General features: G+C 47.4%; 1 protein-coding gene and 2 long non-coding RNA genes across 6 annotated transcripts; 1 reads left to right on the top strand and 2 right to left on the bottom strand.

Annotated features, from left to right (window-relative positions):
- Positions 1-11,521: 11,521 nt before the first annotated feature.
- Positions 11,522-17,547, bottom strand: LOC145716347 (uncharacterized). The gene is made up of 3 exons (XR_014138973.1): positions 17,255-17,547; positions 14,294-14,402; positions 11,522-11,656 (listed from the first exon to the last, which is right to left on the bottom strand). It is a non-coding gene; the product is annotated as an uncharacterized LOC145716347 (long non-coding RNA).
- Positions 17,548-30,274: 12,727 nt separating this feature from the next.
- MMP7 (matrix metallopeptidase 7) lies at positions 30,275-38,480 on the bottom strand. Of its 4 annotated transcripts, none has more exons than XM_081799587.1 (7): positions 38,339-38,480; positions 35,410-35,636; positions 35,179-35,327; positions 34,960-35,028; positions 33,728-33,856; positions 32,076-32,237; positions 30,275-30,567 (listed from the first exon to the last, which is right to left on the bottom strand). In XM_081799587.1, the coding sequence occupies exons 1-7, from the start codon at positions 38,465-38,467 to the stop codon at positions 30,539-30,541; spliced, it is 894 nt and encodes a 297-aa protein (XP_081655713.1). In that variant the 5' UTR covers positions 38,468-38,480; the 3' UTR covers positions 30,275-30,538. The 4 variants fall into 4 exon arrangements, with proteins under 4 accessions (XP_081655713.1, XP_081655714.1, XP_006741360.1 ...); XM_081799588.1 differs by having other exon boundaries at positions 33,740-33,856; XM_006741297.3 differs by lacking the exon at positions 34,960-35,028.
- A 7,645-nt stretch (positions 38,481-46,125) lies between these two features.
- Positions 46,126-54,053, top strand: LOC145716346 (uncharacterized). Its single transcript, XR_014138972.1, has 3 exons — positions 46,126-52,116; positions 52,386-52,529; positions 53,113-54,053. It is a non-coding gene; the product is annotated as an uncharacterized LOC145716346 (long non-coding RNA).
- The last annotated feature ends 1,712 nt before the right edge of the window (positions 54,054-55,765 follow it).

The following is a 55,765-nucleotide window of genomic DNA, read 5'->3' as shown; positions in this document are numbered from 1 at the left end:
CGCCGGGCCTCTCGGGACCGCGGGCGTGCTGGGCTTCGCTGGGCCCGGAAGGAAGTCTTTGATCGACGCGGGTGGGGCCCGGGCTGGGAGGAGCGGAACTCCGGTGGGCGGGAGACCCGCAGGGGTGGTGGGCCGTGGGAGCGTTCTTCTCGGGTGACCCCGCCTGAGTTGGGCCGGGGGTCTGTACAGAGGCACTGTTCAAATGCACGCATGCAACAGCCGTGATCTGTGCACGCGTGGGCCCCTCTTTGCGAGAGTCCGCCCTCCGCCACGTGGCTTTCAGGAAAGACCTGCGGTACTGCCTGTTTTCCCGACACATTCCAAGAGGAGTTTGCTTTTAGGAGAAAAGCCATATGGTGCTCATGTAGGTCTGTCCTTAAAAGTGTGGGAAGGCGAACTGTGGGGAAGCGGGGAGACCGAACTCCCTCGACCCCGGCTCAGTTTCACAGGAACGATCTCCTCTCGGGTAGGGGCACCACGTTGTACCTCATCGTCTTGCCCCCGTTCCCTGCACGTCGGGATAAAGATGCACTCTGCGGAAAGAGAGGAATGCGGGGGGCAGGGGGCGCGAGCGTGGGTAGCAAGTATGGCGCGGAGGCCCGCCGGTACAGATCCAACCTCGTCCCTTGTCTCCCGGGGTCTGCCGTCCCAGTTCGGATGGAATAACCTGTTCTGAAGAGTTTTTGGTCCAGTCCCTCTTAAGCCCTCGGAGCCAATTCTACTCACCTGTCTTGATTTGCAATGCTTCCTAAGTTTGCATGTTGTTCTTGCTAAGAACCCATAGCTGATGCGGGAGAGCCACCAAGAGTCCTGCCTTGGGTGGGAAACCTCCCCGAGATGATCTCAGGTAAGTCCATCAATATGGACATGACTGATCATAGAGATTAAATGGGGCCATCTGTCCTAAATTTACAGACTTCCATCTGTTGATTCAAGCAAGCCAGCAAATACTCCCTGGCATCCACCATGGACAAAAAAGCAAACACTGCACATTTAGGTTTTGGTTACTCTACTCAACTGGGGAATCTGGTTCAGGAATGAATTGTTCTGGTGACTGTCTAGCCCATCAACCAAGCATTTCACAACCCAGGTTCAACCTGCCTTTCCAGCCTTGGTTCTGCCGCCCATGGACAAGGGTGCTTTCTGGTACCTGGGCATTTGCGTACATTGTTCTCTTTCTGAAACGCCCTTCTCTTGTTCTTTTGGCCAACCTACGTCTAATGCTTCCTTTAAGGCTCAGTGTACATGTACCTGGGAGTATGGGGTGGAATATAAGATGCCTCCAGAAGAGAAATGAGAAATATGGAAGACAAGATGTCCACTTGCCGTTTTCTCCTGGGACTGACCTTGACATTGACGCCCTTTCATCTTGTCTGTTGTCTGATTTCTGCACCACCAGCTTTGCTTTGACAACAGCGGCACAGAACTGGGGGTCGGCGCACAGTTTCCTCCAGTCTGAGAAGGGGGTGGTGGAAGGGGCAAGGGACTGTGTCTTTCCTGCCCTCTTACAAAGTCCTAGGAGAGGTCTGGACTCCCTGGGGAAGATCTAGTCCCAGTGTCATGTCAGGCTCTGCCCCCGTCACTGGACGAACACTTGACTTTGGTGCCGTGAGAAATTAAAAGAACAGTGCCAGAGCCCTTGGCAGTCTGGCTCTCCCCTACTTTTCCAGCCTGATGTCTGGTTCCCTCTCTGTAACCTCACTGGACTCCTCAAAGTTCTGCAAACATTCCAGAGCCTTCCATGCTGCTGTGTGTTTGCTCCTGCTCTTCCCTTGGCCAGGATGCCTCCTGATCTCTCCTAGGCAGTTCTCGCTCATCTCCCAGGATTCCCTCCTGTGTCACCCTCTCCCCAGACATCAGGCAGATTTAAGTGCCCTGATCCCCCTGCTCATACTTCGATCACAGCAACCAGCCAGCGTGATCTTCCTAGAATGTAAGTCACATCATGCTATTCCCCTGTGACCTTCCAGGGTCCAGAATCATGGCCCTTACACAGCATCATCCCTGGGGCTCTTCCTGCCCTGTATTCTACCTTCTCCCCTTCACTTACTCAGCAGCAGCCTTTTAGTTTTTTAGAAATGCCAAATCAGTTCCCACCCCAGAGCCTTTGTGCTGGCTGCCCCCTCATGCCATTTAGGTGTCTGCTCATCTCAGAAAAGCTCTTCTTGGATGCCCTACCCCACAGTTCTAAGTGACTTTGAAGCATCTAGCACTATCCATCATCATGCTCATGTATATGCTTATTGTTAGGCTCTCCCTCAAGGATGCAAGTTTCATGGAACCAGAGACTATCTCTGAAAGCACATTTCTGATTTCACTCCCATCACGTATTGCTGCAATACAGTGGACACTGGTCATATTTATGGCCACTCATCTCCTTTTGATTAGCTTGCCTTCCTTTAGGTGTCAAATCCCCAGCCTCCTTGGCAGCCGGGCTCAAGAATGTGAGCTAGGCTCTGCCAAGCTGGCTCATCCGTGGGAAACTTAGATGCAGGTTTGAGCAGCCCAAGGGAACTGGCCCCGTCTGGAGCCGCCGGCACTGCGGGTACACATACCAGCATTGGCCAGGAGCTGCAGTGTAGACACTTTCTCACTGGAACTAGTTTTGCAGGGTTTGGGGCGTAGCCTCAGTCGTGATTCTCTGCACTTTCCAACAATCCCGAGAGCTTCCCAGTATCTTCAGCATCTTCCTTCTCTGCTCCATTAGCAACACTCAGCTTTTCTTTCCGCAACTAAGGATCCCGACTCTTTACAGTTGGACATGTCTTCTCCCCCCTCCGTCAGATGCTCTTAGAACGTGGTGGACAATGTCCTAGCAGAGTTCACAGTCTAGGGACACGCTGTCTAGTTGCTGATGCAGAGTGGTGGATGCTACGATGAGATCTTGGAAAAGCACGTATTGGAGCGAGGGTCTGTGTCTATCTGTACCTGGGAGTCCAGCGCACTTCCCATCGTATCGATGGCATGGAATGAAGGTGGGTGGACATAGAGCAAAGCTCAGGGACTCTGCTCCCTCAGGGATTCTGTTCTTCTCTCCATTCTGTATTTCCCATACGTCTGTGTCTTAGAATGAAGGTCCCCTGGGCACGAAGCAGAGACGGGGACCATCATTCATTCAATCAGCTAATGTCCAAAAATTTAGTGGACACATGTCATACACCAGGCATGGGGCTAGGTGCTGGGAAATAGCGAATAACACAGATTCCACCTGCCTCATAAAATGATAGACCCAGTGAGTGGTTTAACAGTGAGCTGGTTTTGAGTTAAGAATGGCAGAGTCTGGGGGCACCTGGGTGGCTCAGTTGGTTAAGCGACTGCCTTCGGCTCAGGTCATGATCCTGGAGTCCCGGGATCGAGTCCCGCGTCGGGCTCCCTGCTCGGCAGGGAGTCTGCTTCTCCCTCTCCCACTCCCCGTTTGTGTTCCCTCTCTCGCTGTGTCTTTCTCTGTCGAATAAATAAATAAAATCTTTAAAAAAAAAAAAAAAGAATGGCAGAGTCTGTTTCTCTTGTGACTGCACAGAAGGTCCAGAGATTTCGGGTTGTATCACTGAAACCTGCTTATATCCCACTGTAAGTTCTTATTCATCAAAAGAGAAAGAGGTGATCAAGGACCGCTCATCTGGTTAGACGTGCACAGGTAATTACCTTCTAGCGACGTGTGAACCAATCTGTTGATACGTCAATATTTGCACGAGGAGCGAATCAGAATTTGCCGGACTTCGAGACCGTGAGGGAGCGGCAACTTTGACAAGGCAGGGGGAGGACCTGACAAAAGAGTGTGAGTTGGTCTGTGGCCATTTCCGTGTTCTCCACAGTTTCCTGTCAACTTCCATTTCAGCAGATTGACAGCCCGTTGTACACTGTGATTAAGTCTTCATGGTGAAGGCTGATTCACTGGGTCCCCTCCTCTTCTGTACCTCTGCTTCCTCTCTGTGTTCTGGAGCCCCTGCTTTCCTCACACCTTCTTCTTCCCTCCGCTTTCAGTTTTTCCTTTCTGTTTCTTCCCTCAGAGTACCACTCATCCAAAAAGCGCTCCTGGGTATCGATTTTGTATTCAGGCTCTGCAGGATTCTCGCATTAAGGCAAGAGAAACAGCAGAAATACAACACGGCAAACGCAAGTAAAGGTGAAGATTCAACACACAGAGAACAGTGAGGTTCCAAACATGGAGGTCAGATTAGAAAGAGTTCTGGGTAGACTACGGTTTTTAAGGAATGACTTCTCAAAAAGGGAGCGGGGAGCTGTGTCTGAATCCAGAGGAATTGTTAGGGGAGAGGTGGCGGTGGTGAGTTTCTGGTGTGCAATCGGAGCAGGATTACGTTGTGCCAGGAGGACGGGAGGAAGATGGGATCCAGGCTCAGAGGCTTCAGGTGGTGGGCACAGGAAAGTCCCACGGGCTCTTCCACTGTTAGTTGCAGGTTGTTCATCAGCAACTGCCCTGCCTCTCGTCTCTGGACAAGGCTCCAGGGATTCAGCTTACCTGCAGCCAAAGTCACTGACTGCCACCTACCCCATTCTTTACTGTTCCTATTTCTTCAAGCCTTCATGTGGACGAAGCTCCAAGTCCCCCGCCATTGTTCCTAGCTGCCCCTGATCACAAGCACTTTCTATAGCAAGAGTTTCATTGCTAATCATGGCAAAGAAATTGACAAAAGATAAAATAGCTCTTATGAGGAAGTAAAAAAAAATATCTGAAATAAAGTTCTTACAGTCATGATCCCTGCTCAATATTTCCTGCCTCCCATCTGGGAAATGGGGGCATAGGGCTTACCATCCATTCACTCAGCAGAAGTTGGAGCCTTGGAAAACACACACAGCCCCACAAGGAAGCACCAGAAATCAGGGCTCTGCTGAGGAAACATGGCGGTTACTTCAGAATAAGTAGTCAGGAAGTCTTCTCTAAGCACATAACGGTGGTGCTCAAAGCCGTGAGTCCTTACACGGAGCCATGTGAAAAAACCAGGGGAAGTACAGCTCAACCAAGCTCAGTGTGTTGGGGGACCAGAAAGGAAGTCACTGTGGCTGAAGGTTAGTGAGTAAGGGCAGAGGGGTACACAGTGAGGTTTGGGGGTTTTCAGGCGAGGAGTTTGGGTTTTTTTTTTTTTAAAGATTTTATTTATTTATTTGAAGAGAGAGACACAGCGAGAGAGGGAACACAAGCAGGGGGAGTGGCAGAGGGAGAAGCAGGCTCCCGCGGAGCAGGGAGCCCGATGCGGGGCTTGATCCCAGGACCCGGGGATCACGACCTGAGCCGAAGGCAGACGCTTAACGACTGAGCCACCCAGGCGCCCCAGGACCACAGTTTTTTTGTGTGTGTGTTTTTTTTAAGATTTTTATTTATTTATTTGACACAGAGAGACACAGCGAGAGAGGGAACACAAGCAGGGGGAGTGGGAGAGGGAGAAGCAGGCTCCTCGCTGAGCAGGGAGCCTGATGCGGGGCTCGATCCCAGGACCCCGGGACCCTGACCCGAGCCGAAGGCAGACACTTAACGACCGAGCCACCCAGGCGCCCCAGTAGTTTGGGTTTTAATTTGAACATGATGGAAAGCCATTCGAGAATCGGCAAAGGGACATGTTATGATTTATGTATTTAGGGAGGGTCGCACCAGTTGCTCTGGGGAAGAGGAGTCTGGTTAGGGGGCTACTGTGTGGTGTCTTGAACTGGGGTGGGAGTGGGACAACGGAAGCAGCGAATGGGTTCGGGGCGTAGATTGGGTGTGCAGGCAACAGAATGAGATTGTTAAGAGAAAGAGGAAGTAAGGCTGACCCCTAGGTTTGTGGCGTGAGCAACTGGGTGGGCAGTAGCTCCACACCCCCTCTCCTGGAATACTCACACGCACTGTCTGAGCTCTGTCTCGCTGTCCCTCTGTCATTTCTGGGTCCCTCATGGCGGCCTCCCTCCAGAATGCACACAGAGAGCGCCTCGGTGGAACCCAGCCTTTCAATGATATTCTGTTGGTGTCTGCATGGGTCAAAGGGTCCCTGAGCCTCACCCCAGAGTAGTGCACTTTGGGTATCACCTGGACTGAGACAGAGAGGAAATAAGAAATATCGTTGAAGAGATGTAACTGTTTTTTGGAGGATCATTGGAGTGTTGGGGAAATAAAACAGATTCCAACAAAGACCCCTCTGTGCTCTCTGTCAATACAGAAGAGAAAGAGAACACGGTCTCAATGTGATAACGTGGACATAAGCTAAAAGGGACTACAAAGTCTGGAGAGACTTTACACAAATTTATACAGAACGTAGAAGAGAGAAAAATGAAAACTTATTTCTGTGGCAGACAATAGGGTGTGCCTTTTAGAAAGAGAGTGTGTGTGCATGAGCAAGGGGAGGGGCAGAGGGAAAGGGAGAGAGAGAACCTCAAGGAGACTCCCTGCTCCCTGCTGAGCTTGGAGTCTGACACTGGCTCAAGGGGTGGGGGGGGGGCTCCTCAATCTCATGACCCTGAGATCATGACCTGACCCGAAATCAAAAGTTGGACACCCAACCGACTGAGCCAACCAGGGGTCCCTCAAATGACTTTAAATGCCCTTTGATTGCTGAACTAATTTCTTAATGTGGAATGGGAGGCCCTGCAGGACCTGGGTTGGGTTACCCCTCATTAGAGACTCAGAGGAGTGTTAACTTCGAAGGTGATAAGAAATCGGTAAAAATCATCCAAAAGTTCTTTGCTGAGCTTTCCCTGTAATTGCAGCATGGAGGAAGGAACAAAATAGTATAAGATGTGGCCAAGCTCTTAGGCTCTTATATTTGGGTAAATGAAACTTTTCCGTATGACAGGTAAGTAATAACATACCACCAAAAGGGATATCTGAGACGGTGAGGGCTGCTGAGTTGGGAGGAAGAACCACCAGGGGTATGTTGGGGCCCTTTCCTAGAACTAAATATCTATTTTTCCTTATTGTATTTTTTAAGCTTGCCTCCCCAAATTGTAATAATTCTTTTAAATTTTAAGCGTCTGCAATTCCAACTATATATATCACACAAAAACACCATTCTTAGAAAAAAAAAGCTTGGGGAAAAAAGGACTCAGGCTTTAATAGTTATTTTTCTGATAGATAGTTCTCTAGGTAACTCTTCTTTTTTTTTCCTTTCTACTTCTGTGAATTTGCCAATTTTTCTAAAATGAATATTTATTGCATTTAAAGTAATATTTTTAAGCCCTTATTTTAGGACAGTAAGTGTAATAATGATAAAAAATGTGTCTATGATTACTCTACAATTAGGTACTAGGCAAAAGACAAACATGATTTAATCTTCTCTTGGAGCTTAGACCTGAGGAAGAAAAGAATAAAACAAAATTTTCTCTGTGATGGATGAGCAAACTCCAGAACTCACTCAAATTCTTTCCCCCAAAGATATCAGAGAGTCCCTTTCCAATGGTCCAGTCTTTGTGCAGATGTTGCCGCCATCTGCCTGATCGCCTGACTTCTATCTTGGTGGAGTTAACCTTGGAAAGAGGATTGTCTTGGGACTCAAGATACTTGTTTGTGATAGCTGATCTGCAGTTGACTTTCTGTGTATATGGTCAAGTTATCTAACCAGTTTTACCCTTGATTTCTTCACCTCAAAAATAAGGGATTTACGTGCGTTGCTGATGGGAATGTAAAAGGGTGCCATTGATGTGGGAAACAGGTTGGTGATTCCTCAAAGGGTTAAATATAGAATTATCCTATTACCCAACAATTTTACTCCTAGGTTTAGACTCAAGGAATAAAAAAGGGACTCAGATATTTCTAAGCCAATATTCATAGCATTTTTCACAGTACTGAAAGGTGGAAACAACCCATCAACAGAGGAACAGATAAACCAAAATGGTAGACGGTAGACGGATAGAAACTGTTCGACACCAGTGAGCAACGCTCAGACGCCAGCTGGGTGTCCAACGACTCAGTTCACTTCTGACACCATCTATGTGGAGAGAGCATCAGATTGCACAGGGGAGGGGTTCAGTCCCCCCTCCCCCACCAAACACACACTTCAGAGGCCACCTGCCAGTCACCCAGATTAGCTGTGCTTCTGACCGATTGGCTATAAATCAGAGGCTCCCATGGCCCGTCCTTGGGTTTGATGAATTTGCTAGAGTGGCTCACAGAGCTCAGAGAAACATTTTACTCATGAGATTCCTGGCTTATTGTAAAAGGATGGAACTCAGGATCAGTAGGAATGGGGGGAGGGCACAGAGCTTCGCCCTCTCTGGGGCACCTCTGTCCCCCAGGTCTCCACAGTGTCACTCTGCCTGCTCTCTGAGCCCTGTCCTCTTTGGTTATTTATGGATGCTTCATTTCATAGGCATGGTTGATTTAATCATGGGTCACCCGCGAGCATTTTTACCTACAGCCCCTCTCTCCTTCCTGGAGGTCAGGGGGTGGGACTGCAAGTTCCAACCCCAAATCACCTGGTTGGTTCCCCTGGCAACCAGTTCTCCCCACCCCACCCCCCACTCAGGTGACCGAGGGGCTTTCCAAAACCCACCTCATTAACATAACAAAAGACACCTTGAACTTTCTCACAGCTTGGGAAATTCTGAGGGTTTAGAAGCTCTCAAGCTGGAAAGGGAAATGAAGACCAAATATATGTTTCTTACTATAAACCATAATACCCGGGGCGCTTGGCTGGCTCAGTCGGTGGAGCGTGTGACTTTTGATCTTGGGGTCATGAGTTCAAGCCCCATGTTGGACATGGAGCCTCCTTAAAAAAAAATCACACTACACAGCATAGAGAGGAATATTCTTCAGCCAGCAAAGGGAATGAAGTTCTGATGCATGCTCTGCGTGGATGAACTCTGGAAACATCATGCTGAGTGAAATGAGCCAAGCACAGAAGGCAAATAGCCCGTGATTCCACTCCGTCGAGGTACCCAGCATCGAGACAGAGTAGGTTGGAGGTTACCAAGGGCTGGGGGTCGGCAGAGTGGCAGTTATCGTGTAATGAGTACGAGTGTCTGTTGGGGTAATAAAAAATTCTGGAAATACCTAGTACTGGTGGTTTGTACAACACTGTGAATGTGATTAATGCCACTGCATTGTACACGTAAATTTATTTTTTTTTCCTTGAAGATTTTATTTCTTTATTTGAGAGAGAGAGAGCATGCACAGTGGAAGGACAGAGGGAGAAACAGACTCCCTGCTGAGCAGGGAGCCCGATGGGGGACTCGATCCTAGGACCCCCTAGGACCGCAGGATCACAACCTGAGTCAGCCCTGAGACAAAGTCAGACGCTTAACTGACTGAGCCACCCGGGCTCTGTGGGCAGGACGCACCTCCAAACAGCCCTGCACGCTTCCTTTCTTATTCCCGGCTGGCCTCATTAATCCCTGACTTGGTTTCTTGCCTGTCCTGTGGCATTTGAATTTGTGGCCCCTCGCATAAATCAGTGATCGGGTGAATTGTTTCTGAGAGCCCTTTGCTTGGGTTGTCAATTTTTAAAAAGCGAAGTGTCAGAGAAATTTATTTTTCTTTTAGTTCCTTTCTTACCTCATCTACAACATGGAAGGAGCTGGTCTGGGCGACCACCCAGGATTTCAGGTTTCCATAACTGACACACATGTATGTGAGTAATTTTGTGAGCATAGAGTTCAAGAGAATACTTAAAGAGATTTTTCACGCATGCGGTCTCTGAAGTTCGATCATGGCTTCCACGAATATTCAAGCATTTTATCACAACTTTGAAAAGCCTCTACTTTTAATTGGGTTTATTTTCTATTTCAAAAAGAGTCATAAGTATTACATGAAGGTTGAAAGAAAATTTAAACAATACTCAGAAGTGCGTAAAAAGTCCTTCCTCTCTTACCTCCCTCGGGGGAAACCACAGGTGTGGGGTGATTCTCTTTTCAGATCTCTGTTTTTGTTTGTAGTTTGTTTTTGTCTTTGCACATTTAGTTATGTAGAAATTTGCATGTGCATTTATATCAACATGAAAACATAGAACATAGGTCTTTTTTTTCCCCACAAAAAAGGAATTATACTCCAGTTACTGTTCTGCAACTTGCTTTTTATTTATTTATTTATTTTAAAGATTTTATTTATTTATTTGAGAGAGAGAGAGAGCATGAGGGGGGGAGGGTCAGAGGGAGAAGCAGACTCCCCGCTGAGCAGGGAGCCTGATGTGGGACTCGATCCCGGGACTCCAGGATCATGACCTGAGCCGAAGGCAGTCGCTTAACCAACTGAGCCACCCAGGCGCCCTGCAACTTGCTTTTTAAATTTGACAATATACTGTGATCATTTTTCCATATCTACACAAAGAGATGCGCTTCATTCTTTGTGATGACTATGAAACATCAGAGCAAGGTGTCATTTACTGAAACATAATTAGTTTGACAGATATGTAGGTCATCTCTGATTTCTACTAATATAAATTCATGGCACTGTGAGCATCCTTCAGCCTGGCAACATGGAAAAAGTAATTTTGAGGAGTATATTCTTACGAACGTGATTGTTCAGTCAGGGCATATGTGTTTTAAAAATTCTGATCCATGTTGTGAAGTGCACTTTAAAATCTACATTCCCGCTGTTGCTCACACTGCACATTACCTCTTTGTCTTTTGCCAGAGCGATAGGCCGAAGATGGAGGCTCATTTTGCTCAGTTTGCATTTCCCTCTCTATTAACTGAGATGGCACACCTTTGGTTATTTTATTGGGCATTTGTATGTATATGTATAAACTATTTGTTTATGTATTCCGTTGCCTAACTCTTATGCGAGCTGTGTACGTGAAAATATATCTCTGTGCTAAGAGTTGTTTCAAAACCCAGCTCCTGGCTCGGAGAGTGCGTATGCTCTCACTCCTGGCCCGCGTGTCAGCTTCCTCTTGTTGCAGCTTGCACATGTCTGAGTCAGCCCTGAGACAAGTAACTTCTGTTCTTTTCCCAGAGCCACTAGCTTGGTGCAGTGTGTAATTTAAGAGGAAAGGAAAGAAAAGAAATGACGAAGGTCTCACTGGCCTTTAGATGATCATAATCGAATGCTGTGAAATGTACATGGAAGCAAGTACAACAAAAATAATGAAAACCACTTGCCTTTGATCAGTGCTTTGTGGTTTACATTCTTTTGATAAATAAGACATGTAAATAAATAATGATAATATTAGGTAAAAAAATGTAAGTCCCATAACTTGGGGCTTGGGGGAACTAGAATTCAGTTGGCGGGTGTGGGGACTGGAATTGTGGAACGGGAGAATTCCAAGGAGGACAACGGAGAGTTGGAGGATGGGTTAGGAAGGATTTTTGTGGGTGGAAGAAAACTGCGTAAACAGAGAGAACAAAAGGGTGGGAGTCTATCTATCTTCCCTTGGAAATGAGCATAGCATCTGGCATGTTTGGGAAGTGGTCACAGCAGTGAAGAATCGCCGATCAACTTTCTTTGGAGCACCATACTCCCGTTAACTCAACCTCAAGGTTCTATCATCATTTTTGTTATCAGCTGCGTCTCATTCCTGGTTTGTACTGGGTGTGAGATGAGCTGAAATCTTCTGGTGTTTCCACAGGGACCTTGTCTGGACCGTGGGAGGAGGATGCCACATCCAGCCATCCTGTCCCTGACCTCCAGTCACAGTGATGTCCGTGAACTCACTGGTGCCTTTGTTGGTCTGCTACAACGTTCCGGAGACAGGTACGGCCCACCCGCTACGCCTCAGGGCCATGCCGGGTGCTGGGGAGACAGAGATGAGCACGTCATGCCCCCTTCCTTGTGGAACGTGGAGTCCACCACGGCTGGGGGAAGTGAAGCACTTAGATGCTTGGCTAGCTACGCGACACTCGAGTCCCCCCGGCTCAGAGACAGCACATCCGCATCTGGTCTCACCCTTGCTCGGGGGCTGCCAAGGGGCCTGCTGGGGGCCTGGAGCTGAGGCAGCTCCTGAGGGGGTGGCGATTCGCCTTCTCATCCAGGGCAGCTTCGGTCCTAATTTACACTGCATTTTGCTCTATCTGTTCACAGCAGGTGAGCACGCGTCAGTGGAAGGACATTGTACTGAAGCTTAAAATACTGATTTCTTGTTAATCCGATGGCTACGTGACCCTCTAGCATATGGGGAAGCCCGTGTGGCTCTTAATCTAATGTAGTTAAACACCTGTCACTGCTTTGAAGGTACTTTTGTTCAAATTGTTTGCTTTTGTATTGTCTTGTTCTAATGCTTGTTGTAATTCATAAATGTAACCATAATAAACTAACAGAATTTTCAACTTGCCGGATTTCCCTATCAACAAAACAATTGGTATTTTCCCCGTATCAAACAAATCAGGGTACTTTATTTTTTTATTTTTAAAGATTTTATTTATTTATTTGACAGAGAGAGCACAAGCAGGGGGAACAGTAGAGGAAGAGGGAGAAGCAGGCCTCCCACTGAGCAAGGAGCCCGATGCGAGGCTCGATCCCAGGACCCTGGGATCAGGACCTCAGGACCTCAGGACCTGAGCCGAAGGCAGACACTTAACCACTGAGGCACCCAGGCGCCCCAGGGTACTTTATTTATAAACAGTCTGACTTCAGGATTAGGGAAGTCGGGGCGAATGGCGCTGTGGGGAGGCGTTGGGAGGGAGGCCCTTTGGCCTCATTCCTGCCACTGGTAACTTGGAGCCCGCACCACGAGCTGTTGGCTCTGTTTTCCTCTTAGGTGACGTGAGGAGGGCTGATTTCACAGGGGAGTCTCTCGTGTCCCGTCCAGCTTCCAGAAACACCAGCAGCGCATGAACAACCGCACCCACGATGTCCGGGGACTCGAACATGGGCTGACCCCAGAGACGCGTGGCCACCCACCTGCCCAGGGAAAGGTGCCTGCCGGGCGGCAGCCTGATTTCCCATGTGTCCTTCCTTCATCTGCAGGCCCAAGGGAGTCCCTCAGCTGCTCCAACTTCCGTTTCTTCAACCATGGGAGGACGATAACCAGAGTACCCACGTCACAGTGACGGTAGAAAGGAGCAATGGGACGATCTGTAGAAAAGCCCCACTGCTGTCCCTGACACCTGAGCTGGCCCGTGTTCGTGCTCTCTTTCTCTGAGACATGCGGGTCTAGCTTCCCCGGGTCCCTGTTAGCCAGGCACTCTCAGGGTTTCTCCAGCGGAAGGACAGGCCTCCAGGATTATGCACAACAGTTACTGGCTAGTGGCGCCTGGGGGCTCAGTCGTTAGGCGTCTGCCTTCGGCTCAGGTCATGATCCCAGGGTCCTGGGATCGAGCCCCACATCGGGCTCCCTGCTCGGCAGGAAGCCTGCTTCTCCCTCTCCCAATCCCCCTGCTTGTGTTCCCTCTCTCACTGTCTCTCTGTGTCAAATAAATAAATAAAAATATTTAAAAAAAAGACAAAACAAGTTTTAAGTATAAAGATATTGATAAAATGAGGGGCGCCTGGGTGGCTGAGTCGGTTAAGCGACTGCCTTCGGCTCAGGTCATGATCCCAGGGTCCTGGGATCGAGTCCGGCGTCGGGCTCCCTGCTCAGCGGGAAGCCTGCTTCTCCCTCTGCCCCTCACCCCGCTTGTGCTTGCGCTGTCAAATAAATAAAATATATTTCTTAAAAAGTTACTAATTTACAAATGCTGTCACTGGCAGATGCCAGGTAGCAAGAACAAGTTCAATGATTTAATCATAATTACAGTTTTAATGAACTAAACACAATCTAGCACTTACGTGGCAGGCCATGTTGTAAGAACGTTACACACATTACCTAGTTCAGTCCCTAATAAGGAGGGTACTAGTCTTATCGCCTCCCCCCCACCCCCCTGTTTATCCACGAGCGAGTCCACAGCACAGGACACACAGCTAAGGAGCAGTGAACGTTTGAAGCCAGGGAGTTTGGGTCCAGAACTCATGCTCTGAACCCCTTTGCTTGACTGATTATTTTATAAAAATTGCATAGAGTCCTGAGCACTTACTTGCTTTAAAGGTTAGAAGTTTTAAGAAGTCTGGGAAACCCTAGACAAAGTAATGAGAAACTCTGAGAAGAAGGATCAGGTAGGACTCAGACGTGACAATATTCTGTGATAGTGAAGAGAGAGAACACTAAACAAAGGGGTCATTTTTGCACTGAAATCAGCGGAACTCCACAAGGAGACTCAGGTGCACCTGCTGGTCAGTGACCTGGGTCTGGATGCCTCGGTGGACCGTCACAGCGGAAACGCGCACACACGCCGGATAAAGGATAAAAGGACATTTAGAAAACAAGATTCAACAAATGGATCAAGTTTGGAAGTTTCAAAGGCAAAAAAGCAAGTGAAAGCAAAAATACAAGGTCAGAGAACTGAGTTTCGTCATGCGGACGTTGGCCCCCCGGGGGGAGAGGAACATCCTCACCTCCAGGATGCAGGGACGAGAATCCCGACAGGCTGGCTCCGCTGGGGTTCCTCCAGCTGACCACCTTTGTCCTGGCCTGCTTCTCCACTCCGTCCACTCTTCATCAAACCTGGCGTGAAAACACTCACGCTTGACCATTTCTTCTGGTCATTTCCCCGTGAAAGCTCTCCTACCACATAAAACTTCTATTAAATGAGTGCATTTGCAGACTTTGCTCCTGTTAATCGTCCTTGTCAGTCTACTTTCCAGACCCAACCAGGGACCGCATGAGGGTGGAGGAAAACTTTCTTCCTCCCCTACACACCCTGGAGGGACGCAGGTGAGCAGGTGCCGCGGCCGACTTAGAGAAGGGGTCTGAGAGAGACGTCTGTCCTGTGGGAGAGCAAGAGCCTGAAATCCCGGTATCTTCATGGATTTCTTCCTCATCTCCCCCTTCTGGAAGCCAGTCACGCGCCCCTTGTCCTTCCTGGCCTTCCACCCTTCAGCCATCGACTGTTCTCATCCGTGGTCAACAGCCATGAGTCCGCCGGTGGCCTCCTTTAGCCGACCCTCTGCTGCAGCCCCTCCTCAGCCATCCTGACCCCAGGCACGGTGCTTGGGGGGAAAGGAGAGTAAGACAGAGTTTCTCGTGGGGACAACTGACTAACAGAGGCTGGGTGAAGACAGATTCTTCTCTGTCTTCCCGTGGACTCCCACGCCGACCATCCTACCAGGAGCGTTGGCGTTCTTGTACTTAAGCTCTCCATTTATGCCCTCATTTGCTGTTTCATTCAATAAATAGTTATTAAGGACCTAATTCGTGACAACTGGTTAAGTGCTGAGAACATATCGAGGAAGATAAAGCACATTTCCTGCCCTTCTGAAGCTTGCAGTGCCCCTCTAAGGAGCAGGCTGTTGTAATCCCCAGATAGCGAAGGAAGCCAACGAAGCTCAGAGAGGCTGAGCTACCAGCCGTCCCAGAATTTCGAGGTGGGAGCAGGTACACTTGTCCCCATCATTAGCGCCTGCCCCTCTACCCCACCAGCCACTCACTGAAGACTGGTGTTCCCGAAGGCTTTGGGGATTGCAAGTGACAGAAAAGGAGATCAGACTGCCTTAAAATAAAAACGGAATTTTGGAATTTGGGCTGACACCGAGCCCTCGGCAGGGAAAGAAGGTGCTGGCCCCAGGGAATACCACAGGGTTGACAGTCTCTCCCTCACATTCTTGTTCTAGGATCTCTGCATTTTGGGCTGCTGTCTTCCTACGTCGGACGGATTTTCTCTGTGTACTGGGGAGTGCAGGTTCCGGGCCTGAGGGCTCACAACAAGGGACAGAAGGCAATTCCCTGCTACTTACAGTTAGAACTGTTCCGGGGAAAACAGATTTATTCAGCGTGGATCTCGAGTGCGCCTCTGGATCCATCATCGAAGCCAGAGGGGGAGGGTTCTGGACAAGTCCCCCTGCATCACTTATCTACTTCTGCAGCCAACGATGACAGCTGACTATCGAAACTGGTGGTGGCACAAATGTGGCCACCGAAGAGCATGAACAGTGCCGACGCTTAGTAAGTACCCGGCAATGTTACTGGTGATGCTTAGTAAGTACCTGGCAACGTTAGTGCCAATGCTTGGCAAGTACCCAGCAATGTTAGTGTCGAGGCTTAGTAAGGACCAATGTTAGCCGAAGCACAGATTCTAGTGAGGGTCTACTACAGCCCCTTTGCCTCAGGACTAATGATACCGCACTCCCATATTCAAATGCTATTTTGATCAGGTTTGTTCTACTATCATGGCCTCCAAAAAAGTTAATTAGGAAGCCTGTCCTGTTTTATTCTTCTCTAAATAACATTTGATATCTATGTTTCTTGATGTTTAAAAAACATTCACCCGTAAAAACACTGGGGGGTAGGTGTGGGAAGAGGATGCTAATATTTATTTAAAATTCTTTCCTGGCGGGGCACCTGGCTGGCTCAGTTGGTAGAACATGCAACTCTTAATCTTGGGGTTGTAAATTCGAGTCCCACTTTGGGCACAGAGATTACTTAAAAATAAATGAAAATATAAAAATAAAATAAAAATCTTGGAGCGCCTCGGCTAAGCATCCGACTCTTGATTGCAGCTCAGGTCAGGATCTCGGGGTCGTGAGATTGAACCCCACATTGGACTCCATGCTTAGCGGAGAGCCTGCTTGAGATTCTCTCTCCCTCTGCCCTCCCCCTGCTCATGCTCTCTCTCCCTTTGTCTCTCAAATAAAATTTAAAAATAATATTAAAAAATAAAAATAAAATAAAATTATTTCCTGGGTATTGGGTGTATTTAAATTTGCACAATTACTAGTGCAGGGTAGGTGCTCAAAATAGGTTTTCTCTGCAGTGGGGAAACAGAGGAGACTGTACTGTTGAAGATAATTGAGAAAGGGTATAACTTTAAGAAGATTTAGGAATTTTAAGAAGATTAATGTGCGAACAGTGTTGAAAAAGAAAAGTATTGGAGAACTCTTTGGCACTGTGCTTCTCAAAAACTGGTGATAACGAACCAAGGTGTTTTTTCTTTTTCTTTCTCAAAAGATTTTATTTATTTATTTATTTATTTATTTATTTATTTATTTGAGAGAGAGTGTGGGAGTGTGCAAGCAGGGTGGGGGGCAGAGGGAGAGGGAGGGGGTCAAGCAGACTCCTCGCTGAGAGTGGAGCCCACACACGGAGCTCCATCCCAGGACCCCGAGATCAGGATCTGAGCCGAAATCAACAGTCAGGTGCTCAACCAACTGAACGACCCAGGCGCCCTGTGTTTTTCTTTTAAAAATTTAATGTTGATCATTTGTAAGACACAATTATGAATGGCTAGAAAAATAAAATGTAAATAGCTGGTATACAAAATACAAGGCCGATGACCTAATTTTAGATTCAACAGACATAAAATCACTTTCTCAAAGTACTGTAAATGTTTCTGAGGAAGAGCTGTCAATCTCTGGACTTACCTTGGGTTGGCCTGGGGATAAACTCCTGGTGGGAGGGCGCTGGTCCCCGTTGGCCGGGTGGGGGGTCGGGAGGGGTGCGGCATCGCCCATCACAATACCGTCCAAAGACCACTGGGAACGCACCTGTTCCTGAGCCAGCACGGTCCTTCCTCAGTGTAGCCCTGCAACGTTCTAGTCAGGGCTAATCGGAAAGGACTTTCTGGGGGGCGGATTCCGGCTTGGGTCGGGTCCTGCTGAGACGTGGGGTCTTGCCCGGGGTTGGATGCTGCCAGCAAGCAGGGCAGCTCTATGACGAAGTATCGGATAGGCGCGGGGACAAACAGAATCTAAAGCTTTACTTGGCCAAGAGACAACGGCCACTCATGTCTAGCTAGGATGGAAAAACATTTTGGTTATTTTTGTGGTTTGGACATGTTCCTGTTTCTGTCTGTGTTCAGACAAGGTCACGGAGCGGCCCGGTCTGATGATGTTCTGAGATATTGTTTCTGTCCCCCCGCAAGGCCTCATGCGTGGTGGGTGCCGGGCCAGCCCCCAGGCCTGCTTTCTCTCTCTCACCTCAGTGAGGTGACTCGGACTGCAAAAGGTTACAAACATTTGAAAAGTAAAGGACCGGATGTGGTGATCGAGTTCAGACACAGCGTTTGGGCTGCACCCGAGTTTGTGCTCAGGACTTCTGGGGTGGGCCTCGGGAATTTGCATTTCTAACTAGTCCCGGGAGCTGTTGAGGCTGCCAGGCCATGCATGGAAAACCACCGAATTCGGTGGGAGTATCAAGGGGGGATGTTTACAGGGAAGGAAAGACCTATTGCAGTTAGTGGCGTTCCCCGGGTAAAAGTCTAGCTCCTTCTGGCAACACCGTGCATTTTCCTGGTTCAAGTGACCACTCTCCCGGGGGGAGCTCACAAATGAAGATTCTTTCCAACATAATTTGTGCAGATTGTTGACAATAAGTTTGTAATTAACATGAAAGTAAAATTTAAGTGTTGAGGGGCGCCTGGGGGGCTCAGTTGGTTAAGCGTCTGCCTTCGGCTCAGGTCATGACCCCAGGGTCCTGGGATCCAGCCCCGAGTTGGGAATCGCTGCTCAGCAGGGAGCCTGCCTCTCCCTCTGCCCCTCCCCCTGCTCATGTTCTCGCTCTCTCTCTCTTGAATAAATAAATGAATAATCTTAAAAAAAATTATGTGTTTATTGTCCATCTTCCAGGAAGTTCCCTATTACAAACAAGCAGATCCATTTCAGGAGAATGGGTTAGAAAACCAGCAATTCAACCCCATTATCTGCAAATTGACTTATTCACAAATAGATACTGTACTAAATGCGAAGTAACCCTTACAATCCCCTTTTTAACTATTTCCTCTGTCAGGGTTAAGACAGAATTCTGTAAAATATGTTAATTGCTTGTGCTTTTGAAATATATAAATGTCTGTACTAAAAAATTTGACATTTTCTACTTGATTTTCTGAGACATTGGGTGAAAAGAGGAAGTGATGAATAGGGTGGAACCAGGTGGTTTCTAATTATTCTGAAATAAATGGTTGTAGTTTACTTCCCTCTACATTTGGCTGCAGAGGGGATAAAAGAAAAGACACTTGCAGCTCACGTGGATGGCCTCCAATTTACAATTTATGTGGATTCGGTTAATTCTTTTTATTGTTGGTTTTTTTTAAAGATTTTATTTTATTTTATTTTATTTTAAAGATTTTATTTATTTGACAGAGAGAGACACAGCGAGAGAGGGAACACAAGCAGGGGGAGTGAGAGAGGGAGAAGCAGGCTTCCCGGTGAGCAGGGAGCCCGATGCGGGGCTCGATCCCAGGACCCTGGGACCATGACCTGAGCCGAAGGCAGAAGCTTAACGGCTGAGCCACCCAGGCGCCCCTAAAGATTTTATTTTTTAAAGTAATCTCTACCCACAACGTGGGGCTTGAACTCACAACCCTGAGATCAAGAGTCGCACACTCCCTGCCCCCCCCCTCAATGGAGCCAGCCACGTGCCCCTGATTCTGTTAATTCTTGACCTAAAAAAATTTAAGTATCCTACAAGGAGTCAGTGTAAGAACTTATGAATATGATTTTCTATAGCTCTTTCCACAAGTCATACACAGTTTGTTAACTCTCCTCTTACAAGGCTTCTGAGAATCTGGTCGTTCAGGAGAAGCAGCTCAGGACACTGTTAAGCATTGTCACGCAAGTGGGAGACGTGTCTTTCTTTCCACAATAATCTCTTCATCTCTAGAGAGAATGGGTTTCAGTAGGGAGCTAGATCTTGCAAATCCAGCAGGAGATTTTCAGTGTAGCATCAAAAGGAAATCAAGTAGAATAAGGAGGTTAACATTGGGGCTGAGCGGGTCCCGCTCTGAGGAGTAACCTCACTCCGGTTTGTCTCCTATTTGTGAGCTCTCACCCATCCCTCACGCATCCAGACCTGGGGCCGTGCGTCTTGATTACATCGTACCCATCTTTTTCACAGCTCTTCTTAGGCACGTTCTCGGGATCAGAAGCATGTTGACAACAGGGGCGTTCGTGGACATGACGAGGAGATTGCGGTTCAGGGTGGGGACAAACGTTCAGCTACTCGTCATGAAGACATTACGCAAATTAACAGAGCACATACTACGTGCCTGGCACTCGTCTAGGTTCTGGGCCTCGCCAGTGGACAGCACGCACCTCTCTTGCCCCACAAGGAATACATTCTGGTGGGAGAGCCTCATGTGGTCGTTGGAAGTTGCCCGGCCGGTGCCCGTCTCTGCCTGTCCCCTCCTGCAACCCGAGGTCCTCACACACATGCGAGAACAGGGCCGTCTGCATGCCCGGGCTCTGTCCTGTCTCCCTTCAGTGACCTGCCAGGACATCTGGAAAGTAAAACTGATCAGAAGACACTCCTTCCGTTCTGCCCGTGTCTCTCTCCTGAGACAAACCACATCAGGACAAGGTGGGAGCGAAGATGCTGCCAGCGGACGCCCGGCCCCGTGGACGCCTGGCGAGCCCTGTGGTGCCGGAGTCGGGTGTGTGGGCGGAGTCTGGCAGGACGGGGTCTGGAAGGGTAATCAAGGGATGGTCAACAGAGAGACCCTCGCTCTGGGAGACAGCCCCTCACATACCAGGCTTACACCGGGGGGCTCTCCTACTCCTGCGTCTGTCGCCCCTCCACCCTGGTGACTGCTCGTCTGCCGCCGCCTGCGTCTGCACGCTCCAGTCGGGTCTGGCAGCTTCTAGAAGTTTCCATGACACGTGTGGGACACTAGGATATTCGGCAAAGCTCTGAAACCCGTGCCTGGGGCTCCACCTCCCCGGATGAGCCGCTTACCTCCTGTCAGGGTGCGGCTGGGGTCAGGACTCGGGGCAGAGCCCGGCTCCCACCTGCGTCTGTACCTACAGACCTCTTGCCCCAACCACCTTCTGCTTGGCTCTGGTTGGGAATTCCTCCCCCGTTCCTTTCACCCTACGCTTGATGCTCCTTAAATCCATAACTTGAAGAACATGTTCTCTTTGCTCCAGGGAAGGGAGGGTTGACTTTACCAAAGCTGAGAAAAAATATTTCCATTTCACTTTCTAGTACCTCAAAGAGAAGGAAGAAAAACACCCACGGGTGAGATTACGCTTTGAAGCAGTGTGAACATCCACGTCCTGCCACGTACGGCTGGCAAGTGCGAGCAAGCACCCAGGCCTCGGAGGACGAGACAGTTGGTGGGACAGGTGGTGGGGACGGGTGGGGGCTGCCTGGGTGTCAGAACGGAGCATGGCAGGGAGCCCGCGCTCGGGGATCTCGCAGCAGACCTGGTGTGCAGGGCTGCCGGTGCTGAGGGGTGGGAGGCTGTGGGGTGCTGGGCGTCAGCGGTTGTGTGGGAAAAACAGCCTGGCTGCCTCCTGGGTCTCCCCACCACGACCACACACAGCGCTTCTGACACCAGCTCTCCGCAACACCAGCTGCATGTCCCGCAGTTTAACTCAGTTCTGACACTGTCTTCACGGAGACAGCCTCAGGTCCCACAAGCTGAGGGCTCCATCCCGGGAGACTGTCCCCCCAGCCCATTTCCGTTGCCAGCCGTAAGCAGCAGGTCCCCCGATTAGCCGCAACTTCTGACCAACGTGGTCACAAATCCTCTGTTCCCATGATCGCGCTCCTTGGAGTCAATCACCTGCTAGAGCAGCTCACAGAACTCAGGGAAACACTTAGTTTACCAGTTTGTTAAAGGCCACGATAAAGGGCACAGGTGAACAGCCAGATGAGGAGATGCGTGGGGCGAGGTCTGGGAGGGCCCCGGGCACAAGAGTTCTGGAGTTGGGGGTGTGTCACCCTCCCCGTGTGTGGATGTGTTCACCAACCTGGAAGTTCTCTGAGCCTCGACTTTTGTTTTTTTTTTTTTTTTAAAGATTTTATTTTTTTTATTTATTCATGAGAGACAGAGAGAGAGACAGAGGCAGAGGGAGAAGCAGGCTCCCCGCGGAGCAGGCAGCCCGATGCGGGACTCGATCCCAGGACCCTGGGATCATGACCTGAGCTGAAGGCAGGCGCTTAACCGACTGAGCCACCCAGGCGTCCCAGGTTTTTTTTTAAATGGAAGCTTAATCATGTAGGCATGATCACTCATTAACTCTGTTTTCAGCCTCTCCCTTCTCCAGAGAACGGCAAGGGAGCTGAAATTTCAAGGTTCTAATCATGGCTTAGTCTCTGGTAAAAGGAGCCCACCAGGGATCCCCTCATAAAAACAAAAGGCGCTCCCATCACCCAGGAGTGTACGAGTTTCAGGAGCCCCATGTCAGGCACTGGGGTCAAAGACCAACTATTAGAACAAAAGTTGCCCCTCATCCTCTCATCACTCAGGACATTAAAAAGGTTTCAGGTGCTCTGTGCCAGGAACTGGGGCAGAAACCCATCACATCACAGTGGTGTGGCCTCATCTTACTTCCTGCCTCTAGTCGAGATGGCTCTGGAAGTCTGTTGGGTTGAGTCTGGGTGCTGGGATCCTTGCTCCGTTTTGTGGATTGCTGGGGATGGCAATCGCTGGTGTTGGAATCAACTAACTTTTGTTGAGAAGTTAAGAGTTTACTTGCTTTATTCCAACTTCCCAATTTCCATTCTGCTGATGGGACACCTGAAACCCAGAGAGGCCAGTGACTTCACCACTCGATCCAGCTAATAGGCAGCATCAAACCCATGCCTGAACAGCGGGCTCACGCCTCTGGATAATTTACTGCCCAGCAGTGACATGTTGTGGACGAAAGGAGCTGCTGTTAATAACTGTGCCAGGAGAGCGGGTGTAACACGGAGCCCTCCGGGGGCAGGCTGGGGAGGAGGGGCAGCTGGTCATTTTTCTGTTTTTATTAACTTTTTAAAAGAATAAATTGTAATTCTGGAAATCATTTTTATTTTTAAATATTCTTCATCTTTTTGATTTGTAACCTTAGGTTTATCATTTCTTTTCTTTAAGAAAGATAAGATTGCCAACTCCTTTTATGAAGCCAATTTAACCCTAATATCAAAAGTAGATAAAAACAGTACAATAAAAGCAGATTACCTTCCAGTCTCATTTGTGAATACAGATGCAAGGACCCTAATGTATATTAGCTAACTGAATTCAGTAATGCTTAAAAAAATATAATATATTGTGATAAGTTATGGTTAATTAATGTAATTTCACATAATAACAAGCTGAAGAATGAAATACTTAGGAACATTTCACCAGATGCAGGAAAAACACCTTATTTACAATTTTAGTTAGTAGAAAATTAGAAATAAAAAGAAACTTCTTTAATGGGGTAGAAAAGTATTTATCTTTTTACCTGGAAAAATTTGAAAAGCATTTGCTTTAAGATCAGTAACAGTACAAGAATACATGCTAACATAATGTTCTGCATAACACTGAAGGTTCAGGCCAAAGTAATAAGACAGGAAAAAATACTAAGGAATATAAGGATTGGATGGGAAGAGATGAAATTGTCACTTGTAAGTATTGTGATCATTTACACAGAAGACTAAAGAAAACCAACAGACTTTCAGAAGTAATAAGAAAGTTTACATACTATAAGATCAATATACAAAAATCAGTAGTATCCCTCAATACCAGCAATAATAAAATCAAGAAGATAATAGACAGTATAATACCAAAACATCCAACACAACAATAACAAAACTGTAAAATATCAAGGACTTATGAGACAAAAATTCACAAGACCATTACAGAAGAACATTTAAAACTCCAGCAAAGGGCTGGATTAAAGAAAGAAAGCGCTGAATTAAAAGTGAGATAAATCATCTTCATGAATGAGGGTGCAGTATTTAGAGATAACAGTTTTGCCTCAATTTAATGCAATTTCAAGCAAAGTCACAGCTGCTGTTGGGGAGATCCTTCCCTGCTCATATTTTGAATGAACCCTCCACTGAGTGAGTCTTGGTAGAAGCCAGGAGCCTACCCCTCTCTGTGGAAGTGGATGAAGGGCCAGACATGCCTTGCTCTTTGGAAGCTAGCACATGAGTGTGTGATGCTAGCTCAGACAAAACCTTCTCCTTCTTAGAATCTTGAGTGGTACAGGGATGCAGGGAGAGTTCAAAAGACTTTTCCCTGTGGCAGCGTCCATGCTCGCATCCCAACCAGGCTCCCTGCAGTGTAGCCCTCTCTGTCATGCTGCTGTCTGCTCTTCCTTGGGTCATGCCCATTTTTTGAACTTGTTTCTCTAGGCTTTTTCCTGAGAGCCCCGGCGATGCCTTCTGCAGTAAATTCATTTCTGCATTAAGTTAGATAGAACCAATTTCTGTTGCTTGTAATCAAGAACTCAGAACTAGGAACCTTGCCAAAATATTTCTGAACTTTATGTGGAAGTATTCAGGTCTGTGAGTAACGAAGACCAGGAGTCAGCAAACTTTTTTTGTAAAATTTTTCTGTAAAAACACTAAACATTTTAAGCTTTGGTGGCTGGATGCCAACTACTCAACTCTACTGTCATTCTTAAAAGTAGCCATTGACAGTATGTAAGCAAATGGGTATGGTTGTGTTCCAGTAAAACTTTATTTACAAAAATAGTCAGTGGTCAGAGTTTGGCCCATGGGCTGTAGTTCCCTGATCCCTGATTAAGACTATATATTGGCTAATTGAACATAATAATTAAAAAAAAAAAAAGAAGTTAGGGTAAGGGACTACTTTAGATGGTGTTAATATGCATAAACAACTGTGCAATGAGAAAAGCAAACTATAGTAGAGACTCAATAAATTGGATCTATTTTACTAAAAAAAAAAGACAATCATGAAAAAGAAAAGCAAAAAGGAGACAGACTCACTCTACTAACTAGTCAGACATTTACAATAGGAAAAACAATGTGGTGCAGGTATAGAAATAAACAAATGGCCCAGGGAACAGAATAAACCCAGAAAGAAGCCAGTGAGAGTTTGTGTTATTTAGACATTTTGTAGGAAAAATTGGTTCACTATGTGGAAAAAAATAAATTAGATCCGTACCTCAGGTGAAATACAAAAATAAGCTCAAAATATAAAAATAAGTAAGAAGCTAAATAAGGAAGAATAAAGTTGCTAGAAGAAAATATGGAGTATTGTCAGGACTTGGGGGTAGGGGAGAATTATAATGGCTAGGCCATTATTGAACTATTTTGCCTTCTCAGAGGACACAGCAGAGAGAGCAGTTGTGTTATTAGGGCAAGTTAGCCTGGAGCTGAAATCCGTGTGGTCAACTCAGGTGCGCATGGTCTCGTTGAAAGAACAGAGCATGGGCCACACGCTGGTGGCTGAACCATTGTCTGGGTCGTGAAGAGACAGGAAGGGCAGACTGCATAGGGAATGAGTGTTTTGTGTGTGGACAATAGTGATGGGAAACCCCGAAAGGACAGTATTTGGAGCCAAAAAGCAGTACAAGGCCCTGACTGATAATTCTACAAATAACATGGCTTTCAGGTACAAGAATGAGACAAGCGAGCAAGACACAAAGTCACTGTCAAGTCATTTTGTTCGGTTTTATTTTGTACATATCCTTAACGGTATCTTTCTGGAGAAACAATAATAAAGACCTGAAAGGCGGGCGCCTGGGTGGCTCAGTCGTTAAGCGTCTGCCTTCGGCTCAGGTCATGATCCCGGGGTCCTGGGATTGAGCCCCGCATCGGGCTCCCTGCTCGGCGGGAAGCCTGCTTCTCCCTCTCCCACCTCCCCTGCTTATGTTCCCTCTCTTGCTGTGTCTCTCTCTGTCAAATAAATAAATAAAATCTTTAAAAAAAAAAAAAAAAGACCTGAGAGGCACAACCACGTCTTCAAACCCAGTGTCATCACGTGGCAGCCGTGAGACTTCCCCTTTGCTGGAGGGGACAAGCTGCTACCCACCTCTCAGGGTGGCTGTAATTCCTAGAACGTGGCAGGGAGGGCGCAGTGAAGACGGTTTCGTGTTCCCGTTGTGCTCTCCCATTGAGAAACGGAGCTGGTTTTCCCTCGCTTTGAATCCCTGGCACCATGTCTGCTTCAGCAGATGAGAGTTCGCAAAAGTGCTGCCTCTGCTTTTTGCTTCTTGGAACCTGTAGGGCTGGGCCTTCGGCCACTGGGTAAAGAGACCATTTGGACCATGTGTGCCAAGGACCAGACTTGTGAATGAACAAGTTGTGGGCACTCCAGCCCAGCCACTGCTGATAATTGTCTTTCTCTGACTGACTTATTTCACTCAGCATAATCCCCTTCAGTTCCATCCACGTCAATATAAGTGGGAAGATTTCATCCTTTCTGATGGCTGAGTAGTGTTCCATTGTATGTATGAACCACATCTTCTTTATCCATTCATTCCATACAGCGTTTTAATGAAACAAACGTACCTTCAGTTAGAACGAATAAAGCGCCTCTGGTTTAAACGATACACGGTTTCGTAAGAGAAAGGGTGACCCCATGTGGCAGTTTTAAAACATGACCGTAAATTTTTAGGCATTTCTTGCATCAAGGTGGTGTGTAAGTGCCCTCTTTAGTCTGGTGGGCTTGTGGTTGCTTTGATCAGTGACTACGGCAGGAATGATGTTACATGACTTCTGAGGCTAGAAGCAAAAGGCTGTGTAGCTTCTCCTTGCTCGTGGGATCCCTCTTCGATCCCGGAGCCTCCAGGTCTGAAGTCCTACCACCTTACCATCTGCAAGCTGGAGAGACCGTGTTTATGATATAACCAGCAGTCCCTGCCGAGCCCAGATCTCCAGCCACCTGTAACAAGGTGACAAACAAGGGAGTGAAGCCATCTCAGACCCTCCGAACCAGCCCATCTGCCCCATGAAGCAAAAGATTCACCCTGTGGAGAACTGCCCAAATTCTTGACCCACAAAATCATGGGACTTAATAAAATGATTGTTGTTGCAAGCCACCATTTAGTGCAGTGATAGATTACTGAAACACCCCTTATGTTAGTTCAGGTCCTCCAAAAAGCAGATGCCAAGATGTGATTAGACACACAAGAGATTTTTTTTTTTAAAGATTTTATTTATTTATTTGAGAGAGAGAATGAGAGAGAGCACATGAGAGAGGGGAGGGTCAGAGGGAGAAGCAGACCCCCTGCTGAGCAGGGAGCCCGATGCGGGATTCGATCCCGGGACTCCAGGATCATGACCTGAGCCGAAGGCAGTCGCTTAACCAACTGAGCCACCCAGGCGCCCAGACACACAAGAGATTTATTGTTGGGTATCCTTCCTGTGCCTAGGAGGGATAAAGAGAGACTGGAGCAGGTCGGGGGAGCCTTCAGACCATGATGCGGGTCTGGAGTCTGTGAAGTCTTAGGCTGTATCAAAGTTGTAAGACAGTCTCGTCCAGGCTGGTGGGGAGGCCCAAGCCTGTTAGGGAGGTCCTATTTGTCCAGAATACTGGATGGTCAAACTGGAGTTTTGGATTTGCACGTGATCTGTGGTACGCTAGAAATTGTAGGCTGGACCTCAGAAACTCAACACGTTGCTCAGTCCTTTACGGCAGCACTTAACATCGTGTATTGTAACGATTTCTGGAGTATCTTCTTCATTCGTCAGACTTTGAGGTTCGGGAAGGCACATGCTGTATGTTTTTCACCTTTGCATGCTGCTTCTCTCCCCAAGTTCCTGACTCAGTGAATGTTTGTTAAATGGTTAACTGAGAATAATGATCAAATTATGTTTTGTGTGTAGTTATAGGAATAATCCTTTGACCACATATATGAGGGTTTATTCTGGACTCTATTCTATTCCACTGGCCTCTGTATCTCTCTTTACACCAGTACCATCTTTTTTTAAAATGATTTTATTTATTTATTTATTTGAGAGAGAGAGAGCATGAGCAGGGGAGAGGAGCAGAGGGAGAGGGAGAAGCAGACTCCCCGCTGAGCAGGGAGGCCAGTCAGGACCCTGGGGTCATGACCTGAGCCAAAGACAGACACTTAACCGACTGAGCCACCCAAGCGCCCCAGCACCATCCAGTTTTGATTAGTGTAGCTTTGTAGTAAGTTTTGAAACCAGGAAGTGTGAATTTTGCAGCTTTGCTCTTTTTCAGAATTGGTTTTGCTCTTCAGGGTCCCTTGAGATTCCATATGAATTTTAGCATAAGTTTTTGTCTTTTGCATTAAAACTGTAGATCACTTTGGGTAGTATTGACAATTTAACAATATTAAGTCCTCCAGTCCACAAACGTGGGATTTTCCCATTACTTTATCTTCTTTGATTTCTTTCACCTCCTTCCTTAATTCCTAAGTATTTTATTCTTTTTGATACAATTGTTAATGGCATTGTTTGCTTAATTTCCCTTTCAGGTTGTTCATTGTTAGTGTATAGAAAAGCAACCGATTTTTGCTTGTTGACTTTGTATCCTGCTACTTTGCTGAATTTATTAGTTCTAACAGATGTGTGTGTGAGTGTGTGAGTGTGTGTGTGTGTATGTGTGTATGTGGTGTAATCGTTAGGGCTTTCTGTATATAAGATCTTATCCTTGTGAACAGAGATAATTTTACTTCTTCCTTTTCCTTTTGGATGTCTTTTATCTTTCTTATCTACTTGCTTTGCTGAGGACGTCCAGTACGATGTTGGGTAGGAGTGGTAAAAACCAGGCATCCTTGTCTTGTTCCTGATCTTAGAGGAAAAGATTTAAGTGTTCCACCACTGAGCATGATGTTTATTGTGGATTTTTCATATTTTTATTATGTTGTTGGAGTTTCCTTCAGTTCCTAGTGTGCTGAGTGTTTTTTATCATAGAAGCGTTTGAATTTTGTCAAATGCTTTCCTGCATGAATTGAGATGATTATGTGGTTTTTCCCTTCTTTTTGTTAATGTGGTGTATTACATCGATTGATTTTCACCTTGTTGCAACATCTCTGCATTCCAGGAATAAATCTTACTTGCATGGTGCATAATCCTTTTCCTATGCTGCTGAATCTGGTTTGCTAGTACTTTGTTGAGAATTTCTGCATCAAATTCATAGGGACTATTGGTCTGTGGTTTTCTTTTCTTGTAGTGTCTTTGTCTAGCTTTGCTATAAGGGTAATGTTAGCCTTGTAGAATAAGGGAGTGTTCCTCCCTGTTCAATTTTTTGGAAAGTTTGAGAAGAATTGGTGTCAGTTCTCCTTTAAGTGTTTGGTGGTATTCACTGGTGAAGACTTCAGTCCTGGCTTTCCTTTGTCAGGAGATTCTTGATTACTGATTTAATCTCCTTACTAGTTATGGGTCTATTTAGATTTTCTATTTCTTCATGATTTAATCTTGGCAGGTTTGGTGTTTCTAGGAATTTGTCCATTGAGTCTATGTTATCCAATTTGTTGGCATATAATTGCTCACAGTGCTCTCTTATTTGTTAATTTTATTTCTGTAGAATCAGTAGTAATGTCCCCACTTTTAAGCTGATTTTAGTGATTTGAGCCTTCTCTCTTTTTTCCTTAGTCCATCTAGCTAAATGTTTGTCAATTTTTTTGATTTAAAAAAATTCCAGATTGTAATTTAATGTTTAATCTATAAGGTTGTTTTTCTAAAATTAAGACTTTATTTTTTAGGGAAGTTTTAAGTTCACAGCAAAATCGAGGGGACGGTACGGACGTTTTCCACAGACACCCCCCCCCCCCCAGTCCCTTCACAGGCAGAGCCTCCCTCCTTATCGGCATTCCCACCAGGGTCGGCCTGATGCTGTCCCAAAGGCACCTTAGGTTCTGTGCACTTTCCTTTGATCCTTTTCCCTTTTCCCCCTCACTCCCTTATTTTACAAGGCTAACATTACCCTTATATCAAAGCTAGACAAAGACACTGCAAGACACTCTGCACTTTCCTTTGATCCTTTTCCCTTTTCCCCCTCAGCTTTGATAATTTCCACTGCCCTATATTCAAGTTCGCTGATTCTTTCTTCTACAGAGAATGCTTCTCCCACGGAAACACATTCGCGAGTCTCTCGCTGCAGAGAGAGCTGCGTGGACGTCAGGAAAATGAGTTTCTGGGAGAAGTGAGGAGTGGAGTGTAGGTGTGGGGATAGGAGGGTGGGGTTGGGGGAGGTGGGCGGCCAGTGAGAAATCTGTGATCCTGGGGTAGGGGAAGGATTTGAGGGATGGAGATAATGTCCAGTTTCATGGTCCTGGTGCAACGTGCGATCCCACTGCTGAGGCAGGTCTTTAGCAGTGTCCACGGGGTCCCGGAAGCCTTGCGGGACAGGCTTGGAGAAAGTTAAAGAGAAGAGGGTGAGACTGACGTCTGGGTTGGCCCTGGGCTGAGCACAGGGAACCCAGGATGGCCGGGTCAGGGGAGAACCAGTGACATCAGGTCTGGGGCAGGACTCAGCCACAAGTGACTATGGGAATGTAAAATCTTGGGAATGCACATGCCTGTTGTGGGAAGAACTGGACTTCCCAGAAGACTCAGAGTGAGAGCCTGGCCAGGAGGGAAAGGGGAACTTGGGCACCTTTGAGCTGTGCCAATGGAGAGCTCCCTCCTTGCCCGCCTGGGGACAGGGCAGGATCAGCTGAAGACCCGAAGTGATGTGGGGCTTTTGTTTGTTTGATCTTTGATTTCACCATAGAGCACGTCTTCTCTGACACAGAAACAGTACTTCCCGGTAGAAACCCTTTTGCCACGGAGTAAAAACTTTATTTATCTGTGTATTTAACATTTATTGCCATTTACCCAGTGCAAGCTGCTCGAGGAAAGTCATCGAGGAAGGAGACACTCATGCTTTCCCCAGGAGAGCGAGACAGGTGAAAACCAGCCGCGGTGCAGGGAAGGACGGACAAGGTGCTAAATGGAGCTCAGGGGCCATGAGCATTAACTCTGGCTGGGGACCAACCCCACAGAATCCACTGGATGAACGTGTGTTCTTCCCCACGCTCCTAATTCTTTCTTGATTTATTTTTCTCTCCTGTTAAGAGGGAAAATAAGAACACATGACATGGGATACAACACTTAAAACCCATCCTAAGATGTTGCAGTCAGTACAATCTGGCATCCACCCAGCCCATTTTTCTGTGCCTGGAACAAAGGTTCTGAAGACCACCCTCCAGAGGCGAAGAGGGTGGTGTTGGATGGAGTGCGGGCTGGGGCAGATGTCTTTGCATCTTGGTCTCTGCATCTACCAGTCACGCCATCCTGGGTAAGGTAGTACTCGGCCTCTCTCAACGAGAGACCCCCCACGTGCAAGATGAGGATAACAGCAACTCACTGGATTGTCACATTAAGTGAGTGAAAGCATGTGAAATGCTGGGTGCGCTAAATGCGAGATGCATTGCAGCTATTATTTGTATTATTCTGGAAAGAACACCCATGAGTTTAATCATACTCTTTTGAATGTATATCTTCTGTTCATATGGCGACTTCTTGGATGAATGAACTCGCTAAATTTAAAACCTATTTAATTAAGTCTTGCTTTCATTTGTCCAGAAGTTACCTCTAGCCAACTTTGACTGGGGGGCCTCATTGTCTAACACTTAAGAATTCAATGCCTTGGTCTGTCTGCTTCATGTGATATCTAGTCCGTCCCTTTTGGGGTCCCTTTCTCATTTTCTTAGCGTTCTGGGACAGTGATACATGCCATGGACTATTCCACGAGCGCCGCGGATTTATGTAAGGGGAGGCACTGTTTTCTGTTCTGTTGGTGATAACTTTACCGACAATTGCCAGTGTTTCATGAACTTTTTGGCAACAGCAACAATTTGAGTCACAACTTTAAGGCACAGTTACGTGCTATTCTCCAGAACGTGTTCTCTGAGATGCTATTCTGCCAGGGCTCAGTTGGCGTTCCATAAAGAGGGTTAAAATCTAGGGAGTGCGGGGTTAACTCAAGTGGCAGGTGCACCTCAAGTACAACAGATGCTGTTTCTTGAACTTGCTTTTCCATAGCTTCCTTTTTTAGGAGTTGTAGGACTATTCAGTGTTCTGGGAACACAGTTTAGGAAATGCCATCGATAGTAAATTCTAGGTTAGACTGATGTCTTAAATCCATCTTATTCCAGGAATGATCTTCTCCTGAGGACATCGCCCTGTCATTTGAAAGCACTTTCATTACTCTTGTGATCATTCAGACTCTTCAGCGGCTGGGGAGGAAGGAGCTTTGTTCCTCAGTCCAGCCCCCCAGGGGGACACTCTCTAAAGTGTCTGCACCGAGCAAGAAAGAACAGTGAGCCGCATACCTCAGTCATGTCATTTTCCTGATGTCACCAAATGATACTGCATTATCGAAAACTTAAAATCAACATCCTTGCCGTATAAAGTAGCCTGGTGACGTTTTGAGGATCTAAGGTCTCAAATTTCTGCCCGCAGTGGGCTTTTAGGTGTAACTTCCAGTGTGTTTCCCAAGTGGATGCCCATTTCCCAGTCTTTCCTCTCAGGTGCGCCCGCCCGGAGGAGACGACATGAAATCATAAATATTACCGTATAACTTCTGGATTCCTTCGATGTCATCTGGTGAAAGTTTGAAGTTCTTGGAGTCTCTGACTCTGTAGGTTGGATACATCACGGCATCGGGATCAGACGAGTGACCCAGGCCCAAAGAATGGCCAAGTTCGTGGGTCGCAGTGATCAGGAAGTTAACTCCTACAACCCAAGAGTGACATACAGGAACTCTAAAAGCAGCTCTGTAAACAACGTCGTACACAGCGTGCAATAAAAAATAAGAGAACTGCAAGTATGCACACCTCCTCAGAGCCTTTGCAGCTCACTTACTTGTGTCTAGGCCTTCAGGAGTGGAGGGCGGAGAAGGAGAATCAAAGGAGGGCGCTCTAATGTCATCACCCCTCTGCGTTTACAAAAATGTGCTGTTTTTCTTATGTAATCACCCAGATAGCAGTCTTCCGGAGTGGAAAGCAAAGGCTTCAGGGGCACTAGGGACCCAGGCTCGAGACCCGGCTCTGCTGCTCACCAGCTGGACACTTTGGCCACATGAACTGACCTCCCTGAGCCTCAGGTCCTCGTCTGTTCAACAGAGAATCACTCCCACTGGGTAGGTTTGTCATACTACTGGGAGTTGCCCACTGTCTGGAAAACACTGGCCATTCACCGACAGGACTTTGAGCATCAGGAGAGAGGAGGCTGGCTTTGACGAAGCCAGGACTGTAACGCTGGGCTTGGCTCCTGATTTACTGAGCCATCTTCCCTCCGACTCACAGACAGGCTTTGCCCGTAAGGTGGGAGGTGCCGGCCTGGGCGTTGGCGGAGGGGCCGGCGCTGCGATGGTGGGTGGGGACTGGGGACGCTCCGTGAGCCCACCCTGAGCAGGAAGGAAGGGGGATGAGCAAGACCCTCAGGACGTGGAAGCAAGCCAGTGTCACCCCCTCACCAAGCCTGGATTGACAGCCAGGCGTCGCCTTGGCGGTGGATTTCCATCACCAAACACTAGTTCAGATCTCCCTCTCAGGGACAGTGACAGCCACATTATTTTATTTAATTAATTTAGTGTTAGAATCGTCTGCACTTGGTATTATTTATACCAGAGCTTTCTTCCATTAGTTTTCTGGGGTGTGTCTGTAATCTCCCATGTTGTAAGGTGACAAATATGATGGGCTGGCTTCCTTTTGAACAATAGAGGATGATCTCAGAATTATACACAATTCTTAAGTATCATAGTCTCTGCTCCTCCTTTTCCTCCAATTAAAAAAAAAACAACTAATTTTTGGGAAATAGAAAGAACTCTAATTTGTTGAATGACTAAGCTATCCCAACACCGTGTAAAGCACTGTAGAAATATTATCTCATTTACTTCCAACCACAATCCCAGGAGGTGGGACTTACAGTCCCACTTCACAGATGGAAACTGGCTCAGAGAAGTCCATAACTTGACTAAAGACGCGCGGCGAGTGGCTGGTTGAACCCCCCCGTGGTTTGAGCCCACAGCCTCCTCCCATCCTCTGTCTGCACAGCCTTGTGAGCACATGGAACGAAATAAAGCACTTGAGGCACATAGTCATTGGCAGTTAACGATGGGTCGGTAATTACCATTAACTAAGGCAATTATCAAATTCACGTTGGTAGAGGGAGTTCAGATTTCTAAAAACAACGTGCAGCAGAAGAGCGAGGGGGCCCTATACCTATCCTGCTACCGTCCGTCCAGCGCTCGTCCTCATCAAAGTGAGCGTCTCCTCCTAGGCCCGGTCCAGGGGCAAAGGCGTGAGCCAGGGTGTTTCCTGGTCCGTCAAACGGGTAGGAGTCCCCGTGAGCTGAAAGAAAACAGGGGGTTTGCCCTTAGTGAGTGAGTCGGTCTCTGGCCCTCTGATCCTGTAGTTTACGCAATTACAGAGGCTGCAAAGACCAGCCTGGCGTGGGCACTCAGCGCGTGGTGCTGGTCCCAGGCAGGTTTTCTCGGCACTGCCCACCACCAGAGCTCGAAGGCTTCCTGAATATGGGACTTTAAATGCACCACATCTAACTTCCAGGGGCATCGAGGTGTTAAATCCGGTCGCTGTGCTTGGCCGAATGGCGGCAGGATGGAGCGGGAGTGCCGCACCCCACTCAGCAAGATAGTTGTGCACCATTTAGGACAATCTCTCGTGAAAAGCTGGGAGAACCAGGCACAGAGTGTCACAGTGAATTTTGTTAGTGCGTTTATTTGTGATGCAGAGATATTTATTCTTGAATTGGTATCAGGCTGTATCCATTTGAATCCAACTGATTTGATCCATTTCTTGAGAGACATGGACTGCTGTGGTCACTGCCTTCCGTGACATGTTCTTTGGCCTTGTCAGTATTGTGGCCAAAGTTCAAATTCAGCTTAGTTCACAGCACCTGGGCAGTTCAACATTAGAACAGACCAAAGAGAACAACATTTTTCCTTAAATCTGCACCATAAAATGCTAGCAATTAATAGCAGCCCCTGTATATGGGTTCTAGCTCCTTAAATCCTGTAATCTGAATGCTCTCAGTTTCTCCTTTCTTACCCCATTGAGGGGGTTGGCAACAGGCCATCGGGGAGACCACTTAGGGCCTTTGGAAGTTGTAACCCTTTTCTTGGTTTAATGATGTTAGTTAGCCATATTTTAACTTGTCCCATAAATATATATAGATACGCATATGTACACCTGTCAGGATTCACACTACAGAACAGGGTTGGCAAACTTTTTCTGTAAAGGACCAGATAATAAGTAATTTAGGATTTACGAGCTTGGTGGTATCTGTCACGATTACTGAGCTCTCCCATGGTAGCCCCAAAGCAGTCATCAATAATGGGTAAATGAAGGACCATCACTGTGTGCTGATGAATATTTACCCGTGAAGTGCTGAAACTGCCCCCCCCCCTCACAAAAAAGGATCGAAATTTATTTACAGAAATAGATGGTGGGCCAGATTTGGCTCACGGGCCATCGTTTGGCATCCCCTGCTGGAAACAGTGGCTCTACACGGATGAAAGAAAAGGTGCAGTGCCTGTGAACGTAAAGATCATGTACGTAGTGTACGTAAAGATCACACACAGAAAAGTTTGCAATCCTGAACAGAGGGACGCACTTGCGTGAACACGCAGGACCCGCCGCAGCGACCCTCTCACCTCCTCTTGCAAAGCTGATCATTATATCCGCCGTCCCCACTAAAACTCTCCTGAAGGAAAGCGGGACCTCTTGGCTCCACATCGTCAAGGCCTTTGCCACGAGCTGATTCACGGTGACACGTGGCAGGTCTTTCGTGTACGATAGGACCCTGGCAGCAGACGAGAAAACAGGGTTTGGCCTCAGGGGGAGGGCTGGGCTGTGTTTGCCGAGGCGAGCCCCAGGGGACCAACCTGTAGGTGACCACTCTGGAAATCCACTTTGGCTGGGTTGGGAAGAGTGAGTACTCTGCGATGTCTGGGACCCCACATCTGGGCTTCTGCATTATTTCTAGGACGCGGGAGTTCAGGACTCCGGTCACCGGCAGACGGAAGAACCTCTGCATCAGTTTGAGTCGGGCTTCGAAGCTGTCGGCCTTCCTCGGTTCTGAGTCAGACGGATAAAACCTCTTGAGATAGTCCTGTTGGAAAGAGAGGGATTGTTCTGTCATCTTCTTTACTGTCTTCTTTTTAGATCGCAGAAGGCTGTGCGTCTTTGCCTCAGATTCCTGGGGGCTCAAGTCGTGGTGTGAAGGTAGCTACGTAGCCACCAGGTGAAACAAGTGTGCATCAATGAGGAGAAGATTTAATATTGATCAGGATGCATTGTCACTCCGTTTCATGAGCCAGAGGGCCCCTCCATGTCCCTTTTATCCAATTAAATGGTTTTTTTCAGAAGATGATTTTTTTTTTTTAAATTTTAAAGGTTTTATTTATTTGAGAGAGAGAGAGAGAACATAAGCAGGGGGAGCGGCAAAGGGAGAAGCAGACCCCCGGCAGAGCAGGGAGCCCGACTCAGGACTTGATCCCAGGACGCTGGGATCATGGCCTGAGGGGAAGGCAGCCGCTTCACTGACTGAGCCACCCAGGGGCCCCTCTCCCGGTAAATGTTTTGAGGAGAAACCCACCGTACAGTTTATAAAGCACAGACTTGCTTGTAATAATAGCCAAGCGGGAAGAGCACCCAGCGAGTCCTTAGGGGCGCAGCAGAGATCCCGCCCAGAGGTCCAACTCACACAGCCACATCCGAGACTCTCCAGAGGTCTGGGCCTCGCTGGGGTTAATGCATCTTAAGATTTTAGTGCTGGGAGAGGATACTGTGAAATTATTTTGTTTACTGTGCATATTCTCCAGGTGAAGACAGCAAAGCTCGCACAGCTGAATGATGTGCCCAGGGCCACCTACTAACTTAGCAGCAGAGCTGGCCCTGAGTTCCCTCACTGCCCATCCTGTGGGCTGCAGGACACAGCCGGTCTCCCAGGCGGGCCCCACGTGCACCTGGGTCCTGCGACTTTCTCAGGGGGCCCCTGTGTGCGGACATGAGGATGGCAGGGACTGTACCGGGAGCTCAGGCCCTTGTCTCCTCCAAACCTCAAGCTGCGCTGGGACGCAGGTGTGGCATTGTTGTTCCTATTTACATATGAAGAGTCGCCGCTCAGACAGGCAAATCCCTGGCACAGGGTCACCCCCGGGAGGAACTGCATTTGAACTCGGGTTCTGTTTCCAAAGCCCATTGCATTCGAACAATAGCGAGGGCTCCAGGATGCACGATGGTTTCGCTGGAACGATTCAAACGCTGGCGAACACACGCGCTAATTGCGGTAGGCGGTAAGGTTACTTGTCTCCGAACCTCTCAGGAATGTGCACTTTATGTAAGTGACCTTAGTCCTCTCTCTTCAAGGTCCCAGGGATTGTGTTTTGTTCAACACAACAAACACTATTCATCCATGACAATTAGGAATGAATCTGTTATTTAAAAACAAATGAGTCATTTTATCCCTTCCTGAGCTATGGGCTTTACAAAGACACTCTTTTGGAAGAAATCTTTTTGCATTCTTGATATGAACTTTCCTGCCTTCTGTTAAACCCAGCGAACGTCTCCCTGGTTTATTGGCAATGTGTGCAGGAAGTAAAGGGACTCAATGCACTTGCAAATGTACCCCTTTTGGAGAACCTGTTAGATTGGATTTTATGAAATTGCTGTAAATTTCAGGTAAAAAAAACCCCACAGTCAGATATCAGTAATTTCACATGGTTCAATCTAACAGATTATTGGGACTTTTTCAAAGTCAACGTTAATGTGAAATAAAAGTAGACTTTTCTTACGCTTTAAGTTTAAATTTTTGAACAACAGTTAGGAGTCAACAACCCATTATTTTACCAAATATTAATTATTTATACTTATGGGGTTGCTTATTAAGAAGTGTATTGGAGAGACCATGGCTTTTGAAACCAGAGAAACTTGTCCTTGACACCTATCACTATCATTATCAAGTATGTGAATCAACATAACTTCGGCTATCTCTTTTTCTCGGGATAGCGCTAAAGATTCGACGACATAAGGTATATGAAGCACTTTATGGTCTATGATAGTTGCATAATAGTTGACATTGCCGTCACTTCCTTACTCGGGAGCAGCATCCCGTGAGCAGCGACATAGCATCGCTGTCCCCACTGGGCAGAGCCAGAGTCCCCACCGGCTGGTCACGGCCCGCTGTAACCTCTACCTTGTTTTCTGATTTCAAGCGTCTCCACTGCCCGGAGTCCCCACCTTGAGAGGCAGCACTCAGCCCTTCGGGAAAAGAATCTCAAGCCCCAGTAAAGAGTAACACTAACAACTCGAGTTCACTGAGTAGGAAACACTGTTCCAGCTTCTGCGTAAGTGCTCCGCGCCACCCCTCATGGTCCCCGGCCTCCAAGTCAGAATGCTGAAGCTCAGAGAAGTGTAGCAACATTCCCGCATTTGTGTAGCAGTGAGGGCGGGAAGAGCTGCGACGTGAGCCCAGTTTGGGCGGCTCTGAAGATGCTCTGGGTTTTGTTTTGTCTGTTTTTTTAAGAGCGCGCGCGCGCGCACGGGCGTGCGTCGGGCACAGACAGACAGACCCTCCGGCAGACTGCCCGCCGAGCCCGGAGCCCAACGCGGGCCTCGATCGCCCGACCCCGGGATCGCGATCAGAGCCCCGACCACGCGTCGGACGCTTCACCGACCGGCCGCCGGGCCGCCTGCTCCTCACAGCTACTGGACCGGAACATCTGCCCTCAAGGAAACCACCCAAATCGGAAATCGCGCTTGCTCGCGCCGGTGGCGCGGCGGGAGCCCCCGGGGCGCGGGCCAGGGACGTACCTGAGCCTGTGTCCGCGGCGGCCCCCGCGCGCCCGCAGCCTCCGCAGCCTCCGCAGCCTCCGCGGGGAGGGGCCAGGCCAGCCTGCGGGGCAGCAGGCACAGGGCGCACAGCAGGGCGGCCGGCCCCATCGCTGCGGTGGCCGGGGGCGCTCCGGGCCACGCCGGTCTGCGGAGCGCGGCCGGGCCTGCACGCGCATTTATAGCTCTCGGCCCTGAGCGTGGGAACAGGTGACTCGTTTGAGGGTTTTCTTCCTTTTCAGCGCCCGCAGAACTCTGGAGGCGTGTGTTGCTTTTCATTGATGGCAACAAGGAAGTTTTATGTCCTTACGTGCAGGAAGCACACGGTGTATTTGCCTTTCAAGGGATTTTTTTTTTTTTCTGGCCCTGTTTGCTGTATAAATTTAACTCATTTTATTTGCTGGAATCAAATTGCTACTCAGACATGTCTTCATAATTTAAAATTTGGGGAGCATAATTCGGGACATACTGTACCATGCATGTTAAAAGAATTTTTAAAAATTTTGAAATGCATGGAAAACTGCGTAAGACGTGCAAACAATCAAATAATTATGAAGCAAACATTCTGTAACGGTCTCTCAAGTCAAGATTTGAGTCCAACTCCTTTATTTTTTATCAAAGATGAAGTTGAAGCCAAAACGACAGATTCGCTTATTTCCCCAATGTCGCAGCTAGGTGAGAATAGTCCTGACTCCCAGTCCAGAGCTGCCTCTCCATTTTGTCATTATATTAGGCATTTCCCGGGAGAGTCCCATGGCTTTGAACTGCGTTACATCATGGGAAACACGCCAGATATGCTGGAGCTGAAAAATTTACTTATTCAAATATCTCCTAAATCATCTGGAGATTGGGTGCTGTGACTTAGCAAAAGTAAACTTTCCAGAGCAATAAATTAAATTTGCTCTCTTTACATAGATGCCATACTTCTGTATCATCACAGTTCAGCTGTACTTGAGAACCTCCTACCTTTAGTCAGCATGTGGTATGTAACAGGTGCATGATGCATGTTTATAAAATAAATGAATTACTTACAGATCTGGATCAGCTAATACGGGTTTTATGAGGTTTTCCATGATCTTTGCATTGAAGGCATTCTCTAGATATTATATTTTCTATTTCTGTTAACTTTAGTAATTCAAAGAGCATTAGATATTACAAATATTTTAAATAAATTTGAGTAACTCCCTTGAACAGTCACGTCTGGATAGCAAGAAAGAAATCTTTTCTTGTCTTGTTCCTCTGAATTGTAATTAGTGAAAAATGAACAAACAGGATCAAGTCCCCGTCCCTGCCCAAAGAAGCTTATACTCTAGAGTGGGGGTACAGGACCCCCTGTACAACGGGACAAACGCTTGTAGTAGGCAATGTTACCAAGGATGGGGAACAGCTAATCCTTCCCATGGGAACTGAGGAACGATCCATGGAGGAGGTGACATTTTAGCTGGATTTGAGAGGATAAATAGGCATTCCCCTGGGTAGGCATTATAGGTAGAACACTCCAGAAGGAAAGAAGACATGATGAAGAACAAGCCAGTGGTGTTGCTGGGAGGTGAGTGGCTAGGGAAGGAGTTTGGGTTCAGGTTGTGAAGAGCCAGTCTTGTCTGCTAGGGGCTTTTGACTTTAATCCTAAACAGTGTCAAGGAATGTTTCAAAGGAAGAAAGTAGCATTATCGGATTTGTCATGTTGTAAGCAAATGTTGGTGGTTGTTGTGAAGATGGAAAATAATGCTTTTTTTATTGTAGTAAAATATGCATACTATAACATTTACCATTTTCACCATTTTAACTGTGCAGCTCAGTTGCATTAAGTACATTCATGATATTGAACAACCATCACCAATACCTAGTTCCAGAACTTTTTTATCATCCCAAACAGAAACTCTATACCCATTACATGATAATTCTTTCCCTCCCCGGTCTTCCTAGCCCCTGGTAATCTCAATTCTACATCCGTCTCTATAAATATGATTATTTTACACATATGAATTTATTCATATCAGAGTTGTCCTTTGGTGTATGGATTATTTCATTTAACAAAATATCCTCAGGGTTCATCCATGTTGTAGCAGGTATCAGAACTTCCTTCCTTTTTACGGCTGAATAATAATCCATCGTATGAATTTATCACATTTTATTTATCCATTTATCTGTCAACATCTTGGGCTGTTTTCACTGTTTGGCTATTGTGAACAATTGTGCAGTGGTCCTCAGTGTACAAATATCTGTTTGAATCCCTGTTTTCAATCAGTTTGTGCAGATACCTATGAGTGGAATTGCTGGGCCATATAAGAACACTATCATAAATAGATTAAATTCTTGAGGAACCACCAAATGGTTTTCTATAGAGACAGCGTCATTTTACATTCTTGCCAGCAACATAGGAGGATTTCAATTTCTCCACATCCTCATCAACATTTGTTGCTTCCCGTGTTTAAAAACTTTTCTTAATTATAACCGTAAAGTGGTATCTCATGGTTTTGATATGTATTTCTAATGACCAGTGAAGGATGTTGAGCATCTTTTTATGTGCTTGTTGTCCATTTGTAAATTTTCTTTAGAGGAATATCTATTCAAGCTTTTTGACTGTATTTTTAATTGGGTTGTCTTTCTGTTGTTGAGTTGTAGGAGTTCTTTATATATCGTGGATGTTAAACCCTTATCAGATACATGATTTGCAAATACTTTCTCCCTCTCTGTAGGTTGCCTTTCCACGTTCTTGATAATGTCCTTTGATGCACAAAAGTTTCTAATTTTGATGAAGTCCAATTTATCTATTTTTTCTTTGGTTGCTTCTGCTTCTGGTGTTGGATCTAGAAACCCACCACTGAATTCAAAGTCATGAAGATTTCTGCCTATATTTTAAGAGTTTTATGGTTTTAGCTCTTATATGTAGGTCACTGATCCACATACTTTATTATTTTTTTCTTTTTTTAAAGTTCTTATTTTAATTTCAGTTGGTTGAAGTACATGTAACTAACATTATTCTCAGGTGTACAATATAGTGAGTCAGCACTTCCGTCTACCACCCAGTGCTCATGACGACAGGTGCGCTCCTTCCTCCCCATCACCTGTTTCCCCCATCCCTCCACCCACCTCCCCTCTGGTGACCAGCAGTGTGTTCTCTGTAGTTAAGGGTCTTGTTTCTTGGTTTGCCTCTTGCTCTTTCCCCCCCCATGATCGTTTGTTTTGTTTCTTAAATTCCACATATGAGTGAAATCATATGGTATTTGTCTTTCTCTGACTTATTTCGCTCAGCATAATACTCTCTAGCTTCATCTGTGTCCTTGCAAATGGCGAGATCTCACTCTTTCTGATGGCTGAGTAATATCCCATTGTATATATATATATATATATACCACCTCTTCTTCATCCATTCATCAGCCAATGGACACTTGGGCTGCTTCCATATCTTGGTTATTGTAAATAATGCTGCTATAAACATCAGGGTGGGTGCATCCCTTCGAAGGCATATTTTTGTATTCTTTGGGTAAATATCCAGTAGTACAATTGCTGGGTCATAGGGTAGCTCTATTTTTAACTTCTTGAGGAACCCCCACACTGTTTTCCAGAGTGGCTGCACCAGCTTGCATTCCCACCAACAGAGCACGAGGGTTCCCCTTTCTCCGCATCCTCGCCAACACCTGTCATTTCCTGTGCTGTGGATTCTAGCCAGCGGACAGCAGTGTCCATGCTTTACTTTTGACAGCCTTCCTTTCTGTGCCTTTGCTTCCCCCTGCTGTAGTGTGATTGTCTGCTTTGATGTCCTGACCAGACAGACTTGTTGTCCTACGAAAGGAGGTTGCTCAGTCCTGGTCAGTCCCCTAGTGTCATAGTGACTAAGCACCTAACCTCTCTGTGCTTCAGATTTCTTATCTGAAAAACAGGGAGGGTACCTTTCTCTTTTGGTTGGAGAGGGGACTGATGAGGGGACTAAGTGCGTAAGCACGGTAAGACTTTTCTAAACACTGGCTGGGATTGCCATCATTGTCATTATGCGCTGGGCGTTTTTATGTACGCTAACCTCTATGAACCCAGCACGATCATCAGATACTTAGGTATACAAGAAAAATAGGACGTTTAAGTGGTCTTGTTCCAAAAATTTTACTGATGCTGATAATGCCAGTGTTTTCTGAGACAGAGGGAGCTATTTTAAATATTACATTGTGGCATGTTATAATAAGTAATTAAAAAATCATCTTATCATAGGTGCTATTGACTTTTTACTTTTTAAAATTAAAAAGATTTTATTTATGTATTTGAGAGAGAGAGATAGCGAGAGAGAGAGCATGAGAAGGGGGTACGGAGAAGCAGGCTTCCCGCGGAGCAGGGAGCCCGAGGCGGGGCTCGATCCCAGGACCCCAAGATCATGACCTGAGCCGAAGGCAGACGCCCAGTGACTGAGGCACCCAGGCGCCCGGTGCTGTTGACTTTTTAAATAAGAAAAGCATTTGTGGTATTTATCAATAAAGTCTTTGGGTGCACAGTAGGAACAACAAAACGTATCCAGGAGAAAAAGTCACAGTGATGAAGACAGAGTCCACCAGATGCTAGCACAGGGACACAAGTTTAATTGTAAGTGCGTGGAAACACTTCCCGTCCGGGACAAGGTGGGTTCCGTGGAGCGAAGGAAGTACCTTCGTGGAGCCGGTGGCGGAGGTTGGCGCGGCCCTCCCTCCTCGTCCGGTGACAGGTGACCCCACGAGGTGGCGTCCGAGCCTGTTCTGAGGGCGGTTGGCGCTGCGCTGCCTCTCGGCGAGGTCACCACACGCTGAAGCCCAAGCGCCACGCACGGAAAGTTCTAGAATTGGGAAAGGAGGGGGAAGGAGCAGAGCGAGGAGACAGGGGCAGACAGGGTGTCTGAGGGCCTACAGTCTCTGCTCGCTCCTGTTCTGTGCTTCCTACCTCGTCCACCACCGAAGGGAGAAAACAGAAGCAGAACGTTGCTCTTCCTCTCCACCCCTTCCTTTCCCCCGACCGTACCTGCTGGGGTCTGGACCTTGCGAAACCGAGCCCACCTCCCCTGCTTGCACGAGGAAGGGCACGGTATCTTTTCATCGGAGCTAGGCATCTTCCCTCAGTGTCGGTTTTTACAGCTTACACCTTGGAAAGAAAGGGAGTGACCGTGTCACCCCAGCCCAGCCCCGTGGACGGACGTCACTGTGCGTGCTTGACCTCCTCCGAGGGACTCGAGCTGGAGGTCTGCACAGATTAAAGGGTAGGGGGTGATGGGAGGCGGGTCACAGCCCAGCACAAGACTGCGGATAATGTGCAATTCCGTGCCAAGCGTCCCTGTTCTTAAAAAAACCTCACCAACGTCTTCTGCTTCTTGCCCTGCTATTTCTACGGCTTCCAACCCTACACTGTGGTTTTATTTTACTTTATTTTTAAAATTGGGGGCCTCTTAGTAATCTCCAGATTGTCTTCTTAGGATCCAAGCTCTCTAGGCCTCCCTTTCCATTCCTAAGTCGCTCACCAAGGCGTTTTTCTGGGGAAAGACGTGGTTTCTGGGGAGGAGCTCCGTGCCTCCTGCTGAAGCGGGACTCAGCCCCTCAGCCACATCGAACAACACGAGCTTACGGTGCTTTCTGTGCTTTCAACAAAACAGAAGCGAGTAATTGTCAGGTTGTACCTGGACCTGCGACAGCAAACTTCCTCTGAATGTCATTTCTGGGGGGAATGGTTTTGGCTTTCAGTCGGTTGCTCTGCGAATATTTGCCCTATTCTGGCCCCTCTTCTCTGTTTAGACTGACACTGAAAATTAATTAGATTGGTGCTTGGAGCCCCAACAGTTATCGGGATGTTTAATGTGTTGTTTTATGTCTCTACCTTTAAGTGGCTTGAAAGACTAAAACCAGCAAGGGTTTTGAAGACAGCCAAGCATCTTGGGGCGTGGGCTGAGCCCCGCGGGAGGAGGACGGCCACACCAGGCCTCTGGCCGCTCCCCGCTGCCGGCTCTGTCCCCTCGGGCAGTGCCTGGCCGCCTGGACCACACCCTCCGGTTCTCTTGAGCCCAAGACTGTGGTTCGCCAAGGGTGACGTCTTCCCTCCGTTTCCTCCTGTGGTCCTGGCTCAGGGAATTTGCCGGTTTAAGTTTAGGTCGGAGCCGCTTCCACGCTCGCTCTTCTCTCGGCCCCCTTCCCTCCAGCGGACGCCCCGTCAGTCTCCCGGAGGCTCCTTCTTCCTTCCCTCACTTCTCAGACATCGGCCAGCAGTGCAGTCCTTAACCTCCATGAATGGCCACAGGTTACTTGCATTTTAATCCTGTGTCTCTAACTGAGGACAGTCATTACTTTTTCAAGAAATCACAGACATGAGTGGATAGCAAGGGTCTCTGGGAAGGGACCTGCCTCTGCCGCCTTCACTTAGTCCCGACGTGGTTTCTGGGCCTTTATCACCTGAAAAAAAGTTTTATAACTAGCTCCTTATTGCTTACACCTGTGTTTCCCAAGGCTCTCTACTCAGGTGCCCTTGGGGGTTCTAAGGGTGCGGTCCAGAGTCGCTCACCGTGGCCAGGGAGATGTCTTTGATGCTTTATGTTTGGTTCTATATCCGAATATTCGGTAACACACTTGCCAAGCCTCCAAGGTCTACCGCCAGACCTACGAACTTCTCCAGCAGCATTTCCCAAGAACATAAAAATGCAGGGCATGAACAGATGCTACGTAGAAGTGCACCATGGCAAAATAACTTTGGGAAAGGATTATATTAAAACAAGTTAACAGTCTTGCTTCTTGGAGGATTTTGTAGAGCCTCCAACGTGTAAATCCGTGTTCTGAATCTGTGATTTTACTTTTATTTTTTCATTTCCAAACTTATTTGACCAAGGATTTCTTTCTAATTAGGCATTTCTAAGACGCAGGGTTCTGGTGAAGACCGTGTGGGGAGGGGTGAAGGTCTCGTGCTGATCAGGCTACTTCTTGGTTTTCACGAGGGGAACCCCCCCACTGTGGGGTGCAGGGCCACTCATCCCCTTTCCTTGGCCAGCAGGTTCGTCATTTTTTCCCCTTTCTTCTTGCCACCCGAAGTCATTAAGTCTTCTCAAAAATTTCCTCAGTGTTTTGCCATTTTGCTTCCTTATTTGGGATGGGTATTTCAGTATATCCTTTTGCTGATCTGACATCCATGTGCTGAGTTGGCGGGAAGGGGGGAATATGTCCAGAAAGACAACTGAGTCCAGAGTTGAAGCGTCATTGCCCCTGAAGTCTGAGCCATCACTTTGCCAGGATGCACCTGCTCTCACTGAACACAGCTTTCCGTGATTCGCTTACAAAGGAGCGTCACACAGACCAGCTGAATATTGGTGAGGGCAAGGGGTAATGGGGAAGGGACTTTTCCTAAAATCAGCTAGGAATACTTCCTAAATTGTTTTGATAACTCTTCCTTTGTAGATACATTTTTAATTCATCATAGCCACTTTCTCATTTGTGTAGAAGACTCCATTCGGGAGAGAAGGCCTTTCCTGGTCCCATCTTTGAGCTGGATGGATTCAGCCCCATTAAGAAGTATATATCTCTGGGGCACCTGGCTGGTTCAGTCGGTGGAGCATGGGACTCTTAATCTTGGGGTTGTGAGTTCAAGTCCCATGTTGGGTGTAGAGATTACTTAAAAATAAAATCTTTAAAAAAAGTGTATCCCCAGATTTTTTCATAAATTAAAAAAAATTTTTTAAAAAGTTTTTAAATATTTATTTGAGAGAGAAAGAGAGAGCACAAGGGGGGGATGGGGTGGAGAGGCTAGGGGGAGAGGGAGAAGCAGACTTCCCACTGAGCAGGGAGCCCGATGTGGGACCTGATCCCAGGACCCTGAGATCGTGACCTGAGCTGAAGGCAGATGCTTAACTGACTGAGCCACCCAGGCGCTCCTATATCCCCAGATTTATTCATTTATGCAACAAAAACATTCATTTATCCATTATATGAGCTTTGTCCTAGGGGTAAAGGAGTGAACAGACATCTACTCTGACCTCAAACATCTTGTGGGGAGACAGAATGGGACCATCTTACACATGAAAGTATAAATGTGTAACAGCAGAGTATAATAGGGGACTTTGTTGCTACATCTGGAGGACTCTTCTTGGTCCTTATGGAATTTAATCACTTGGAGGCAAATGACGCCCTAGATTCCTGCTTTCTGTCCTACCCTGCTCCCCGTTTTCTTATTCACACCCCCCTCCTCTATCCATCTCCTAACTCCTGGCAATCTTCAAGGTTCGGTCCCCTTTCTCGTGTATGAATGTGCCTTGGGTGATCTCATCGATTTCAGAGTTTCATTTACTGTCCACTCCATGATCAGTTCCTGGCTTGTCCAGTGTTGACGTGATCGCATCCCCTCCTTGAATTCTGGCTGATTCTGACTAGCTGTGCGACCGCAGGCTTGCACAAATGTCTCTAAACCTCATTTTCTTGGAGATAATAATATCTCATCACTTAGTTGCTGTTGGGATAAAGGACATGTTTGTAAAGCACTGACCTCATTCCCTGACCTAAACTTGTTCTAAATCTGTCCCCTTTAAATCTGTATTTCCTGTTGCCTTCTAGGAATGTCCATTTGGATGTTCCATAGGAACTACCCATCCTACATGGAAGTTATGATTTTTTGCTCACCAGTTTCCTTCTCCTCTGTGTTTCTTATTTCAGTGAATGTTACCACAATTTACACTTCGCTTCTGTGGTTCTATGGGCATGATGTAGACTGTGGCTCCCAGATGCGTGGGGAGAAGCTCAGCCGGGGGCATCCCAGGACCACGGATGCACAGAGTAACTTGCTGACTCCCAGGCTCCAGGCCGTGGACGGAATGGTTTCTTTGGTCAGTTTATGGTGTTGTTCTGGGAGTCCTTCTCAGAGGTCTGGCCTTTCCATGATTTTTGTGAACAGGTAATTCCCCGTATTTCCTTTCTTCTAAAACTGGCGAAGGCAAATCCTGTCATTCTCAACTGAATCCTGACTGATGCACTACTTCATGGGATGATTTTGAGCAGTGAATGAAATAATACACATGCACATTTAAAACCACGCTAGACACATAGTAAGAGCCCAACAATTGGTCTTTGAATTATTTTTAAGTTCCAGTCATTGATATCGTTGAAACTGATTGCTCTGGGCTTTTCTGCTTCCCTTAGCAACTGCTATATATTTTTGTACTTTATAATATAATCATAATAGTCAGCGTTCTTATAAAGTTCACCATGTCGTTGGCTTTGTGCTGTTTTATGTATCATTAAATCCTCAGAACAGCCCAGTGGTGGGTAAGTGGTATCATCATCCCCCTTCACAGATGAAGTCACTGAGGTGCAGAGTCTAAATAATTTAGCCGGTATCACAGAGCTGGTCCGTGGAAGGCATGGCCGTCTGTCCTGCTAGTCACTGTGTAACACTGCTCCTGTCGTGGGATGAAACGCTGGTTCATGAAGTGTTTCTAGGTTATTTCCCCTCTCAATAGGACGGTAAGGTCCTCGAGAGCAGGGACGGGTCTTTTTTTCTGCGTGTTCCTCGTTGGAGGTCCTCCAAGTATTTTGTTCTTTTGATATTTGCCTTAAAAAAAGCTTTTTCGCTCAAAATAATTGTGTATTTACAGAAAGATTCCAAAGATAGAACAGAGAGTTCCTGAATACACTGTAGCCAGCTTTCTCGAGTGTTAACATCTTACCTGACGGCGATTCATTTACGAAGACGACATACGTTACCGCTGCCATGTCCTTACTGACTAATCCACAGACTTTAATTGGATTCCACTCGTTTTTGCATGTATGTTCTTTTCTGTTCCAGGGTCCAGCCCTGTACAGCAAATTGCATTTAGCCTCTCTCTCTCTTAAATCAGCAAATGAGCAAGAGAGGAATGCTAACTATGTGAGCCAACTGGCTAATGATCTCAAAAGTGTCTGGGGCCGTGTTCCTAGGGCCTCACGGCCTAACTGAACGCTCCGAGATTGTAGCTCCCAGGGTCTCCTTGGTGTTCAGGGAGACCGGTGCAATTTTCTGTTTCCTAAATTAGGGTAGTATGACGCACAAAAATTCAACATTTAAAAAGAAGAGGGTTTTTTTTGGCACTTAATAAGGATACAATTCAAGTTGAATGTATAATTCTTGTAGTTACTCTGAACTCTGTTCCCCTTAACAGCTTTATTAATAATAACTACTATTTGTTGAATGCCTTTTCCTACTTAGTAAATGCTTTATGGGCGATTTTGCTGTTAATCATCACATCAGTGCCGACAGATAATTTTAGTGTGAGGTTGTTACTTTTTGGTCTGCTTGGTGGCTTTTCCTTCTGTGAACCGCGCCTCTCCTACTTACCGGGTCCTTCCCGTGCTTTGACAGGCCCCCTGCCTCTCCCCAGGGTTTGGATACAGCGAGTAGTCCAGGAGTGGTCAGGTGACCCCAGAAGTAGGTGTGAGGAGCCTTTTCTGGGCTTGAGACACACAACTGTTGAGAGAGTTCTTGTTTTTTGGAGCGTGAGCTGTAAGAACCTGCAAGCTTGCAGCAGCTAATGGCCATCTTGCTACCCCACGGAGAACCCTTGCCTGAGAATAGAACTGAGCAGAAGGCCTCAGATTTCCAGTCACACCACTTGATTCCTTAGACTGGCCCAGAGCTGAAGGGGTTCTCACTACTTGAATTTCCCAGTTATGCAAGCTGATAAAATTCCCCCTATATGTGTGGGCTGGTTGGTTTTTGAATGTGCTTGTTTGGGTCGGTTTTCGGAGGCTTTCCACCGAATCACTCGGGAAGCTGTTGTTCTCTCTCTGAGTTTCAAAGGTCCATCGGTAACGGGTGGTAGGGCTGGGATTGGAGCCAGGCCTGCCCGGCTCTGAACCCAGTCCTTTCTGTCGCCCATGCTGCCTCTCATCAGTTCACGCCCATTCTGTGGACACGTGCAGCCTGTTTGTTCCGCACCAGCCCCTGAGCTAGGCCCAGGGCTGGAAGCCACATGACGGACTTCTAAGACTAGGTTTTTGTGTCATTGTGATCATCACAGTTATTAATACTGGATAGGTAATCAAATGGTTTCACCAACTGCATTACTGTCTGGTCTGATTCTCTTTCCATCCTGATCCCAGTGTGGTTACCAAAAGCTCCCTAATCTTGGTGTGGGGACTCTAACCAGGGCTGACATGGCGAGACTCTCCAAACCCACGGGCACTGCCCTACTTATGGCCCTTAGTATCCCTCACTGGGGTGTTTGGGTGAGTTTTTTACTTATTCATTTATTTACCAGGTATTTATAAAGCCTATGGTGTGTGGTCTGGCCTGGAGGTAAGGCTCGGGAACCCATGAAGAGTGACCCCTGGAATCTGCCCTCAAGAAGTGGGTAGCTTGGTTGAAATAGACACACAAAATTAGAACGCTACGTGGTCTGCACGATGATAAAGTGTTTGCTGAGATACTGAGGAGTGGGGAGGAGGAACAGTTAGCCCAGCTTGCTGCTGCCATGAAGATAGATTCATACCTTCAACATCTGATTTAATCAACGTGTCACAAGTGACTCGTTGGTCCCCTTGAGGAACGGTCCCATCCTGGGGGCTCAGATTCTGCGTTCAATACTGACAAGTCAGACCTGCAGCAGAGTAGCTAGATCGATGGGAGTCGGGCTCATGAGCAGCCCCCATGGCCATGACCCAGCCCTGAGGCTCGTGGGCCCATCATGTTTACGGGCAGAAGCTGGTTGACCTCCCCTGGGTGCGTCATCCCATCCACACAGGTGTTCAGTGCTCGCTCCTCAGTGCGAGTTCTCTGGGGGCGCTCAGGTGAGACACAAAATCCCACATGGTGTGCTCACCTGCGCATGTTCATTCAGGGGACCTTTCCCAGGCCTCCCTGTCTCTGATCTCATCTGTCTGTCATGCTCCTTCCAGACCCTGATGAACCAGTCAGGTGACTTGTGAGAGCCCAGAGCTTTATGTCTATTCTTACTTTCGCCCTCTTCCCTTCCCACGCTGAGTTAATGTCTGCTTATCATCATCGACATCAGCACCAAATGTGCTCAGGGCTCTGCTCACTGGAAGTGCTCTCACGACGTCTTTCCTGTCTTCCCAAGTCGTCCCCATGTGAGGCGACCGTCAGTAATCCAGGCACCAATGTTTTCCTCCTCTTCAGTGTGTGAAGGAGAGAGAGCACGCCTCCCCAGAGTGTGTCACTTTGGCATAAGGATTATTTTGAGCTGAAGGCAACTGAGAAGAAGCCCTCCCCCTCGTTGCCTAAAAGCGGGCCATATACCTGTAACCTCCCGCCCCTCCCCTCTCTTCCAGGAAGGACAGAAGGTAACCAGCCAGGACACCGCTAGCTAGACCCTTACCAGCCTAGAGGGGCCCCAGAGGAATGTACATGCTAAACTTTACTAACTAGATTATTTCTTCCGTTGGTCCCCTGATATATTTACCTTCCCCCAGTGCGCTGCCCCTAGAAACTCAGATTTCTTTTCCTTTGTCTTGTTTCTTCTCTGAAAATGTATATTTTTTTATTAAGATGTGATATAAACCCTGATTCTAACTCCTGACTTCTCAGCCGGTGCCCCCATGTGTCTACATGACACACATGTTAATAGACTTCTGGTTTTCTCCTTCATCTGTCTTTTGTGAGTCTAATTTATAGGCCCCCCCCTGGAGAACCCAGGAGGCTAGAGGAAGTTTTCTTTCCTCCCCTACAGAACTCAGAGAGAACCCCACAAGATTACAAGTATGAGCTGGGGCAAAGGCATTGGTGGACGCCAAGTTCTGGCCATGTTCAGGGGACGCGTGCTCTCTGGACCAGGTGGGGCCACCCTAGGCGCATTTCCTGCCGTGAACAGGTGTCTTGCTCCAGAATCCCAGGGGTCTGCACTGCCGCTTTTGGGGGCTTGTTAGGTGTTATAGGCGTGAATCTGTAATAAAATTATCCCTCTATTTAAATCTGACCCTATTTAAATCTTGGCAGCCTTGTCATTCTTCCAAATAGGTCAGAATGATACCTGCTATCCCCAAAACCTAAAGATTGTTGTTCTTTTTTCTTGGTGGCAGGAGTTGGAAGGTGCAGCAGCTTGCTGTTCACCTGGGAGGGGATATTTTGTGGGGTGCAGGCCACTGGACCCAATATTCGCTGAACAGAACCACCTGGAAGAAAAGATAACTGGTTGTCCTAATGCCATTAATTAATTAATTCATCTTTCCCACTGAATTAAACTGTCATCTTTATCCCAAATTAAATCTTTATACACTGTCATGGAAATGTCTCCAAATACACAAAGACGTACGGGTAACTTAAAAGCAAGTAGCTGAACAATATGGTTAGTATTTACATACATTACAGTTACAGAAATAAAAATATATTTAAAGAAAAAAACGTGTGTAATAGTGATTTCTTTTGGCGAGGGGAGGGCAGTGGGATACAGGTAGAGGGAAATTTTCCCTTTTTACCTCATAACAATTGCTAAAAGCTAACATTTATTGCACGTTTCAGGCCCTGTTCTGCAGCTTTGCCCGTTTTCTTTCCTGACTCTCGACAAGCCTGTGAGGAAGTTAGGAGGGCAGCATCTCGCAAACGACACGATTCCTGAGTTCACACTGTGTGCCTCAGCTTACGGACAGACTATCTGACTGGGACCTGAAGCCGTTACTTCCACCCTCACCAGCAAAATGTAAATAGAAGTGGCCCTTAAGGAATGGGGTTGTTGTGAGGACCACGTGGGATGCCCAGCAGTCCTCCCTTTACCTCGGCGTGGCTCTTGGGACTTCCAGTGACCCGAAGCAGATGGTCCTCCTCCTGCCGCCGGGGCTGGGGGTCTGCAGGTGCCTGATACCGTCATTCTATTTTATTATTAGTTACTGCTGTTAATCTACTGAGCCTAATTTACAAGTTAAACTTCATCATAGGTGTGTACGTGTAGGAGGAAACACCTGATCTGTAGGATTCGGTCCTACCCCTGGTCTCAGGTGTGCACTGGGGGTCTCGGGCCGTCTCCCCTGCGGGTGAGGGGTGCGGCACATGTAGATGGCAGCCCCAGATGCTCCTGAAACCACTGTCACTGTTAATGATCATCATTGTCTCCATTTCATAGATGACAAAATTGAGGCACAAAGGTTTTAAGTGACCCGCGAGTAAGAGGTAAAGCCACGTTCTCGACCCAGTCTGACACCAAAACCGACGCTCTCCATTACTAATCAAACTGCCTTCTCAATTCTCCTGCATCTTTGAGGATTCTGTAAGCATGCTTAGGAATGAACGCATGTTACTCACGTATCTTGGAGAAATTTAAAACTGCCAGAAATGTGAAAGGAGCATAAGTAATTTTCTACAAGATGGACAGAGATTTCTAAACTATCACCTGTGTGATTTTTAAGAGAGCCTTGTAGATATTAATAGTTTTATTTAAAAACAGCTTTACTGAGCTACGATTTACATACCATAAAATTCACCTGCTAATGGTGGTTGATTTTTTTTTTTTTTTTAAAAAGGGAAGAATCCTAGTTAGGAGTTTTGTTTTGGCTCATGGTACAATTTTCAAAGTCACTCTGGTATTTAGCTTCGTGTGCAATAATTTGATTCAATTCAACCCACTCACAGTTGTGAAGCACCAAGAGGGGAGAAGGCCTTGGGGAATACAGCAGTACCTTGAAAGTCCCCAGGCTTCCCTCAAGTTTAATGCTGGTGTTTTTTGATAATTTGCATTTCATTATTTTTGTCCTCCTTTCCTCTTGATGTAAATCACGATTAAATTAGACACAATGCCCTTGCTCTTCTGTGTGTGTGATACTTAGTGATCCATTCACTGTTTCTGCTGTCAGGATTTTCCTCTTCCTTCCTGTTTGTTCTGAAGAAGCTGCACTCACTCGTGGTAAAGGAAAGACTTCTCTGATGTTCACTATATTCCTTGGAAGTAATTCCAACCTCGTGTCTTAGGCTGGTCATTCTGGTCTCAGAATCTCCCTAGTCAGCAAGATTCCTGTGGTTACTATGAAACCCCACCACGGGTTTCATACTCATATTCGCGGGACCCCTTCGCTCTGAATTTCCCACATCCCGTGTCTGGTCACAGCCCGGCCTGAGCTGACATCACGCCTCCGTGCATTCCGAGCAGGGTTACTTTGTACCGGGGATAGTCCTTCTCCCTGGGGACCTGGGTCTGGCGTGTGCGACGAGCCAGAGAAGATCCAGGGGAAAGCGCACGGAGGTTCTGGGAGAGTTACAGATCGTGGGGGTGGACGCTGTGATGCTGGAACGGTTGGTGTAGCCATCAGGACAGAGTTCACAAGCCGCCTGGGGCAGAGCCCAAGTCTGACCCTCTCGGTTCCTTGGTGTCGACGGAGCTGGGAGGAACACGGACTCTGGACTCAGAAACTCATCGATCCAGATCTCAGCTTTATCACCTTGGACAGCTTACTTAACGTCTCTGGGCCTGTATTCTCACCTCTAAAGTGGGTTAATAGAGAAGTTTTAAAACTTTCTTGTTTCTGGTTTCCTGGGTCTTAGTAATTTTTTTTGAAGTGCCTTTGGACCAAAAGAGATGTCCAACAGTCCTATTGATGAAGTAGTTAGGTCCAAATCAACTTAAAAATTATTTATGTTCCCGGGGCACCTGGGTGGCTCAGTCATTAAGCGTCTGCCTTCGGCTCAGGTCATGATCCCAGGATCCTGGGATCGAGCCCCGCATCGGGCTCCCTGCTCCGCGGAAAGCCTGCTTCTCCCTCTCCCACTCCCCCTGCTTGTGTTCCCTCTCTCGCTGTGTCTCTCTCTGTCAAATAAATAAATAAAATCTTAAAAAAAAAATTATTTATGTTCCCAAAACGTAGAAACTATTTGAAAAAATAAACATAAATTGAAAGAAAAATTATTATTATTTTTAAAGATTTATTTATTCCTTTTGAGAGAGAGAGCATGAGTGGGGAAAGGGCAGAGGGGGAGGGAGGCTCCCCACTGAGCCACGTGTCCTCATTCTCCTGGCACTTGCTGGGACAAACTCTCAATCTCTGTGGGCCTCTGTGGTGCTGCTCATTAGCTGAGAGAAATAACCCCTCCTCCCAGGACTGTTCTGAGCCTCAACCCTTGGCATTGACTAGAACAAAAAGGGTTCTTTCACAAGGACCACAGGAAAGAGGACCTAAATGTCTCTCGTGTGAACATCATATATCTTGACGCTGGAGATGTGTTTTCGATCTCAAGCATATTCTTCTGTTTGCAACAAGAGTTTGTCACTCAGTTTAACTCTGCGCGTTTGCTGCCTCTTTTGTGTCCATGATCCAGAGGCGTTTTACTTTCCCAGGGGGAATAGGGGAGAAGAATTGTTTGCCTTCTCCGATAGGTCCAATCCTTAAACCACGCAGGACACATGATTCCTCTCTAGGAAACGGTGCCTTGAGAAGTATTTTTACCCATGAGAGAGGAGAAAAGAGTCCCCAGCTCTGATAGTTGACCAGGTGAGGGGGCAGAGCCGACGGCTCTCCTTCAACCTACAGACTCCTGGTGGAGGAGAAGACAGGTGCTTTCACGGGGAACGAATGAGACCTGAACTGGAGACTCTGGTTGTTGAGAACGGTTTCAGAGATCTGACTGACTGCTGGGGCTGGAAGCCTGGGGTGGACAGTTCTGTCTGCCGAATATCACTGATGGCATTTTGATCATGAAAGTCAGGGTCCAGGAATTGGGAATAGAGGTCAAAGAAGCGAAATTGGTCTGTGTGATAAAGTCATGGGAATTTCCTGTTTTTCCTGGTGGTCCCAAAAATGTGTTCAAGGGCCTCTGAATTTGGGGAAACGGACAAAGGGAGGGTACGGGCGAGAGGGAGGTGAGGGCCCGAGAGGAGAAGCAGCAGGAAAGAATGCCGGTGTGCCACGGGGACCAGAAGCTTTGACAGTGAACTGTGGCTCGTCTCCTCTTCTGCGCTCCTGTCTTCCCCATCAGGCTGCCATCAACCTGCTCCTCAGTGCAGTTGTGACGGCCCGGGCGTGGGGAGGGGGGGGCTGTGCCCTGCCGAGGAGGACAGCCGGCCTGGAGGGTGGCAAGCCCCAGATGCCCGCGGCGAGGCTCCAGAAGGAGCGTGGAGAAGAGACGCTGGGGACAGAGAAGAGGCAGAAGAGATGGTCGGCCTGCCGGGGCGTGGAGGTCCTCAGGGGCTGAGGGGCGCTGCGGTCCGCTGGGGGCCGGGGGAGGGCAGGGCAGACCAGGGGAGGGGAGGCAGATGGGGGGGCTCTCATTTTTGTGTTCAGGTGTTTGAGAAAAATTGAATCGCAGCCGGCTTGGCTGGCTCGGGGTGCCCACCCCGCGAGGAAGGCCAGGCCCACGTGGGTCTCACAGAGGCACATTGTCTCCTGGGCCCTCCCCCCCTGCAGGGACTCCGGGAGCTGTGAGAGGGGGACCTCGGTGATCTGTGCGCCACGGGGAGCTGGCCAGCCAGCCAGAGGCTCCGGCTCCCTGCCCGGCTTCACCTTCTGCCCCCCGGCC

The sequence above is a fragment of the Leptonychotes weddellii genome, chromosome 11 (genome assembly GCF_054177405.1).
Source record: "Leptonychotes weddellii isolate Sample4059 chromosome 11, ASM5417740v2, whole genome shotgun sequence".
NCBI lineage: Eukaryota > Metazoa > Chordata > Mammalia > Carnivora > Phocidae > Leptonychotes > Leptonychotes weddellii.
Note: the sequence above shows the minus strand (reverse complement) of the source record. Positions and strands in the feature narration are given on the sequence as shown.

What these genes read in the sequence shown, in the direction of transcription:
- MMP7 (XM_081799587.1), bottom strand. Translation starts at nt 38,467, where the DNA reads ATGGGGCCGGCCGCCCTGCTGTGCGCCCTGTGCCTGCTGCCCCGCAGG. An exon ending in GATCAGCTTTGCAAGAGGAG is followed by an intron (nt 35,029 to 35,178) that starts GTGAGAGGGTCG and finishes TCATCCGTGTAG; the next exon opens with AGCCACTGTTTCCAGCAGGG. An exon ending in AGGAATCCAGAAGTTATACG is followed by an intron (nt 30,568 to 32,075) that starts GTAATATTTATG and finishes CCCTCTTAACAG; the next exon opens with GAGAGAAAAATAAATCAAGA.